The 72,089-nt window shown below is 39.3% G+C and overlaps 2 protein-coding genes and 3 non-coding genes across 7 annotated transcripts in view; 3 read left to right on the top strand and 2 right to left on the bottom strand.

The window, feature by feature from the left end:
• Window positions 1–7,567, bottom strand: part of LOC122002112 (mediator of RNA polymerase II transcription subunit 33A-like) — an 8,496-nt gene extending 929 nt beyond the window's left edge. The window contains exons 1-13 of one of the 3 annotated variants that reach the window (XM_042557171.1): window positions 7,109–7,567; window positions 6,096–6,206; window positions 5,551–5,898; window positions 4,220–4,530; window positions 3,655–3,746; window positions 3,359–3,563; window positions 3,212–3,271; window positions 2,882–3,092; window positions 2,362–2,476; window positions 1,949–2,110; window positions 1,192–1,867; window positions 525–731; window positions 1–404 (exon numbers count right to left, since the gene is read on the bottom strand). The exon at window positions 1–404 is cut by the window's left edge and continues 929 nt beyond it. In XM_042557171.1, the coding sequence (XP_042413105.1) occupies window positions 1–404; window positions 525–731; window positions 1,192–1,867; window positions 1,949–2,110; window positions 2,362–2,476; window positions 2,882–3,092; window positions 3,212–3,271; window positions 3,359–3,563; window positions 3,655–3,746; window positions 4,220–4,530; window positions 5,551–5,898; window positions 6,096–6,206; window positions 7,109–7,368 (3,162 nt within the window). In that variant the 5' untranslated portion in view covers window positions 7,369–7,567. Of the gene's footprint in view, window positions 405–524; window positions 732–1,191; window positions 1,868–1,948; window positions 2,111–2,361; window positions 2,477–2,881; window positions 3,093–3,211; window positions 3,564–3,654; window positions 3,747–4,219; window positions 4,531–5,550; window positions 5,899–6,095; window positions 6,207–7,108 lie in introns of all 3 variants that reach the window. The other 2 variants (XM_042557170.1, XM_042557172.1) reach the window with 2 other exon arrangements.
• Window positions 7,568–9,193: 1,626 nt separating this feature from the next.
• On the top strand, window positions 9,194–9,275 carry TRNAS-GCU. The gene has a single exon. It is a non-coding gene; the product is annotated as a tRNA-Ser (tRNA).
• A 14,677-nt stretch (window positions 9,276–23,952) lies between these two features.
• LOC122003105 lies at window positions 23,953–24,058 on the top strand. Its single transcript, XR_006117778.1, has one exon. It is a non-coding gene; the product is annotated as a small nucleolar RNA R71 (small nucleolar RNA).
• A 16,751-nt stretch (window positions 24,059–40,809) lies between these two features.
• LOC122003120 lies at window positions 40,810–40,915 on the top strand. The gene has a single exon (XR_006117792.1). It is a non-coding gene; the product is annotated as a small nucleolar RNA R71 (small nucleolar RNA).
• Window positions 40,916–62,996: 22,081 nt separating this feature from the next.
• Window positions 62,997–64,926, bottom strand: LOC122002111 (putative pentatricopeptide repeat-containing protein At1g09680). The gene has a single exon (XM_042557169.1). It carries the CDS (start codon window positions 64,892–64,894, stop codon window positions 63,107–63,109), a length of 1,788 nt encoding a protein of 595 aa, XP_042413103.1. The 5' UTR covers window positions 64,895–64,926; the 3' UTR covers window positions 62,997–63,106.
• Between the last annotated feature and the right edge of the window lie 7,163 nt (window positions 64,927–72,089).

Below are 72,089 nucleotides of genomic sequence, written 5' to 3'. Positions count from 1 at the left end.
GAGATAGAGGATTCCCGGAGCAACAGGGGAAAGACCACCAGAAAAATGAGAACCAAATCCATGTCCAAGAAGTCCGCCCACACCTCCATGGTTTGGTATTTGAGGAGATAGACCGAGCATCGCACTGAAACAACTTTTGAGAAGCTGAACAACTGCATCTTTGTTGTGGTGGAAGACGGTACGGGATGCAGAAAACACTAGGAAATCAGTCCATCTCTTCACCTTTTGGGTCCACAAGGCAGCAACGATCGGCATGCTTGGCCAAGGACAACTAGCTGCGAGATTCTCCAACGCCGGACCAGCAAGGTTAAGGAATCGCTCCGAGGCTTTGTCGAGTTTATAAGTAATCGTGAGGCTGACAAATGCTGCTAAAGGTAGTGGAAGAGTAGCCAACGAGCTTCCTCCTGCAAAGGAAGTCAGCATTGACACTTAAACGTGGATGTTGTTCAATACATAAGAAACATTGAAGATGATCCAAAAAGAGACAGTTGGACAAAAAATAAATTAAATGTGTCATCGGATACCTGCAACCAGACTAGGGACATCAACACCGGTGGTGGCCACTATTTTTTTGATATTCTCCTCGACACTGGACAAATTTGCAGCAGGGCTAGGCCAATCTGTTCCATTCATATAAGCTGGCTTCCAAACACCACGAGTTACTTCAGCCGAGAAGTAACTCACGATGGTGGCCAGAGATGCAGGAAGGAAATCAGCAAGATCTTTGAGGCCTAAAATTGGCAGGTTGAAACTGATGAATTTCTGTCTTTTCCAAGCACATTTTTTGATCCACCACTATAACATCCATTTTAGTACAAACTTACAAGCTCACATACATCCATGATAATTATGTTATTCATCTAGCTTTTACATGCATATCTGAAAACTTTGGGACGAATGAAGATATAATATTGGTCCAATGACCGAACAATAAAATAATGTGCAATTAGTTGGAATGGTATGAATACTATGACTTAATGAGAAGCTGGTTATGGAATATTAGTACCTATCCTGAAAGTCAATGTGCAATTATGAATATTAAGACCTCATATTAGTACTTATCTTTCATCGCACAATCTGATTCTCTAAAATACTTCAAATCACCATTGTAGCAGAACTCCTAGTTTAAGAAAGAGAGCTCAATACTGCAAAATCTACTTTATCTTGCAACATTAAGTAAACTTAACAAACCTGTAGCTAATTCCCGTGGATATAGCCTTCCATGGGAACAAGCAGTAAGAGCAGCATCAACTACAAAAGGAACAGCTTCCATAATATCCCAGGCAGCTAACTTGGGTCTAGAGGAGATGTCATCAGCAGGGCCAGATGAACTGCTTAAATTGCTATTTCCAGATGTTCCAGACACAATTGTTTGGTTACTCCCTCCGGTGAATTTCCCAAACATCATGTTGAGAAGAACATCTACATTTTGATGAACTGGAGTTCCGTGAACAAGTCCAGAGAGTGTTGATGCTAAACATGCCTGATGCTGTCGGTACCATGTCTTTAGTTTTGGAAATGAATCCATAAAAATGGGCTGCATAGAGGATGAACTTGTGGCAGCTGAGAGTGGTTCAGAGCTGCTTCTGTTCTTTGTTATCTTTCCATTTGATAAAACACGTGAATTACGGAGCAAAAGAAGGAACTCAGGAGTCAATTGTGAGCCAACTGGAGCTTCATCTCCCATTATGCAATATTCAAGTGGTGGATGATTAAACTTCCATAATCTCAGTAGAAGAATAAATGCATTTGAGAACACTGTATGCACGGAGATCTCTTCCCCAGTGGTACTGGTCCACGAGATACTAGGAAAGCAAGATCCAAAAACTTCACAAATTGCCATCAAGGCTCCTGCAAGTTCTGGTACCTGGATGCAAGTATGCCCATAGATGAAATTCATCGACAACATCTGCAAAATGGTAAGTCTGAATTCAGAAATTAAGCCTACCAAGCCATGAAATGAGAAGACTTGGACACAGTCGACAGATGATATTCCAGTAAGAACAATATTAAGTATAGGACCATGACTAATCAAATGGCTTTCAGCTTCAGCATAGTCAGCAGGAACAGAAGGTGAAAGCAGCTTCGCAACAAAACGAACAGTATGCTCCTACATTTAAAAAATAATAATTATAAATAACCATTAAGATCATATCAATAATGAAATACGAGCAGAGGCCTGAACATTTAACTTAAAAGATACAACTTCCATTTTTTTCTTAAACACAAATGATAAACAGAGTATATCAATGATTTAAATTAAGGAAATAAACTAAACTAATGATTACGTTATTACAAGTAATACTAAGATCAATAAAAGATGTGAAAATTCTAAATCATAGCTATAAATCAGTTGATTACCTGAATATTCCATCCACGAACTAGTGAGGCTCCACACAGGATGGTTGCAGCAGATACTTTGTCATTGTCAGATCCATTAATAGCAATTTCAAATATCTTCTCAAGCTCTGCCAAGCTTCAAATGAAATAAATGTTTCAGTGGGGTGCATTCTGGAAATTCACCACCTAGTCGACAACATGAAATAAATCTATCGCCATATACAAATTGCTTCACGAAAAGATTTTAGTGAAACTTCATCTTTACATTGATGAAAATGAATCCAAGAGAATCATAGAACTATCCTGTTCTGGTAGTTGAACATTTACTTGATTACAGCTTATTATGAGGTTTTTTCACTATTATGTTTTTTATATTAGAAAATTTTATGCAAAATCAAAGAATACTACTGAGTCATCTTAAAAAATGTTCAGTATGTTTCACAATAACTTATCTAACAAACCTACTGTTATGCATTATCTAATGCTTTTAGAATAGACGACTATAAAAAATTGATCAGGACAAAATGTCAGGAAGGCAAACCTTGAAGCGGGAGTTGCCACCAAGGCATTTACCACTGACGAAGTGAGAGGTGCGCCCTTCATCAATGCAGACCAATTAGGAACTTGATTAGGCAAAGCACGAGGTATCTGGTTGATATGTCCACTAATGTAACCTGGCCAATAGTATGCTGATGTATCCAACAAATTACGTGAAATACAAGCCTCAACAATCAAATGTCTCATATTGCCAACTGAAACAATCCGACAATACAATAAGGGAAAAAAAGATTAATCAACGATTTGAGCAAACAGGAAAGTATGAATTTTTTAGACTGACAATATTGATATGCTTAAAGTGTACAAAACCTACTGCAATTTACTGTCTTGTCATTCATGGCACTCTCAGGATGTCCACTGCCACCTGCGAGACCTGAAACAAACAACATAGCTTTTGCTGCAGCCTTATTAGCTGCAGATGTAACAGATGGAGGAGGAACCAGTAAGTTCTCATAATCACCAAGAATCTTTATACTAGACACTAGATCTTTACGGCATCTCCCAACAGATGTTTTTTCTTTCCATTGGTTGCTTGGTTCTACTACATCAATAGCTGTTGCTTCTTCTTCCTCAATGATGTTAGCAATGGAAAGTGTGGTTATTGATAGTAACATGCACAATCGTGTGTCAAGGTGGGGCACTGGACCTTCAAGAGGATCCCTTTCCTGAGTTCAAGAATCAAATATCTAGATCAACCTTTATTTTGATACCAGTAACATGGCAGCATTTTCCTAGAGAGATGAAGGCGGTGCTTACCCTTTGTACAAATCGAAGGGAAGCCATCCAAATTGCCAGAAATGCATCATGCCAGGTGCTACCATTAAATGCATGAAGAGCCTTGATTAAACCTATAACATAATAATCAATCTATGGTTAGAAATAAAAATAGCAATTGACTAAAGTGAAATTCAAGAAAAGGAGTATGAAAAAAAATACAGTTTGCCCCCTTGAAGTTATTCAGACCTTACAGATAGTTGTCTCAATTTGGCTTCTTGATTTAAGCTTTCAATCCCTATTTAGTTGTTCCCCACAAAATCATGTTTTTTGTACATAAATATACACCTACATCTAACAGTTCTGTTTGTAGGTATTTTCATTCAAACAGTTTTATCTGTGGGTACTTTCATTTTAGACTCACTGCTTTGGGGAAAGAGGGAGGAGAGTTCCAAATGAAATAAATCAAGAAAAGGTACAGGTCCAGTTTTTTGGTAATCAACAATCTACAGACTAAATTGAATCAAACTTTTAGGCAACTGAAAATTCCCCTACTTGAATAGGATCGGAAGAAATGATTTATTTTCATAATATTCAAGCTTTTTACCACTAAGGACTTCAATTGCGTCTGTAGCAGCAACTGATCCATCAAGACAGTCTTCAAGATATAAATCTATGGGAATCCAGAGGGAACAATTACTATATCCTGGGCCATGACCACCAGAAGATGTTAAAGAACCAGAAGAAACTACAGTGGAAACTGCATGGCAATGTCTAGATTTTCCTTCTCTGCCAAATCGTGAAGTGTCAATAATGAAGAACTGCAATTTTTCAGGTGATACTGTTGAGTTACGCAATGCTGAGGAGCTTGTCGCTAGTAAGTTTAAATGATGAGTGAAAGCATCCCAATGAGATGGCCTAAATGATGCACCAAAAGGCATGTAATTGTAAGCAAAACAAAGTTCTTGAAATAAGGATCAAAGTTCTATATTTATTTCATAAAACTTGCATGAATACACTATACACCTTGATCAGATCAATGATAGAATCCTCGGTGATCAAAAAATATTAATTTACAAAAATTATAGAATAGAAAACATTCTTAATGTATTTCACAACCAGGAAGTACAAGTCAGAAGATTGAGAAATTGTACTTCACAGTTCAATTGGATGCACAATTGAAGCTTGAATTTGTTTCTAGCAAAGCATCCTTTTAAAACATATATATTGAAAAATATGATTTCTCATTTATATAAAGCATATTCTACATAGTTCATATTTATTGGTAAATCCTTGAGTTGCATGAATAATGGTTTACTGTCAAATTTCATGAAGCAAGCAGTGCTACTATGATGCCAAGTTTTCTTTCCCTGTTACAACTGTGTTAGTTTTCAAGTTAAGGTAATGAACTATCGAGTGGAAAGAACTAATATAGAAGGTGAAGCTTGATAGCTGTTTTATTTGCCTTGTATTATGGGAATTTAAGAGGATATCCAACTATCTCATTTGGTATCATTATTCAATCACATGGCATGAAATTTGGAAGATCTGTTTACCTTTGAAGTGAACACAACACCCATTCAAGGGAAGTAGGTTAATAACTATCCACTTTCTCAAGGAAAAGTCTCTGATAACTAACATATGCAAATTGAATTGATAAGCTTTTTAGTACTTATAAGCTTTCCAATCAGGTGTTTCAAAGAAGGGATTTAAGTACTCCCAGAACAAACCTCTTGGTGTTCTAATCCAAACACCAAAACAACCCAGTGAAGAACCTTTAGCTGAAAATTCTCACTTCATAAGGTCTGATAAACTATGTCAAATTTTTAATTCCTCAAAATATGTCAACATAGACTCTTGCAAAACAAAACTATGCGACTATTTTTTTGTTAAGACCTCTCATAAATATGTTGAACAGTCAAAAAGAAAACATCATACATGTTTTCACGTGCCAAGGAGAGAAGCTTGGAAATTACTTTCTGATGCAGAAAATGCCAAACTACTTCAATTGCCATTATGGTATTTAGTGTCTGCAGCTTTTCATTGTATTCAGTTTTTTTCTCACTGAGTGCAACTTCTCCCTCTATCTCCATGTCTTGGGTCTTAGTTACCCACTCGGGGTTCTTCACAGGTGTTATTTCTTGCAACCCTTCATCATCTAAGGTTGCATCAAGTAACTGCCATAAAATGGCAAAGACATACTCAACTACTAAGGCTCCTGGTTCACATGCTTGAACACCAAATTTTTCAGAAAGATGAAGAATATCATCAATTGAAGCCATTGTCCTGCTCATTAAACAGGAAAAAAAAATAATGTATGTGACTCCAAAATAATTATTATCCGCAACAAGAAAACGGAAATGAAAATGCAAATGATCGCTTGCTCTATTAAGAATACTAAAAATTATTCACGAAGCACAATGGCTAATAGAAATGCCGAACACACAATCAGATTTAAGGTAATTAGGAATATTTTGTCTTACTTCTTAAAATGTGACCCCTTTATCTGCGATGTGAAGGAAAATGCATGCCTCCGGAAAAGTTCCAGATACAGTCTATATGCCACCGGCTTATAATGCCGATTTGGAATAACCCTGTATAAGGAGAAAAAATCATGATACTATCCAGCAAAAGTACTCTGGATGTAACCCATTTAAAAAAACACCACTGTATCATGAGCAAATTTTTACAGCATGTAGGAAAATTATCTGGAAACAGTGCCCAGTTCAACAAATTTAGAGATCAAAATGAAAATTATTTCACAGCTGAAGTTGCCATTTCCAGTATTTTCAAGCCTTCAAGGGTCATTCATCTATTAATCTCAGTCAGAACATGAATTCCATGATATAACATCTATCAACAAATCTGAAAAGGCCCCAAACAGACCGCAGCTGCTTCTTCTTTTTTTTTTTCCTCAAAAATACTGGTGTATAAATGTCTTGTTGAGAACATCTAAATGGTTCCAACAAATCATTAGTTAAAGCATCGGACAAATCATTAGCCAACGATTAATTTTATCGTGTACATACTTTTTGAAGTGCTTTGTCAGGTTAGCAAATGAGTACATTTTGACCATTAGCTATCAAAAAATTCAACTAGCGTCATGTATATATAAAATCATAGGGAAGAAACGACTTTGATGAAAGAATACATCTTCCTCAGTTTACATCAAGTGAGTAGTTTAAGGATGACTCTTGTGTTTGATGATGCCCATTCCTTAGGAAATTCCAGTGATCTTCAGTAGAGAATTAAAGAAATAGTTTGAAAGAGAGATAACTAATGAATCATGCATTGTTCGAATTCCCGGTGAAATCAATGTAAGTTACGACTTCACTTAATTACTTAGACAGTTAGACCAGTCACCGAAATATAGGAAAGTAGATGTTGACTATCCTAATAACCCTAGATCAAATGGAACGAGGTCGATTCAAGAAAACATGCGATACCAATTCAAACTCTCCTTTGTCGAAGAACAGAGCTCTGGTGCATTAAATACCTGACGGAGAGGAGCGCCACGAGAAGCATGGGAGGCGCTATGTTGGCTGCGAGGGCCTTCTCGACGTATTTCCAGGCGAGCGGCACGTCGTTTTCCCAGCACAGGTGGGATGCTAGTAGCTGCGCCAGCTCCGGCGACGGAATCGCGACGCCGTGTGCGGCCAGCGCGGAGGAGACCTGCACCGCCCAGCCGGAGGGGTCGCAGCCCATCCCCTGGGCCGCCTTGGTGAACTCCACCACCTCGTCCCACGGCCAGGACATGGGGCGGCCGCCGCCAGCTACCAAATACAACAACACGATCACGGAGAGCGCATACGGAACAAGGCCGCCTTCCGCCGACGGGCGAGGATGACTCGCCGGCTGGGGTAGGTGGAACGATCCGCCGCTGCGTTGCCCTGCGGGGACGGTAGTGGGGGAGCTGCCGGATATGGAGTAGTGGAGCGGGCAAGTAGGTCCACGTCAATTTTACGAAGTAGTTTTTTTTTTAACAATTTGGTTCGGTGTCCGTGTCACAATTAGTCGGGGGTGGGTGAGCGATTGACTACCCAATTCCAGACAGGATTCTCCACTCCAGGATTTGCTGTTGACGCTGGCCACGCCGCCCACGCACAGACCTAACTCAAGTTTGCTTTTTAAAAAAAATCAAGAATTACAAGATTTTAATAACAGATGAATATTTTTTCGGAGTAAAAATAAAATGCAAAGGTGTAAAGTCAAGTTTTGGTTCATCTGCTAAGGAGTAAAGTGTTAACCACTACAAAAGCCGATTTCCAAGTTTACAAAAAGGAACTGCATTTTATTTTTATTTATATTCTAAAACAATCTTAAGTCATGTCACACTCACTCAGTTGATAACCTACCTAACACACGACGACTATCTGCTTTCTTCTTTCCTTTTTGAAGCTGAACGACGCTTTTGGCAAAGCCTGCCAATGGCCTTACACGACTAGGCCCGTGTGTTCGGGTAGGCTGTCGCCGCTCCGCCTTGCAAGTTGTGCTTGGTCCGATTCAGGTTTAGGCCATGTCCAACATTACACATTGTGCAATTTTGTAAAGGCAGATCCCGCCGCCCAGCGGCCCCCTAAGCCTGGTCCCACAGGGATCCTAGGAGGAGGTAAATCAGCGGTGAATGCTGGCCCGGGTAAAGCGTGGTGTTTCCGAAATTTAACACAGCTGATCCAGATTATTCATCCAGTGCGTGTCCGTGGACCTTCGACCCTACGACTCATTGTGCAAGGATGTCACGCCTTAACCGGTTGATCCAGCCCGCGGGAGCATGTCCAACATTACACATGATGAAGAAGAAAGATGAGATCCCTGTTCAGGGTTGCTCATCAACCTGCAAGAACAAATCGTATAGAATTAGCTACTGAAGTTGATTGTCAGCTAACATAAAACCAGAAGAAGGGAAAAGGAGAATTCACATAGCCGTTGAATAAATTCCATCAGATTCAGGCCAGCTTCCAAATCTCCATTTCTGGATGATCAGCTTGTATTCGTGTAGCTGTTAATTGACGCCAGTGATCGATTTATCAAAGAGGCTGAATTGTCCTCCAACTTCCTTGCTAATCCTCGCGTTGCTCCGAGAAAATATTTTCCATCAGGATCTCATAGATATCCCTCGCCCTGCAGTAGAATTTCTCCGTCAAAGATATGTTTTTGAAACCTTCCTTATTCTTCTTCATCTTCTTCTTCTTTGCCTTTAATGGTGCCGCTGCCGCTGCATTATTAACAGGAGAGGCGGCAGGAGCCCTTCCTCCAGCTGCTGGAAGTGGAACCGTCGCCGAGGGAGGTTTCTTTGCGTCAAGTTCGTCCTTTGCAGAGACGCCCTTGGCCATTGCCTCCGCAAAGATCCTAAGTTTCTCAAGAACCACCGGCTTGCCATTGGCAAGGAAGGCGTCCTTGATCCGGCGCCCAATCGGACCATCGTCGTCCCGGACCATGATTCGTGGCAGTAATAGATAGCGAAGGAGCAGGAAGGTGCTTCGCTGGCGGCGGTGGTCGGATAGGCACGGCACGGCGGAAGGCATGTGCAGTAGCTTCTTATTATATATTTATATTAAACGTTATTGAAACTAACAACATCGTCGCTTTGGCCGAGTGGTTAAGGCGTGTGCCTGCTAAGTACATGGGGTTTCCCCGCGAGAGTTCGAATCTCTCAGGCGACGAATGATTTTAGCTTTTTTTGTTTGTTTACTTCTGTCATTTTCGCATCTTCATTCTCTTTATGACTGTCTTTTTTAAAACTCTTTTGTATTCCAGCAAAAATAAGAATTTTCTATCAAGAATAATGCTTGTTTTTTAACATAAAATAATTTCTTCATTAAAAAATCAATTATGTGATAATAACACAATTGTTCCTTTAGAAATCTTTGAAATCATTGCCCAAATAAATATTATGGAAAGGATTGAATATAATTGAAAAAGTTGAGTTCGTTTCTTTATTTTGTTAAAAAAAAAAAATAACGACTTTTTATCCAACAATATAAATAACGACGAATGATTTTAGCTTTTTTTGTTTGTTTACTTCTGTCATTTTCGCATCTTCATTCTCTTTATGACTGTCTTTTTTAAAACTCTTTTGTATTCCAGCAAAAATAAGAATTTTCTATCAAGAATAATGCTTGTTTTTTAACATAAAATAATTTCTTCATTAAAAAATCAATTATGTGATAATAACACAATTGTTCCTTTAGAAATCTTTGAAATCATTGCCCAAATAAATATTATGGAAAGGATTGAATATAATTGAAAAAGTTGAGTTCGTTTCTTTATTTTGTTAAAAAAAAAAATAACGACTTTTTATCCAACAATATAAATAAGTTTTTGAAATTATCAAATTATATATTCATTTTTTATTTTACCAATCGATTTATTTTTTTTAAAACTATTTTTTATATATTTAACTACCTTTCTTAATTATATTCATGCTCTCAAATATCAATTTGACTCAATATATAAGAATAGTGATTTTTTGAACACGAATAAATTTAAAAAATTTAATTCGTGTTCAAAATATCATTATTCTCAATATATTGAATTAAATTGATATTTAAGAGCATAGATATAGTCAGAAGAGATGAACACATAAGAACTAGTTTCATGTTAATTCGAGATCATTTGATCAATCAATTGATTTTGAATAAAATCGACTGATGGACCAAATGACCCTGGATTGACATGAAACTATTTTTATATGTTCGCCCACCTTTCCTGAATATGTTCATGGTCTCAAAAGTCAATTTTAACCAATATATTAAGAGTAATGATTTTTTGAACACGATAATATTTAAAAATTTTAATATGTGTTCAAAAAATCATTGCTCTCAATATATTGGGTCAAATTATTATTTAAGGACATGGATATAATCAAGATAAGTAAATGAACACATAAGAACTAGTTTCAGGTCAATCCGAAGTCATTTGGTCTATCATTTATTCTTGCTCAAAACTGATTAATGGATCAAATGAGGATTGACATGAAATTAGTTCCTATATATTTTTCTACCTCTTCTGATTACATCTATGCCCTCAAACACCAATTTGACTAAATATATTAAGAGCAATAATTTTTTGAACACAAATTAATTTTTTCAAACATATTCGTGTTAAAAAAATCATTTCTCTCAATATATTAAATCAGATTCACGTTTCAAGCTGTGGATATGATCTTGTTGGAACCTTGACGGGGGGGGGGTGAATAGCATCTCACCCAAAATGTCACTTTCAAGCTACACGATCATTTAACGTGGTTCGGAGATCAGGGCTCCTACTCCACGACTATCCGTAAGGTGGACGATCCCGATCCATCGGTGGATGACTCCCCGATAAACTCCGGTTAGCTCACGTAGCTCCTTATGGGTGAAGAAACTTCACCACAACTCTCACAAGAACACTTGAAATGCTAGGGCACAGGTAGACTACTAATAAGGGTTAACCAGCTCTATTTCGTCAACCTCAACCAAGCTCCCAAGGCTTGGTTATATAGGCCACGGGTTGGAAAATCTCGTCTACCAGTCGACTGCCAAAAGCATTAGTCGACTGCCCTCTCGTGGAAAATCGATCGTTACATCCCAACGACTCAATACCAGTCGATTGGTAAAAGTACCAGTCGACTGCTCCACACTGGACGAGCGAACAGAAGCATTTTGTTCGCTCTCAGTCGACTGATGTAACCACCAGTCGACTGCTACAGTAAAAACCCTAATTTTAGGATTTTACCCTCGAGTACATTCACTCAGCACTCGTCCTCGCCAGACCAACCTAAACCTAGCCTTCTAGCCTCCTCCATTAGCCTTGCGTCCCTCGGATGCCTCCCCATCCTTCATGTCTTGCCTTCTGGAGTTTCCATCGGTCTTGTCATTGTTGTCGGGTCTTCCTTTACCAAGAGGTCGCACCTTCGGGACTTCATCCATTGGCAAGTCACACTTGGACTTACGTTGCCAAGACTACATCCTTGAATTTACACCTGTAAGACTCATCCTTGGACTTTCCTCCTTTGCCAAGTCACACTTGGACTTTCCTTGTTGTACCTGCATCCTGCACACTCACAATGCATACAAATGCAACAATAAACTTAACTTAAACCTTTGCCCAAACATCAAAACCTAGGATACCCAGATTGCACCAACAATCTCCTCCTTTTTGATGTTTGACAACCCGTTTAAGTTAGGGAAACAATAATAATGTAAATAAATATGCAATCTACACATGCATAAATCATGAAACCTAATCCTAGGCTCTCCCTTCACCTAAGCTCCCCCACAAAAGGCAAACTTCTCCCCCTTTGCTAATAAATGAGCAATCGCTCCCCCTTCTCCTAAGCTCCCCCTTGAGTTAGGATTTCTTGCAAAGGTATGTAGATTTCCTACTTAAACCTAAACTTCTCCCCCGTTGTCATACATCAAAAAGAGCTCCAATAATATCCCAATTATTGGACTCTTTGACCTCTAATGACCATAAACATCATGTATTAACCCCCCATAAGATTACATACATGTTCCCCACTCTTTTGATCATTTTCTAATGTTGAAAAATATTTTTAGATCGTATCAGTCGACTGCTATAAGCTCCAATCGACTGTCATCGTCAAAATGAGCTTACAGAGACATTCTGTGCTTGTGAACAGTGTTACCAGTCAACTGGTAACTGTACCAGTCGACTGGTACTCTATTTCTGAAAAAATTAGTCTTTTTTGATCAACTTCAGAAATGCACCAGAAATTCTACAAACCTTAAAAAATTTTCAAATTTTGTGGAGAATTCTATTTTAACCTTGTCTAGTTGGGAAAAATATATTTATCACATATCCCAAAATTGACATAAAATTCAAAACTAACTAAATAGTTTAATTGAAGCTTGACCTAAAGTTATAGTTTTGACTTCCTCTTGATGTATCTGCCTATACTAGACCATAATGCATCTCTTGCATTAGTTTATATGACATCTATACATCAAAAATCAATTTTCATGCAATATGAACCCAATTCATATTTTCATGCATAAAACTTAACCCAATTGTGTCAACCAACTATAATAGAGACTCAAATCCATCTCTAATCCCTTTGGCACATATTGGTTCACTTGAGATCATTTATCATATGTCCCAAATACTCTTTAAGCTCCCCCTTGAGCTCTTAATCTTATCCACCTCCATAGGTGACTCATTTACTATGGCTAAGCCACTTCGGTGCACCTCGGACGACACTTGGCCTTCAAAACTCACCTTCTTAACCTTAGACACCTTGTCTTTGGTTAGTTTCTTCCTGTCCTTCACCTTAGACACCTCATCCTTGCCATAATTATATGTCACCCTAGCATATTCCTTCTTATTGGCTTGGATGACTCTCCCTTGTCCTTGGTCACACCTCTCTTACCAATGTCATGTGCTACCGTAACACTTGACCTCCTTTTGGTCTTGGAGGGACCTAATTTGACATTTTTGGGTCTTTGACCATTCAAATACATGTCAAGTCTTTTACGTCCAATAATGAACCTCTCTAGGACTTTCTCCATTTCCTCAAGCTTTGCCTTCAAGGCTTGATTTTCCAACTCTAGGGTTCTAACCCTAAAGTCAACATGCCCACCTTGGACATCCCTAGACCTACCCACCTTCTTAGGTATATGTCTTCTTTTCTTGGGATTAATGCTTAGGTTTTCACCTACTTTTCTTCCCTTTGGCAAAGTGGTTTGGGTCTTATTAGGTCTATTCTTACTAGATTTAGTATGAATAGGTCTCCTAGGGTTATCTCCTACATTGACCCTATTTCTATCATTATATCTAAATCCATGATTATACTTGGGTAAATAATAAAAATTATTTCTAGAATGCATGGAAGAATTTAAATTTGAACTTAAATTCATGTTAGGGTTTACCTCCCTTACCATTGAAGCTCTCTTCTTCTCCCACTTCTTTAAGTGCGCCAATTTCTTGAGCTCTCCTCTCTTTGGGCACTTTGTGTGGTAGTGTCCCCACTCACCACACGTGAAACACCTAATGTGCTTCTTCTCCTTCTTCTTCTTTCTACAACTCACATTAGTTTCTAAATTAACTTTAGTGAGTTTAGGGTTTACCTCCTTTACCTTCTTGAGTGAAGGACACCTACTCTTATAGTGTCACATATTACCACACTCAAGGCATTCGATGTGGTCCTTTATGATCTTCTTGGTAGTTGAGGTGGAGGGTTGAGCTTCCAAGATCTCCTCTTCCTTGGATTGCTCTTCTTCCTCTTCATTTGAAGATGTGGACGGTTCCACTTCTTCCTCCCTTGATGATGTGGATGATACCTCCTCATCTTCCTTCTCCTCCTCGGATGTTGAACCCGTGTCAACATCCAATTGATTCTTCTCTTCTTGGACCAATGAGTCTTTTTCTTTGGGCTCCTCCTCTTCTTAGATTTGTGTAGGATTCTCATGAAGCGCAATTATCATTTTCCAAAGGTCACTTGCATTCTCGTATTCACCTACATTCAATATCGTACTAGGAGGTAATAAATTAATTAAAATTCTAGTTACCTCTTTATCCGTCTTCGATTGCTCCCTTTGCTCCTCGGTCCAATATCAAGGTTGGAGACGCTTTCCCTTCTTATCCGTTGGAGCTTTAAACGGTTCCTCCAACGTAATCCATTGGCTCCAATTCATTTGGAACCACATCTCCATGCGCTTCCTCTAATAGTCGAAGTCCTCACGCTCGTATAGAGGTGGGATTAAGATGTCTCATCCTAGCGGACCTTCCGACTCCATCTTCTTCCTCTAGCACTTTCTCCCTTGGCGATTAGTCCAACAAGAGCTCACCTTGCTCTGATACCACTTGTTGGGACCTTGACGTCCGCTAGAGGGGAAGGGGGGGGGGGTGAATAGCGTCTCACCCAAAATGTCGCTTCTGTAAAGAACTAGGGCGCTAAGCACAAGGAAGCGCAACGAAAAACATCTAGTTCCTTTCCAGAAGATCCATGCAAAAGGAAATCATATACTAAGTACTAATTTTTATACATGAGAAAGTTATGCCTTTGTTGCATGCCCTTTGCAATCCCGACAGCAACGTTTCTTTAGATGCGGATCTTAGCGCGATCAAGTGGTCACGCCTCTTTGATATCCACATGAACAAGTCTCGTTTGTCTCACAAACTCACCAAGTGGAGAATGAAACAACCAAAGGTTGTGCTAGCAACCCTTCTTGGAAGTTTCGGTCAAGTGGAAGAGAGGAGGAGGAAGAAGAGCAAGAACACCAAAAACTCATCATGAAAATGAATCCAAAAACTCCCTTTTATAGATTCATGAAATTGCCTCATGCCTTAATGCCAATTGCCTTGATTGACATTAATATTTGTTTTCATCCAATGAATCCAATGCATCCTATGCATGCAATGCATGAGCAATTCAAATTGTTTACTCTTCATCTAATGCATGAGTAATTCAAGTTGTACACTCCTCTTTCTTCATGAATTCAAATTCATGAAATCATATAATGAGTCCAACTCATTAATCATCAAATAATTCATGAAATCATATAATGAGTCCAACTCATTAATCATCATTCCAATTGATTCAATGAGTCTAATTTGAATTGGACACAATCCAATAGTTGGATTTAATTGAGTCTTACTCAATGAGTCCAATTTAAATTAGACTTAATCCAATGATTCATCAATGAATCCATCTCCATTGACTTGTTCTTTGTGTGTGACCCAATAGGTTCTCGTAACGTTGACAATGTATCCAAATTAACATTTAAATACATAAGCAATGAGTGACATCTAGCAAGACATCATTGCTACCCAAGTAACGAGAATGTCGAGATTCGACTTAACCTTTCTGTGGCTATTATTGTTGGGACCGATGTGCCCGCTAGAGGGGGTGAATAGCGTTTCATCGCGCTTGCGTCGGTTTGCTTCGTCCTATTGTTGTGCAGCGGAATACTAGAAGACAAACACTCACAACGCTAACACTTAGGATTTACTTGGTATCCACCTCAAGAAGAGGTGACTAATCCAAGGATCCACACATGACACGCTATCTCCACTAATGAAAACCTCCTTCTCGGTCGCAGCCAGAGGCGGAGAAGCCTCGTACAAACTCACACACAACACAAACACAAATACAAGAAGAAACTCTAAGAATACAAGTGAATACACCTTTCTTCTTACTACTTGTTGTTGCCTCTTGAAACTTGAAGATGCTCCTCAAGTGCTTTCAAGAACTGGCATGAGTGTTGGAGAAATCGCTGTGAGGATTGGAGAAGAATCACAGGAAAAAGCTTGCAAAGAACTAGTAAAGAAAACGCTCCGCCCAGGCTATATACAGTGCCTCCAATCGATTGCCACGTCAGCACCGCTCCATTGCAGTCGTCCATCATCTGCATCCTGCATAACGGTCACTTCCCAATCGATTGCCCGATCTATTGGGACTGCCTGAATCAATCGCTCGATCGATTCAGCACCTTTCTGTGCTCTCACATCCGCGTGAGAGCTTCTGCTGCCCAATAGATCGACCAATTGATTAGCAACTCCCAATCGATCGCCCGATTGACTAGGAAAGTCTCTGTGCTCACGATTTCATATCCCAATTGATCGATCGATCGATTGGGTCTTCCCACAATCGCAGCATAGTCCAAATCGATCGACCGATCAATTTGGACCCTATTCAATCGATCGCCTGATCGATTGAACACTCTGAACTTGACTTAAACTCAAGTCCAAAGTCCCAAACCCAATTTCCGGTCAACTGTGACCTGTTGGGTCTCCATTCCTAGCATTTGGCCACACCCAACCAACCTTGAACTAGCCTTCTAGCCTCCTCCATCAGCCTTGCGTCCCTCGGATATCTCCCTATCCTTCACGCCTTGCCTTCAAGAGCTTCCTTCGGCCTCATCCTAGTTGTCGGGTTCTCCTTGCCAAGTTATACCAGGACTTACCTTGCCAAGACCACATGCTTGGACTTACACCCTTTGCCAAGATCACACTTGGACTTTCCAATTGCCTGGCTCCTCACCAGGACTTTCTCCTTTGCCAAGATCACACTTGGACTTTCTAATTGCCTGGCTCCTCACCAGGACTTTCTCCTTTGCCAAGATCACACTTGGACTTTCCAATTGTCTGACTCCTCACCAGGACTTTCTTCTGCCTAGCTCCTCACTAGGACTTTCCCGTTACCTGGTTCCTCACCAGAACTTTCTCTTGCTTAGCTTCTCACTAGAACTTTCTCTCGCCTAGCTCCTCACTAGGACTTTCCCATTGTCTAACCTCCAGTTAGGACTTTTCCAGTCAAGTCACCTGTCAACCTTAACCTACTTGACTTGTATTCTCATCAACCTGGTCAATCCTTTGACCATCTCTACAATCGGGTGATTGCTCCAGCAATCTCTTTATATTGTCAAACATCAAAACTCAAATCCTAACTCAAGCTTGACTCAACTCAAGCTTAGTCAAACTGGTCAAACTTGACCTAGGGAAATTGCCCCAACAATCTCCCCCTTTTTGATGTTTGACAATACCTCTAAGTTAGACTAAATCTCATAGTCTTAACCTCTTCTTTATAACAAGGCTAAATCTCATAACTTTGACCTCTTCTTTATACCAAAGCTAAATCTCATAGCCTTAACCTCTTCTTTATCACAAGGCTAAATCTCATAGCCTTAACCGTTTCTTTACACCAAGGCTAAATCTCATACCCTTAACCTCTTCTTTATCACAAGGCTAAATCCCATAGCCTTATTTCCTTCATGATAAGGCATGAATGAAGGTTTCCTTCATTCTCTCCCTTTCCTAAAGGGCAAACTTCCCCTGCTTGGGATGAATGCCTAACTTAACCTTCCATTCTCTCTCTTTGTCACACATCAAAAACTGAAAACAAACTCTTCTCCATAAGAGTTAACGCTACATTATTTACAACCTCATATGTTGTTAACAACCCCACAATGAAGATCTCATATTCTTCATTGCCGCCTAAGCTCCCCCTTGAGCTCTACTTCACTTCACAATGCTCATCCTAGAGCATGCATCAACTTCCCAATGAAACTCCCATTCATTGTATTCAATGCTCCCCCTCGAGCAGTAATCTTCTTCACAATGCTCATCCGAGAGCATTTATCATCCTAGCAATGAAGATAACCAATCTCCCCAATACTCGACCCTGAGTATTATCCATCACAAAGGTTTAACCCCCTTCCAAGGTCCTTGAAAGTAAATATTCATGCATTCAAGGAGTAACTCCTCCTAAAAACATGGTCAAACTTCTGTCATTGCACCAACAATGACTTGGAGTTCCTAAACAATTAGGAAAACCCAAACTTGTAGTTTTGAGGTTCAAAATCCAATAATGAAACTAAACCCCAACCTAAACTTCACCTAAGTCTATCTTAACCAATCCATACTTTCTTTAATCATGAAAACTCCCCCTAAATGTATACAAGTGTATTCCAAAGGGTTAGGAATGGTTAATGACCCTTGAAAACCAAAACTTGAAGTTTTGAGGTTCCAAAATTCGAAATTGAAACTAAACCTCATCCTAAACTTCACTTTGATTTATCTTAACCAATCCATACCTGTTTTCATAAAAAAAAAAACTCTCCCTAAATATATACAAATGTATTCCAAGAGATTTGAAATGGTTATTGGAACTTGAAGTGGCTTAAAGTGCTGAAATTAGGCTTTTCAGGCCAAAATCAGACTTCCCAATCGATTGAAGTTGGGACTCAATTGATTGAAATCACTTCAATCGATCCATTGATCGATTCCGCAAGCTACTGCTCGTAGAAATCCCCTCTGAATCGATCGGCTGATCGATCCAGCCTGGGTCAATCGATCGACTGATTGATTCACTGACCTTCTGTTCGTGGGAATGAGCTTTCCAATCGATCGGCTGATCGATCGAAACTCATCCAATCGATCAATCGATCGATTGGATTTCTGATTTCTCTGAAATTCAATTTCAGCAGACTTCAGAAACTCCCCAAAAATTCTATAAACCTCTAAAAATCATGAAAACTCATGTAGACATTATTTAGGGTATATTCTATCAAGGAAAAATAGTTTTCTATGAAAATACTTCCTATTTTCAAAGATTGACACAAATTTGAAATCTTGTAAAAACTTTAGTGTTTTCTTCCAAGTTTGTGTCTAACTATTCAATGATGATTACTATCAGAAGATAGTCTTCACCAAGGTTTTAAAAAGAATTTTAAAAACATTTTAAAACCAATATCCAACCATGTTCTTTGTGCTCAATGCACATGACTTGTACATTAGCTTTCTCAATAATTGGAAAACACATAACTATGTGTTTTGATGAACCTAAAACTCAACAAGATGCACTAAATCAACATCTTGAGTTTGGTTCACCATTCTAACATCTCACTTGTATCTAATGTGTACTAAAACACATACAAGTCACCTTATGATTTTTTGTGAGATGCATATTTATTTTTGTAGGACCGTTGGGCCGGCTAGAAGTGGGGGTTGAATAACCCTGAAAAAAATAAAATCGACCCTTCTCGACTTTTCAAACCAACACTTGAAGAATAATAAAATAAACAGAAAATAAAAAATCAAGGCACCAGATTTGACTTGGTTACAACCGGGGAGGTTATTAATCCAAGGAAGATAATACCACTACTATCTCCTTCAGGCGGAGAAGCCTCTTTTACAGCAGTGTAGGCATAGAAAGAGGGAAGCTAATCTAAACAGTGGAAGCGCACAAGTATTATTACAATTTCTGAATTAATTAAAAAGCTTCTGGACCAAGGCTATATTTATAGCCTTGGTCGGGGCACCTGGAAGGGTTCCGGGCACCCTAGGGGGGATAAAACTTTATCCCCCAACGTTCAGATCGAGATTGACTCGATCTGGTCAAACTTCACGGTCCGGGCGCCCGGAAGGGTTCCGGGCGCCTTGGGCTGGTTCGGGCGCCCCAGACTGTTCCGGGTGCCCCGGACTATTCCGGGCACCCCGGACTATTCCGGGCACCCCGGACCCCCAAATAAATAGCTGTTGACTTTTCTCCATCGGGACCTTTGCTCCGGTTTGGTCCGCCTCGGTCCGGGTCTTCTACTCTGGATCCGCTCACTTGGGTGATTTTTGCCATCTGAAAAAGGGCTCACCCAAACTCAACTTCCGGTCTTCTCGAGGAGGCTTCCCTCCGACTTCTCGTCCCTCGGAACCGCCGCGTGTTTCCTTCTCTTCCATTAGCGTACTCATCCGCAGTCTTCGTCCCTCGGTCGCACCCCGTGTCGACCTTCTCGCTAGCTGCGTATCTTGCTCCCCGAGCAATCTTCCGCTCTAGCTTTCGTCCCTCAGAGCCACCGCACGCTTCCTTCTCGTCCGCCGGTGTACTCTTCCGCAGCACCTCGTCCCTCGGATGCACCGCGTGCCGTCCTTCTCGCTAGCTGCGTCTTCCGCTCGAGTACCTGTGCTCCTAACCTCTTGCACACTTAGACACAAGGTTAGAAACACGCAGGACCTAACTTAACTTGTTGATCACACCAAAACAACCTTGGGGTTCCAACAGTTTTTGTTCTAAACTAAGGGATCATGCATAACTATCTAGGCATTATGAAACTTGTGATCATCCACCTAGGATGTCACTTAGTGTCATCCCACTTGTTGAGATATTTACCATTCATGATAAATGCCTTTTGTCCTTAATTACAAGGAAATTAACATAATGCATGATGTTACATGACATACATCAAAATAAGCAATTTAAAAAAATGCTATAGCTACATGATGTATGTATGACATGACATGGTATTTTTATGTTTTTCATAATAAAGAAGAATGCAACATATGATGTCATGACATATGATAGACAATCAATCATGGCACTTTAGCATAGATAAAATATACCTAGATAGAATATCAAAGTGTCCTTAATCCCTTAGCTAAGCCTTTAAATTCTAATCCTAGATTGCCTATTTCTTGAAGAAATGCCAAAACCCAACTTGACATGTCTTTTATCCTTTCCTATTTGTGCCAATTGGGATTAAGAATTAAATCCTCAAAATTTTATTTGGCACATTTTACTGTTTCTAAGAGTGACAGTTTGGATTAAGATTTACATTTCCCTTGATTCCATAAGAAAATGCCAAATTCCCAATTTGACATTCCTTTTGCCTCTCTCAAGTGTGTCAATTTAACCTAATTTCAAATCCTCAAAACTTGGCACCTTTTTTCTCTTCAAGGCTTAATCACATTTGATTAAAGCATGAGTTTTCTCTTAATTCCTTAAGAAAGTATCAAAATTCTAACTTGATTTTTCTTATACTTTTCTTAAGTGTGCCAATTTAGATTAAGTTCAACTCTTCAAATTTTAGCACATATATTTCTCTTTCAAAGAGTAACCCAATAATCCTTTTCATTTTCAAAGGTTAACAATAACTTTGAAAATGCTCTCAAGTGTCAACTTTACCAAGGTTGAGTTAATTACCTTTCCAATTGGAGTTGACACTCTCTAAACTCATCTACGGTGTACAGAATATGTTCCTAGGAACCCAATACCTATTGGTGCTCCTTGGATGCTCTAGGTACTCACTCGGGATAACTTCCCTAGATACCTTTCTAAGGACCTTTCTAGGCTTCTTAGAAATCTTGGTCACTTCTACTAGGTCACTCCTAGGGATAACTTCCCTAGTAACCTTCTTTGTGACCTTCTTTGGCCTTTTTGGAGGCTTAGTCACCTTTACTAAATCAACTTTAGGGATGACCTCCCTTGTGACCTTCTTTGTGACTTTGTTAGACTTCTTAGAATTCTTAGTCACATTGGTCTTGCCAAAAGAACCTTTAGAGATTCCTTCCCTAGTATCCTTGACTTGACCTTTACACCTAGGGTTGGTCCCATAGCTATATGGAATCCTATGAAAGGAAGTCACATCCTTCTGTTTTTCACATTCTTTTTTTTCATAAGTATTTGCATTGTGTAAAACTTATTTACAAATGTACTTTTAACACAATTATTGGGATACTTTGATTTTTCCAAATGAGCTTACATAACTTGAGCCTCATCCAGTAACCAAAATGAAGTTTGAGAAATCATCATGGAAACCAAGTACTAAACAAACAAGATGAATCATGACTATTTCAATGATATCAACTATCCAAGCTCAAGTATTGTGAAGTGAAAGTAAAATCCTTAAGGTTAAGCCAAGACTAGAACCTATCTCCATGATACTTAGCTTATTTCATGCTACTCAAGATAGAGAAAAGAGGTACACTAGACATACTACTAGCATAATTTACAACATCATGAATCTAGATAATGAACGTGCTAACATTTTCACTTAAAGACAAGAAAGCATATAAGTGGAGTTTGATGTTCTCAAAATGAATGCCACAAGAAATCAAAACAAAATGCAAGACATAAGCAAAAAACAAAAACAAACAAAGCAATTCAAATGCATCTAATGCATCCCTCTAGACTTAAACTTTTCATTATCCCAATGAAAACTAGAAATGATATATGAAGGAGGTTTTATGAAGTTAGAGGAGTTACCAAGTGATGAGCTCCAAATGGTTGGCATTCATGTGCTTAAAGATACTCCTCTATTCAATACTCACATACCTCCACAACTTTAAATTCTACAAAATAATGATAGACAAGAAAAATTAAGTAGAGGGTATGAGATTATTATGAGGAAAGAAATGAAACTAGAAAGGAATTTGAAAGAAACTAAAACTGTAATGAAAACAAGATTGAACTTGGGTTGCCTCCCAAGAAGCGCTTGTTTAAGGTCATTAGCTCGACCACCTCATTAGAGTCATCTAAATCTCGCTCTTGGAGGGGTAAGATATTTTAGAACCCTCCTACCAGAGGTTCTTATTATGGAGAGAGCTTTCATCAAAGGAGCTACAAAGTAAAGTATAACTCTCTCTCCATCTTCGTCTTCTTAAAAGTTTTTTCAGGTGGTCAAAGACGGTTCAGATTGAGCTTCCAATCATTAACCCAAGTGAAATCTGCACATGCAAAAAAAGTATAAATCTCCCACAAACATATTAGATAAGATAGAGTCATAACCATATTAAGATAAGCAGAATAAGAAATAAAAAGCTGAATCACATCCAACAAAGTCAATGATAGGTACCTCTATAAAATTTTCCAAAAGATCACAAGAAATACTAACCTTACTTTGTTGAGAAATACCTGAAATTTCTAAACATGTAGATATGATTTCCTCAGAATCAAATGATGGTTCTAGCTCTGACTCAGGTGTTGATGATATCAATGATGGTGATTCTTGAGACTCTGCTATATCTACATGAGTACCTACACATTGGTCCACAACATGTTCAATCCTTGCAACTCTTACAACATCTAAGGATTGTGTGGACAAAGGAGATGAATCTTGAGATGCTGCTTCCACAACACAACTCCCTACACATTCTTCCAAAACATCATCATCAACACATACATCAAAAAATAAACCAACATCTATATCCTCAATAGGAGAATAAAAAACAAGAGGATCAATAACTTCACTTGCAGTTTTAAGTTGATCTACCACATCACATTCATCATATGAAAATTCAATGTCACTATAATACTATATAAAATTTAGAGATAGATCTGAAAACTTATTTACCACTGCATTATCAATAAAATTCTCATCTGAAGAGTCCTCATCTTTATATACATTCAAAAATTTACACTCAACCATATTAGTGTCACAGGATTTGGCGAAGTCTTTATTTTCATCGACCCCCACTAACCTTTGTGGAAAAGAAACCCTTAGTGAAGGTCCTGAGAAAGATTTAACTTCCTTTATCCCAAATTCCCTTTGAGATTTTGGAGGGGGTCCAACTTGTTTATCTAGTGTTGGTGTGATCAATAATTGAGGAAAAGGTACTTGTGGCCTTTGAAAATTTCCTGGAGAAATGTAATTGAGTTCTTGTGATCTTCTATTATTCTTCTCCTCAATTCTAAACATATCCTTCTTCAGAAGTTCTTCATGATTTTTTCCAATTCTCAACCCAACATCATCACACTTTTCACTAGATCTTGTCTACGAAGGAGGGGGATCTTCTTTAAACCATTTTGAAACAATACTTTCAATCTTTGCCCCCAAATGTTTGAACTCTCCGTTCTGTGACTTGTGATTTTCAAGACTCATAGATGGTTGAGTTACAATTTGTTTGACAGACTCTATAGTATTTATAGCTTGCACTTCTTGAATGTTTGAAGGAGATTTCATCCAACTTATGTTTGACCATTCATGGAGGTTCAATGTCACTTGATCAATTAATGTATTCGCTTCATCGACACTTTTATCCATAAAAGAACCTCCAGCTAATAAATCCAATATACTCTTGTCTGAAAAAGAAATTCCCCCATAGAATATGTGCAGAATCAACCATTTTTTAAAACCATGATGAGGGCACTGTCTTTGACAACTCTTGAATATATCCCATGCTTCAAATAATGATTCTCCATATGCCTGAGCAAAATTTGTTATGTAATTCCTCATATACACTGTTCTGCTTGGAGGGAAAAAATGATTCAGAAATTGTTTCTCCAATTGTTCCCAACTTGTGATGCTTTGAGGACAGAGAGAATATAACCAAGTCCTTGCTTTATCCTTGATACTAAAAGGAAATGTCATCAATCGAACTGCATCTGCTGACACTCCTTCACATTTCACCATATCACAAATCTCTAAAAATGTTTCAAGATGCAGATAAGGACTTTCTGATACTTCTCCTCCAAATTTGTGACCTTATATCATGAAAATTAACTCTGGGTTTAGTTGAAAACTTTCTGCTTCAATTTGAGGTTGCACAATGGGAGATAAAAATCTTGCAGAAAAAGGTGTAGAAAAATTTCTCATGGGCCTGTTTGACATGTTAGTGCTCATGGATGTTCAAGAATCAAAAACAAGAAATAAAATGTAATATGAAAAGCAAGAAAGAAAATGTAGAATTTAAATTGCAAGAAAGAAAGTGCATAATGAAAACAAGAAAGAAAAGACAAAAGGAAAAAAAATATCTAGAATAATTTATATGCTAATCAACTAATGTGTTTATAAGTTCTTGTTATTCTTGAGGCCTTTACGACGTTTGATCTTCACATACACAAGAACAAGATTGCAAGATATGTTTATAAAAGAAAAAGAAAAAGAAGAAAGAAACTAAATCAAAAGAAAAACAGAGAAAAGTTAGACTAGAATGTTAGAAATCAAAAGTGCAGAATTAGAATTGCAACAAAAAGAATCGACAAGAAGTAGAAAGTTATACAAGAAAAAATTATGAAAATAGAATTCTAAAGATTAGTTACAACTATGCTAATGAAAAGAAAATAAAAAGTCATGTTTAGTCTAACTCAATTGATAATCTCTAATGTTATAGCGCAGTCCCCGGCAACGACGCCAAAAACTTGTTGACCTCCGCAAGTGTACGAAAATGTCGTAAGTAATAATAAAAGATATCATATCCATAGGGACTGGAATAAGCACTAAAGATGTCTCAATGTGAGTTAGCTAAACAACTAATCAATGGGTTGACAGAATCTAAGTGTAACTATAAAAAGTAAACAAAGAAATGAAAAAAATAAGAAACAAGAATAAGGGCAATGATAAGGGTATGTTCTAGGAGTTTTGGTTTCTTTGTAATGTTATTCAATATAATGATCTACCAAATCTTATTCCTCAATTGTTCGTCATTTGTAGAAGGTTGTCGGTTCTCTCTTGCAATAGACAACCAACCTAGGACTGAAATATATCTAAATGTGATCAATTAGGAATGAACCCTATGTTGTCCTTACACGGGCTTACCTGTCACATGCATCCCTCGGATAATCAACATAGAAATGCACTACTTCTCAACCTCATTAAGATATAAAGATTAATGCATCCAATCCATCCTACCCTCTTGAAATACCTAATTTCCCTTTTAAGATTACCCCTCAAAAGTCCTTACACGGGCATGTGCCTGTCACGAACGTCCCTCGGAAAATCGAATGAGAAACAATCCATACAAGATCCACAAGATATTCAAACATTCAATCAAGTATGGTAATTAAGCCCTAATCTCAACAATCCACACAAGAAAGAATAGATACAAATAGGGCAAAATCATAATTATAGAAATAGGAATTTTGGCAAATTCACAAGAGTTTACATCAAATCTCCATTACAAATACTCCCTCCATCCTAGAACAAGAGATCTAATCCATGGAACAAGGAAAGAATCCCAAAGATAAGGAAAAGACAAGCATCTTGATCCCAAATCCAAGAAAAGAAAGGGAAGAAAAGCTTATCTATGATGAAGAGCCGTCTTCGGATCCAATCCTCTTTCCCCGGAGTCGAAACGTTGAAGATCTGCCCTTGATTCGTTTGAAATCCTCCCAAGAAGGTGGAGGAACGCCCAAATCTTGAATCCCCCCTCCCCCCAAAGGAGAAGATCCCCTTTGAAATGAAGAAGAAACCTTTATATAGAGAGGGAAATTCGGGCGCCACACGACCCCAAGACCTGGTCGTGTGTGGGACACGACCTGGCTCACTCCCCTCTCTGCCTGTCTCACACAGCCGTGTGTGAGACACGACTATGTCTAGCTCTGCCACTACACTCCTTGCACGGTAGTGTAGATCCACACGGCCTGCACTACCTCCGGCTCTGGAGCTTCTGCACGGGTCGTGTGAAGCACACGACCAAGGCATTCTCAGCCTCTGGAATTGTTGCACTGATCGTGTGTAGCACACGACCAGGGCATTCTTCGGCTTTGGAAGGCTTGCACGGCCATGTAGTGTACACGGCCTGGCTTCCTCTGGCTTCTCATCTTGGCACGACCGTGTGAGGTTCACACGGCGAAGGCCACTTCCTTTCCTGCTGCAATCGCACGGCTAATGGTCCACACACGGCCTGGGCAACCCCCCATGGCAATGTCGTGTGAGGTACAAGATGTTGGTGCAATATCCCTAACCAAGCTGAGTCTTGGTTTGGGTTTAGATGTTTGACAATAAGATATTGATTGAAGAAGAGTCAAGTAGGTCAAGGTTGACTGGATACTTGACTGGGGAGTCCTAACTGGGATGTTAGGTAAAATGAAAGTCCTGGTGAGTGAAGCCAGGCAGAAGAAAAGTCCTGGTGAGTGAAGCCAGGCAGAAGAAAGTCCTGGTGAGTGAAGCCAGGCAGAAGAAAAGTCCTGGTGAGTGAAGCCAGGCAGAAGGAAGTCCTAGTGAGTGAAGCTAGGCAGAATGAAAACCCTGGTGAGTGAAGCCAGGTGAAAGTCCTAGTGAGTGAAGCTAGGCAGATGGAAAACCCTAGTGAGTGAAGCTAGGTGAAAGCCCTGGTGAGTGAAGCCAGGCAAGGGAAAATCCAGATGGATCAAGGATGATCGGACATCTGGTGTTGGGAAGTCCAAGTAGGTCAAAGGATTGACTGGATACTTGGCAAGGAAGGAAGTCCAGATGGGTCAAGGTTGACCAGACATCTGGTGGAAGTCCAAGTAGGTCAATGGAGTGACCGGATACTTGGCACGACGAGTAAAAGTCCAAGTGGGTCAAAGGGATTGACCGGACACTTGGTGGGAAGTCCTAGTAGGTCAAGGGAGTGACCAGATGCGAGGCATGATGTACCAACAGGTCAAGGTTGACCGGATGTTGGTTAGGGAGGTTTGGGACTTGGTTTTGGGCAAAAACCAAGTGCTGGATCGATCCGTGGATCGATCCAGGCTGTGGATCGATCAGTGGATCGATCCAGATTCTTCCCAGCGAACAGAAAGCTTCTGGATCGATCCGTGGATCGATCCAGAGGTCCCGATCGATCAGCCGATCGATCGGGACGATGCTGCTTCGCGCGATAAGCGCTGGATCGATCCGTGGATCGATCCAGGCGCGTTTCCAGAGCACAGAGGCGCTCTGGATCGATCCGTGGATCGATCCAAAGCCTCCCCGATCGATTGGGAACATTCGAATCGATCGGGATCCGACCGTTGGCGTCGTTTAAAGCCGCAGGCGAGCGTGGTCTTCGGCATCTCTTCACGAGCTCTTCTCAGATTCATTCCAGCTCCTCCACAGCTCTCTACAAGCACGTGATCGCCAGTTCTTGAAGGTTCTTGGAGGCTTTCCAAGTCAAGAGGCGGATCTATTGCAAGAGGAAGAAGTTAGGGTTAGGGTTTTTACGGCATATCTTGTAAGCTTTTGCTTAACTTGTATTTCCCTTTCTTCTTCTTGTATTGAGAGTGTTGTAGGGCTTCTCCGCCTTTGGTAGTTACCATAAAGGAGTGTTATTCATAGTGGAGGGTGTGTGCGTTGGTGTGGATCCTTGGATTAGTCACCTCTTGTGAGGTGGATACCAAGTAAAATCCTAGTGTTAGCGTGTTTGTGTTTGTTTCTGTATTTTCCGCTGCACATCCAACAAGAAACAAGCAACACCGAGCAACGAGCACGCAACGAGCTATTCACCCCCCCTCTAGCTACTTTTGGTCCTAACAAGTGGTATCAGAGCCCGGACTGCCAGAAGGTTTAACCGCCGACTGTGCACAAGAGCTATGGTCTGATTGAACCATGTGAGTACAATATTGACCTCGAACAAAGAAAAGTGGGGGCTTCTATGTTCGGATCAAGAGGACCAGACACCAGGCAGGAAGTCCTAGTTGCGGCTAGGCAAGGAAGTCCTAGTAGGTCGGGTGGACCGAGGGGCAGGAAGTCCTAGTTGCGGCTAGGCAAGGAAGTCCTAGTAGGTCGGGTAGACCGAGGGGCAGGAAGACCTGGTGGGTCAAGGATCGGACGTGGGAAGCTCATGGTCCTTTGTTTGAGGGGGGGATTGTTGGGGTTGCAAGGTTGCAAACATAGTCCCATATTGAAAACACATGGAAAAGATCATGGGTTTATAAGAGAAAGATATCTCCATTGGCATGAGGCCTTTTGGGGAGAGCCCAAGAGCAAAACCATGAGGGCTTAGGCCCAAAGTGGATAATATCATGTTATTGTGGAGATATCATATAATATGTTTTGAGTGTAGGGAAAGTGGGCACTACAAGAGCAAGTGTCCCAATTTGGCCAAGAAGAAGGGCCAAGTGGCACAAAAGAGCAAGGAGAAGCCCAAGGAGACCACCCCCGGGACAAAAAAAAGCAAGGAGCATATCATATGCTTCTCTTGCAATCAAAAGGGGCATTACCGGAGTCAATGCCCCAAGGGGAAGAAGGTGGTCAAGGCTCAAGAAGGCACTAGGCAAGGGGGAGCCTCCAAGGTAAAGAAGAAGGTAACATTTATTGAGCCTACCCCTTTACATTATGGTAAAAAGCATGATGGTTCTAACTTTTATCATTTTAATGCTATTTACCATGAAAATAGAAAGCATGATAGTGTTAAAGAAAAACATATAGCTTTTCATGCTAAAACTACTACACCTAAGGCTAGGATTGTAGGTAAAAATCTAGGCGTAAACTCTAAGGATTTTAGATACAAGCCTAGAAACAAAAATGCTCATGGGTCAAATACTAAGGACTTAGTGAGAGAAAATCAAGTCTTGAGGTCAAGACTTGATAAAATGGAAAAGACCCTAAAAAGGATGGAAAATATCCTATTAGGGCAAAATGAGCATAACCTAGGTCTAGGAGCACAAAGGTCATCTAATGGCCATAGAGGTTTGGGATACAAACCAAAGGCTAAGAAGGATGTGCCCTCTTACCATAGAGTTCCATATAGCTATGGAACAAACCCTAGGTCTAGTGGTCAAGCCAAAAATACTAGGGAAGTCATCCCTAAGAGTATTTTTACAATAAATGTGACTAAGACTTCTAAGAAGTCTAATAAAGTCACAAACAAGGTCACAAGGGAGGTTATCCCTAGAGTTGACCTAGAAAATGTGACCAAGGCTTCTAAGAAGCCCAACAAGGTCACTAGGAAGGTATCTAGGGAAGTTATCCCTAGTGAGTACCTAGAGCATCCAAGGAGCACCAATAGGTGTTGGGTTCCTAGGAGCATCTTCTCTACCCCATAGATGGGTTAGAGAGTGTCAACTCCGATTAGAAGGGTAGTTAACCTAACTTTGAGGAAATTGACACTCAAGGAGCATTTTCAGGGTTTTTGTTAACATTTGAAAATGAAATGGAATTATTGATTACTCCTTGAAAGAGTAAAATGTGCCTAATGGTGGAAGAATTGATTTTAATCTTAAATGGCACATATTGGAAAATTAATAAGAACTATCAAGTTGGGTTTTTGGTATGTTCTTAGGCAATTTAAGGCAATCCGGGCCTTAAATTTAAAAGTGCTACTCTTGAGGAAAAATGGAATATGCCAACATTTGAGGACATGTTTATTTTAATTGGCATAAATTAATCAAGGGAATAAGAAATGCAAACTTAGGCTTTGGCATTTTCTTGAAGCACTTTAGGGCAATCTAGGTTTAAGGTGTAAGTTTAGCTAAGACTTTAAGGATACTTAGATAGTTAATCTAGGTATATTTTATTTATGCTAAATCTTGCCATGATTGTTTTGCCCATCATATGCCATGACATCATGTCTATTTTTGCATTCATGTTTTATTATGAAAAATCCAAAAATACCATGTCATGACATTTATACATCATGTGGCAATAGGATATTTTCTTTTGAAAATTATTTTCTTTTGATGTATGCCATAACATAATCATGCATTAAGTTTAATTCCTTGTAATTAAGGACAAATGGCATCTAACGACACTTATTGACAAGTAACATCCTTTGTGGATGTCTACCTCTCAAAATGCCTAGATAGATATGCATGATCCCTAGAATAGGGCAAAACCAAATTTTACATCTCACAAAGAACTATAAGGTGACTTGTATGTGTTTTAGTGCATATTATATACAAGTGAGATGTTAGGATGATGAACAAAACTCAAGATGTTGATTTAGTGCATTCTTTTGAGTTTTAGGTTCATCAAAACACATAGTTATGTGTTTTCCCATCATTGGGAAAGCTAATGTACAAGTCATGTGCATTATGCCCAAGGAACATGATGGGATATTGGTTTTGAAAATGTTTTTAAAATGTCTTTGGAAAACCTTGGTGAAGGCTATCTTTTGATAGTAATCATCATTGAATAGTTAGACACAAACTTGAAGAAAAACACTAAAGTTTTTGCAAGTTTTCAAGTTTGTGTCAATCTTTGAAAATATGATGTATTTTCATAGAAAGCTATTTTTCCATGATTAAGTATGCCCTAAATAATGTCTACACGAAATTTCATAATTTTTGAATTTTTGTAGAATTTTCTAGGGGTTTCTGAAGTTGACTGAAATGGAATTTCAGCAACTATCAGAGCTCCGATCGATCCATGGATCGATTGGAGTTCCATGAATCGATCCATGGATCGATTCAAACGGCAATTCCCGCGAGCAGAAGCTCGCTGGATCGATCAGCCGATCGATCCAGGGAGTCTGAATCGATCCGTGGATCGATTCAGAAAGGTTCAATCGATTGGAACCCAACTCCAATCGATCCAAGTTGCTGATTTTGGCTGGGAAGGCCTGATTTCAGCATCTTTGAACCTCTTTGAGTCTAGGTAACCATTCCAAACCCCTTAAATACATTTGTATACATACAAAGGGTGTTTTCATGTTGAAAACAAGGATGGATTGGTTAACGAAGACTAAGTAGAAGTTTCGGTTGAGGTTGTTTCAAATTTTGAATATTTGAACCTCAAAACTTCTAGATTTGGGTTTCCTAAAGGTTTAGGGATTCCAAGTCATTGTTGGTGCAATGACAGAAGTTACCATCATGTCTTTAGGGGGAGGGACTCTTTAAAGACATGAAAATTATTTTTCATGAACCTTGGAAGGTGGTTAACCTTCTGTTGTAAACTTGCTCAATGTTGAGCATTTAAACTTGAAATGGGAAAAATGGGGAGTGGATATCCTCATTATTTCAAGTGGACACTCAAGTGGTTGAAAATGCTCAAGGTTGGGTATTTGTCAACGTTGAGGGAGAGGTTAAGGATAAATGAAGGGTATGAGACCTTCATTATCGTGTTGATCACAACGAGTGATGTTGTGAACAACGATGAGCAACTCTTCAGGGGGAGAGTCTTCAACAAATGGATTTGTTGAAGTGTGCCTAGAATTGGAGCATAGGTTGATGTGTGTCCAACGATGGGTTGATGTGTGCCAATAGGGGGAGAATGTATGGTTAAGCTTAGTCCTTCATTACCTATGGGAAGGTCATAGGGGGAGAATGAAAGGACTCATGAAAGAGAGTAAGTTAGGCTTTCATTACCTAGAGGGAGTTTGCCCTCTTAGGGGGAGAATGAAGAGCTTAATTTATGCTTTCATTACCTAGTGGCATGAAGAAGGAGGCTATGGGATTAGCCTAACTTACATATGGGATTGTAAGTGTTATTGTGGTATTGTCAAACATCAAAAAGGGGGAGATTGTTGGTGCAATATCCCTAACCAAGCTGAGTCTTGGTTTGGGTTTAGATGTTTGACAATAAGATATTGATTGAAGAAGAGTCAAGTAGGTCAAGGTTGACTGGATACTTGACTGGGGAGTCCTAACTGGGATGTTAGGTAAAATGAAAGTCCTGGTGAGTGAAGCCAGGCAGAAGAAAAGTCCTGGTGAGTGAAGCCAGGCAGAAGAAAGTCCTGGTGAGTGAAGCCAGGCAGAAGAAAAGTCCTGGTGAGTGAAGCCAGGCAGAAGGAAGTCCTAGTGAGTGAAGCTAGGCAGAATGAAAACCCTGGTGAGTGAAGCCAGGTGAAAGTCCTAGTGAGTGAAGCTAGGCAGATGGAAAACCCTAGTGAGTGAAGCTAGGTGAAAGCCCTGGTGAGTGAAGCCAGGCAAGGGAAAATCCAGATGGATCAAGGATGATCGGACATCTGGTGCTGGGAAGTCCAAGTAGGTCAAAGGATTGACTGGATACTTGGCAAGGAAGGAAGTCCAGATGGGTCAAGGTTGACCAGACATCTGGTGGAAGTCCAAGTAGGTCAATGGAGTGACCGGATACTTGGCACGACGAGTAAAAGTCCAAGTGGGTCAAAGGGATTGACCGGACACTTGGTGGGGAGTCCTGGCAGGTCAAGGGAGTGACTAGATGCGAGGCATGATGTACCAACAGGTCAAGGTTGACCGGATGTTGGTTAGGGAGGTTTGGAACTTGGTTTTGGGCAAAAACCAAGTGCTGGATCGATCCGTGGATCGATCCAGGCTGTGGATCGATCAGTGGATCGATCTAGATTCTTCCCAGCGAACAGAAAGCTTCTGGATCGATCCGTGGATCGATCCAGAGGTCCCGATCGATCAGCCGATCGATCGGGACGATGCTCGATAAGCGCTGGATCGATCCGTGGATCGATCCAGGCGCGTTTCCAGAGCACAGAGGCGCTCTGGATCGATCCGTGGATCGATCCAAAGCCTCCCCGATCGATTGGGAACATTCGAATCGATCGGGATCCGACCGTTGCGTCGGGTTTAAAGCCGCAGGCGAGCGTGGTCTTCGGCATCTCTTCACGAGCTCTTCTCAGATTCATTCCAGCTCCTCCACAGCTCTCTACAAGCACGTGATCGCCAGTTCTTGAAGGTTCTTGGAGGCTTTCCAAGTCAAGAGGCGGATCTATTGCAAGAGGAAGAAGTTAGGGTTAGGGTTTTTACGGCATATCTTGTAAGCTTTTGCTTAACTTGTATTTCCCTTTCTTCTTCTTGTATTGAGAGTGTTGTAGGGCTTCTCCGCCTTTGGTAGTTACCATAAAGGAGTGTTATTCATAGTGGAGGGTGTGTGCGTTGGTGTGGATCCTTGGATTAGTCACCTCTTGTGAGGTGGATACCAAGTAAAATCCTAGTGTTAGCGTGTTTGTGTTTGTTTCTGTATTTTCCGCTGCACATCCAACAAGAAACAAGCAACACCGAGCAACGAGCACGCGACGAGCTATTCACCCCCCCTCTAGCTACTTTTGGTCCTAACACAAGAATGGTGCCTTCCTCCTTTGCTTCGCTTGCAGATTTGGCCTTGAACACGAAACCTTCACCAAATTCGACTCTTGTGTACAGAAAATGCACAAAAGCATATCTCCGAACAAAAAGAGTAAATATACTAAAAGGGAAGCTGGAAGTACAAAAATACGTAGACAAAGCATGTACAAAGTATGTGAATATGCGTCAAAACATGTTAAACAAGTGTATACAATCTACGCACATCACACCCCTAGACTTAAACCTTTGCTTGTTCTCAAGCAAAATACTGCAATCTAAATTCATATGTTCTACAATGTTCTCATATCCCTGATGCATTCTCCTAACTCTATCAAAAAGTTTCATTGACAAGCATGATCATGGAAACAAGTTAAGTATGACTCAAGCTTAAGTTCTTGTGCACAGACAGAGGTGAGCATTCGGTTAATTCGGTCCATAAATTAACCGAATTAACCGAAAATCGATTTAGTGTTGGCTAACCGAATCAAATCAAAGTTTTACTAAAACTGAATTAATCAAATTAGCTATTTCAGTTAACACCGAATTAACTAAATTTGTTTAAAATAACAATAAAAAGAATTTATACAAAATTAATATCAAATTAACCGAATGCTCACCCCTATGCACAATGCAAAGTAACTCAAAAACTCTTCAAGTTTCAATCTATGTCCTAGTCAAGTCGTCATCAAGTTTGAATTCCTAATGTTTCCAGTGATAGACAAGTAACCAGTGATAGGCACTTACCTGCCACACACTTGGTTTATATTGTTGGTGCAGCGAAGTGCCGGCAAGAGGGGGGTGAATTGCTGAAAACAAAAATTAAACTATACCTTCCTCGTACTTTCAACTCAGTTAGTGCAATAGTTAACAAAATAATGAAACAGTAAAAGAAAGACACAGAAGAATTAACCTGGTTACAACCAAGGAGGTTGTTAATCCATGGCAGTAGCAGCACACTAAAAGAAACTCTCCTTTGCTGAAGGCGGAGAAGCCTTTTACACTTTCAAAAGCTCAGAACTATTGCTAGGAAACACTACAGATTGAATGCTTGAGTTGTTGTTGAATTCCTAGCTCCAGGGGCCTTTATATAGGTCCTAGAAATTCTATCCCGAGGCTCCAATGCGCCTCCAACGAGGGTCCAAGGTGCCTCCATGGTAGTCAGCGGATAAAATTTTATCCACGCGCAGAACGGTCACTTTAACTGGTTGAAGGCGCCTTCAAGCTGGAGGCGCCTCCAGTCAGGTTGGAGGCGCCTCCAAGCTTGCAGCTCAGCTCCTTTGACTTCGTTTCCAGCTTGTTGCGACTTCCGATGCTCCGATCTTTTGGGTGATTGTGGCCAACCGAAATAGGGCTCACCCGAACCCAATTTCCGGCCTTCCTCGAGCAGCCTTCCGTCCCGGCTTAACATCCCTCGAACGCCGCACACGCTCTTCACGCCCACCGGAGTACTCTTCCACAGCTCCCTCGTCCTTCGGACGCACCGAGCCCGTCGGCTCCCTTCCCGTGCCATCCTTCTCGCTAGCTGCGTCTTCCGCTCGACTTCCTGTGCTCCTAATCTCCTGCACACTCAGACACAGGGATCAAACACAGCAGGACCTAACTAACTTGGATGATCATATCAAAACTACCACGGGGTCCAACAATCTCCCCCTTTTTGATGTGCATCAACCCAAGTTCAAGTTAGGGTTTAAAATAGACATAAAGAGTAATTTTAAAGAAAAAATTACTAAACTAACAAGTTAAGCATAATTTTTGCAATTAGTAAAATTGCAACACTTTTTATAAAAATAATAACAGAAATTTTAAAATTTTCTAACTTCCCCTAAACTTGGACTTTTCTCTCCTCCTTTGATTACAGCAAAAATGAGGTCTTAAGAATTCTCAAGTAAGATTGAAGTTTTTGAAAATTTTCTTAGTAAAAAATTTAAGTAAAAAAAAATCCTAAGTAAATGTTCAAATATTCCCCAAAAAAATTCCTAGGTCAAGTGAATGATCTTTTAAAATTTTCCAGAAGAAAATTTCTAACCCAAAAAAAATTAAGTTAGATTTTTTAAAAAATTTCTAAGGTATTTTTGTTTATTTTAACAAATATTTGATAAACTTTCAAAGCATTATTTAATTCTTTTTTTTTAATGCTTTTTCAGAAAGTTAATTAAACATTTTCTTTCAATATTTTAGCTTCCAGGTCGTGGCGAGGCACTAGGCCTTCTTGGTTATTGGAGTAACAACCACTTCCTTAGACAAAGCTTCCATAAAGAATTTCAATGTTTAATTTTCTCACTGTAAGTTTTAATTTTTTGAAAATTTAATTAAACACAGATTTTGTAACCCAATAGAGGTTCCTACCTATAGGATTATTCAGATACATAGGGGGTACATAATTTTTGGGTATTATTCTAAGTTGACCCTGATGGTTTCTAATGTACCAGTTCAATTTTCCATAAAGTCTTAATTTTGAATTTAGAAATAGATTTAAGCATGCAGCAGATTTCAGTTTTTCAATTTCTAATTTTAATTTATCATTTTCTGATTTTACACTATCATACATTTCAAGTGGACATGTTTTTGCTAATCTCATTTTTAATTCTTTTTTTCTTTTTCTACTTCGAATAAGTCTTTAGAAAGCGATTTAATAAATCAAAAAGACTGAGAAGAGGTTAGATTACGTACCTTACTTACCTGATCTGGTGGCGCTCCCCCTTCACTGCTGCTTTCTTCTTCTGATGTTCCTCCCCCTTCATCGATGCTCATCTCTGAGCTTGAGTCTTCTTCCGGTTGATGGTTCGCCAATAGCGCTAACCCCGAGAATTCTTCGATGTCTGACTCAGAGGTTGACGAATCTGACCAAGTAGCCTTCAGATTCTTGTGCTTGGAGGGTTCTGGTTTCTTGTATTTTGGCTTTTCCTTTTCTTTCTCCTTTCTTTTCAATTTTGGGCAGTCCTCCTTGATGTGCCCTTCTTCATTGCAGTTGTAGCAACGAACCATCCTCTTCTTTCGATGATGCTTCTGCGATTTAAATTTATTAGTGCTGAAAAACTTATTGAAGCGTCTTACCAGTAGTGCCGCTTCGGATTCATCGACTGAGGCTTCGGAGTCAGAACCGTTTACTTTTGCCTTTAGAGCTATGTTCTGACCGGTCTTCTCTACTCCATTTGGCTCTGAAACTCGAGATTCGTGAAGTTCAAAAGTCGAAAATAACTGTTCTAACGTACTTACCTCGAGGTCCTTAGAGATGTAGTATGCATCTACTAAGGAGGCCCACTCTGGAGTTCTCGGGAAGGCATTGAGCGTGTATCGAATGGAATTCCGGTTGGTTACCTCTTCTCCAAGGTTCGTTAGTTGCATTATCAGCTCCTTGATTCTAGCTTGGAGTTGCGCTACCTTCTCGCCTTGGTTCATCCGGAGGTTCGTTAACTGGTTTCGGAGGATGTCGCGCTTCGCTAGCTTCGCTTCGGAAGTACCTTCGTGAAGCTCCAGGAATTTTTCCTAGAGATCTTTCGCTGAGTCGTAGCTTCCGATCCGATTTACCTCCTGCGGCGGTAGAACGCTGAGTAGGTGGAACTCAGCTTTTCCGTTGGCGACAAAATCTGCTTGCTCCTTTTTCGTCCAGGTATTTTCCTCCTTGTCTTTCGGTACTGCATAACCATATTTCATTATTAAAAGAATGTCAAATTCGGTTTTAAAAAATACCTCCATTTTGCGCTTCCATGTGGCGAAGTCTCCGTCGAACTTTGGGGGATGGATGTTCGCGCCGACCATTGTTTTGATCGTTGTGCTTCAGTTGGCGGTTAGTCCTTCTGAGGCGATCAGGCTCTGATACCACTTGTTGGTGCAGCGGAGTGCCGGCAAGAGGGGGGTGAATTGCTGAAAACAAAAATTAAACTATACCCTCCTCGTACTTTCAACTCAGTTAGTGCAATAGTTAACAAAATAATGAAACAGCAAAAGAAAGACACAGAAGAATTAACCTGGTTACAACCAAGGAGGTTGTTAATCCAGGGCAGTAGAAGCGCACTAAAAGAAACTCTCCTTTGCTGAAGGTGGAGAAACCTTTTACACTTTCAAAAGCTCAGAACTATTGCTAGGAAACACTACAGATTGAATGCTTGAGTTGTTGTTGAATTCCTAGCTCCAGGGGCCTTTATATAGGTCCTAGAAATTCTATCCCGAGGCTCCAAGGCGCCTCCAACGAGGGTCCAAGGTGCCTCCATGGGAGTCAGTGGATAAAACTTTATCCACGCGCAGAACGGTCACTTTGATTGGTTGAAGGCGCCTTTAAGCTGGAGGTGCCTCCAGTCAGGTTGGAGGCGCCTCCAAGCTGGCAGCTCAGCTCCTTTGACTTCGTTTCCAGCTTGTTGCGACTTCCGATGCTCCGATCTTTTGGGTGATTGTGGCCAACCGAAATAAGGCTCACCCGAACCCAATTTTCGGCCTTCCTCGAGCAGCCTTCCGTCCCGGCTTATCGTCCCTCGAACGCCGCGCACGCTCTTCACGCCCACCGGAGTACTCTTCCGCAGCTCTCTCGTCCTTCGGACGCACCGAGCCCGTCAACTCCCTTCCCGTGCCGTCCTTCTCGCTAGCTGCGTCTTCCGCTCGACTTCCTGTGCTCCTAAGCTCCTGCACACTCAGACACAGGGATCAAACACAGCAGGACCTAACTAACTTGGTTGATCACATCAAAACTACCACGGGGTCCAACATATATTTCTCAATCAACCCAAGGTCTCAAAGGCGTGCTCAATCTCAAGAGAAGCTAAGCAGTCATTTCTCCAGTAACCTATCTCGATCTCAAAGGGGCAACTTGCTAGATTCCACTCACAACAACTATTTTTTATATCCCTTATTCATTTTTTTTCTATTTTTCACACTCTTTTTTTTTTCATAAGTATTTGCATTATGAAAAACTTATTTACAAATGTACTTTTAACACAATTATTGGGATACTTTGATTTTTCCAAATGAGCTTACATGACTTGAGCCTCATCCAGTAACCAAAATAAAGTTTGAGAAATCACCATGAAAACCAAATACTAAACAAACAAGATGAATCATGACTATTTCAATGATATCAACTATCCAAGCTCAAGTATTGTGAAGTGAAAGTAAAATCCTTAAGGTTAAGCCAAGACTAAAACCTATCTCCAAATGATACCTAGCTTATTTCATGCTACTCAAGATAGAGAAAAAAGGTACACTAGGCATACTACTAGCATCATTTACAACATCATGAATCTAGATAATGAACGTGCTAACATTTTCACTTAAAGACAAGAAAACATATAAGTGAAGTTTGATGTTCTCAAAATGAATGCCACAAGAAATCAAAACAAAATGCAAGACATAAGCAAAAACAAAAACAAACAAAGCAATTCAAATGCATCTAATGCATCCCCCCAGACTTAAACTTTTCATTATCCCAATGAAAACTAAAAATGATATATGAAGGAGGTTTTATGAAGTTAGAGGAGTTACCAAGTGATGAGCTCCAAATGGTTGGCATTCATGTGCTTGAAGATACTCCTCTATCCAATACTCGCATTCCTCCACAACTTTAAATTCTACAAAATAATGATAGACAAGAAAAATCAAGTAGAGGGTATGAGCTTATTATGAGGAAAGAAATGAAACTAGAAAGGAATTTGAAAGAAACTAAAACTGTAATGAAAACAAGATTGAATTTGGGTTGCTTCCCAAGAAGCGCTTGTTTAAGGTCATTAGCTCGACCACCTCATTAGATTCATCTAAATCTCACTCTTGGAGGGATAAGATATTTTAGAACCCTCCTACCAGGGGTTCTTATTATGGAGAGAGCTTTCATCAATGGAGCTACAAAGTAAAGTATAACTCTCTCCATCTTCGTCTTCTTAAAAGTTTTTTCAGGTGGTCAAAGACGGTTCAGATTGAGCTTCCAATCATTAACCCAAGTGAAATCTGCACATGCAAAAAAAGTATAAATCTCCCACAAACATATTAGATAAGATAGAGTCATAACCATATTAAGATAAGCAGAATAAGAAATAAAAACTAAATCACATCCAACAAAATCAATGATAGGTACCTCTATAAAATTTTCCAAAAGATCACAAGAAATATTAACCTTACTTTGTTGAGAAATACCAGAAATTTCTAAACATGTAGATATGACTTCCTCTGAATCAAATGATGATTCTGGCTCTGGCTCAGGTGTTGATGATATCAATGATGGTGATTCTTGAGACTCTGCTATATCTACATGAGTCCCTACACATTGGTCCACAACATGCTCAATCCTTGCAACTCTTACAACATCTAAGGATTGTGTGGACAAAGGAGGTGAATGTTGAGATGCTGCTTCCACAACACAGCTCCCTACATATTCTTCCAAAACATCATCATCAACACATACATCAAAAAATAAACCAACATCTATATCCTCAATAGGAGAATCAATAACAAGAGGATCAATAACTTCATTTGTAGTTTTAAGTTGATCTACCACATCACATTCATCATATGAAAATTCAATGTCACTATAATACTATATAAAATTTGGAGATAGATCTGAAAACTTATTTACCACTACATTATCAATAAAATCCTCAACTGAAGAGTCCTCATCTTCATATACATTCAAAAATTTACACTCAACCATATTAGTGTCACAGGATTTGCCGAAGTCTTTATTTTCATCGATCCCCCACTAACCTTTGTGGAAAAGGAATCCTTAGTGAAGGTCATGGGAAAGATTTAACTTCCTTTATCCCAAATTCCCTTTGAGATTTTGGAGGAGGTCCAACTTGCTTATCTAGTGTTGGTGTGATCAATTGTTGAGGGAAAGGTACTTGTGGCCTTTGGGAACTTCCTGGAGAAATGGAATTGAGTTCTTGTGATCTTCTATTATTCTTCTCCTCAATTCTAAACATGTCCTTCTTCAGGTTCTTCATAATTTTTTCAATTCTCAACCCAACATCATCACACTTTTCACTAGATCTTGTCTGCAAAGGAGGGGATCTTCTTTAAACCATTTTGAAACAATACTTTCAATCGTTTCCCCCAAATGTTTGAACTCCCCGTTCTGTGACTTGTGATTTTCAAGACTCATAGATGGTTGAGTTACAATTTGTTTGACAGGCACTATAGTATTTATGGCTTGCACTTCTTGAATGCTTGAAGGAGATTTCATCCAACTTATGTTCGACCATTCATGGAGGTTCAATGTCACTTGATTAATTAATGTATATGCTTCATCTATACTTTTATCCATAAAAGAACCTCCAGTTGATGAATCCAATATACTCTTGTCTGAAAAAGAAATTCCCCCATAGAATATGTGCAGAATCAACCATTTTTTAAAACCATGATGAGGGCACTGTCTTTGAAGACTCTTGAATCTATCCCATGCTTCAAATAATGATTCTCCATATGCCTGAGCAAAATTTGTTATGCAGTTCCTCATATATACTGTTCTGCTTGGAGCAAAAAATTGATTCAGAAATTGCTTCTCCAATTGTTCCCAACTTATGATGCTTTGAGGACGGAGAGAATATAACCAAGTCCTTGCTTTATCCTTGACATTAAAAGGAAATGCCATTAATCGAACTCCATCTGCTGACACTCCTTCACATTTCACCATATCACAAATCTCTAAAATTGTTTCAAGATGCAGATAAGGACTTTCTAATACTTCTCCTCTAAATTTGTGATCTTGTATCATGAGAATTAACTCTGGGTCTAGTTGGAAACTTTCTTCTTCAATTTGAGGTTACACAATGGGAGATAAAAATCTTGCAGAAAAAGGTGTAAAAAATTTCTCATGGGTCTGCTTGACATGTTAGTGCTCATGGATGTTCAAGAATCAAAAATAAGAAATAAAATGCAATATGGAAAGCAAGAAAGAAAATGCAGAATTTAAATTGCAAGAAAGAAAGTGCATAATGAAAACAATAAAGAAAAGATAAAAGGAAAAAGAAAAATATCTAGAATAATTCATATGCTAATCAACTAATGTGTTTATAAGTTCTTGTTATTCTTGAGGCCTTTACGACGTTTGATCTTCACATACACAAGAACAAGATTGCAAGATATGTTTACAAAAGAAAAAGAAGAAAGAAACTAAATCAAAAGAAAAACAGAGAAAAGTTAGACTAGAATGTTAGAAATAAAAAATGCAGAATTAGAATTGCAACAAAAAGAATCGACAAGAAGTAGAAAGTTATACAAGAAAAAATAATGAAAACAAAATTCTAAAGATTAGTTACAACTACGCTAATGAAAAGAAAAGAAAAAGTCATGTTTAGTCTAACTCAATTGATAATCTCTAATGTTATAGCGCAGTCCCCGGCAACGGCGCCAAAAACTTATTGACCTCCGCAAGTGTACGGAAATGTCGTAAGTAATAATAAAAGATATCGTATCCACAATCACTGGAATAAGCACTAAAGATGTCTCAACGTGAGTTAGCTAAACAACTAATCAATGGGTTGATAGAATCTAAGTGTAACTATAAAAAGTAAACAAAGAATTGAAAGAATAAGAAACAAGAATAAGGGCAATGATAAGGGTATGTTCTAGGAGTTTTGGTTTCTTTGTAATGTTATTCAATGTAATGATCTACCAAATCTTATTCCTCAATTGTCCGTCATTTGTAGAAGGTTTCTAGTTCTCTCTTGCAATAGACAACTGGCCTAGGACTGAAATATATCTAAATGTGATCAATTAGGAATGAACCCTATATTGTCCTTACACGGGCTTGCCTGTCACGTGAGTCCCTTGGATAATCAACATAGAAATCCACTACTTCTCAACCTCATTAAGATATAAAGATTAATGCATCCAATCCATCCTACCCTCTTGAAATACCTAATTTCCCTTTCAAGATTAAACCTCAAACGTCCTTACACGGGCATGTTCCTGTCACGAACGCCCCTCGGAAAATCGAATGAGAAACAATTCATACAAGATCCACAAGATATTCAAACATTCAATCAAGCATAGTAATTAAGCCCTAATCTCAACAATCCACACAAGAAAGAATAGATACAAACAGGGCAAAGTCATAATCATAGAAATAGTAATTTTGGCAAATCCACAAGAGTTTATATCAAATCTCCATTACAAATACTCCCTCTGTCCTAGAACAAGAGATATAATCCATGGAACAAGGAAAGAATCCCAAAGATAAGGAAAAGACAAGCATCTTGATCCCAAATCCAAGAAAAGAGTGGGAAGAAAAGTTTATCTACAATGAAGAGCCATCTTCGGATCCAATCCTCTTTCCCCAGAGTTGAAACGTTGAAGATCCGCCCTTGATTCACCGAAAATCCTCCTAAGAAGGTGGAGGATTGCCCAAATCTTGAATTCCCCCCGAATGGGAGAAGATCTCCTTTGAAATGAAGAAGAAACCTTTATATAGAGATGGAAATTCGGGCGCCACACGGCCTGGCTCACATGGTCATGTGTGAGACACGACCATGTCTGGCTCTGCCACTATATTCCTTGCACGGCCGTATAGATCCACACGGCCTGCACTGCCTCCGGCTCTGGAGCTCTTGCACGGGCCATGTGAAGCACACGACCGAGGCATTCTTGGCCTCTGGAATTGTTGCACGGGTCGTGTGTAGCACACAACCAGGGTATTCTTCGGCTCTGGAAGGCTTGCATGACCGTGTAGTGTACACGACCTGGCTTCCTCTGGCTTCTCATCTTTGCACAGCCGTGTGAGGTTCACACGGCCAAGGCCACTTTCTTTCCTGCTACAATCACACGGGCAATGGCCCACACACGGCCTGGGCAGCCCCCCATGGCAAGGCCATGTGAGGTATAAGAATGGTGCCTTCCTCCTTTGCTTCGCTTGCAGATTTGGCCTTGAACACGAAACCTTCATCAAATTCGACTCCTGTGTACAGAAAATGCACAAAAGCATATCTCCGAATAAAAAGAGTAAATATGCTAAAAGAGAAGCTAGAAGTACGAAAATACGTAGACAAAGCATGTACAAAGTATGTGAATGTGCGTCAAAACATGCTAAACAAGTGTATACAATCTATGCACATCATATCCCAAACCCCTATAGCCATTGGATGACTCTTGTCTAGCTTTTCCTAGAGTTTGCTCATTTTGACCCTTAAGAATATTTTCCATTCTTGCTAGGGTCCTTTCTAAGTTATCAAGTCTTGACCTCAAGACTTGGTTCTCCGTCATTAAATCCATATATTTGGATTTTTCTTAACCCCTATGAGCATTTCTATATTTTGGCATATATCTATAATCCTCAGAGTTATTACCTAAGTTACTATCTACCTTCCTAAATTTAGGTGTGGTAATTCTAGTATGATGAGGAATGCATTTTCCCTTAACACTATCATGCTTCCTATTCTCATGATAATTCACATTAAAATGATAAGAATTATTTCTAGCATGCTTTTTATCATGTGTCAAAGGAATGGATTCATTAAATAATACCTTGATTTTTACCTTGGAAGCTCCCCCTAGGCTTGTACTTCCTCCTTTAACTTTGGTTGGCTTCCTCTCTTTAGGACATTGACTTCAGTAATGTCCTCTTTGTTTACATGAGAAGCACACAATGTGCTCCTTGCTTTTGTATTCCGTGGGACCAACCACTTTAGGCTTCTCCTTAGCCTTGGTTGCCACTTGGCCCTTCTTCTTGGCCAATTTTGGACACTTGCTCTTATAATGTCCATGTTCCCTACACTCAAAGCAAATGATATGATTTTTATTATTTACAATCGAATTTCTATACCTTTGCTTGTAGGGGTGACACTTGATCCTCCATTTGATTTATCTTGCATTGTGGAGGTTGCATCATCATCATCTTCTTCTTCTCCTCTTAAGGGTATGGGTGCTTCCACCTCTTCAACTCTTGAGGATGTGGATACTTCCACCTCTTCCTCTCTTGAAGATGTAGAAGATCTCTCATCTTCTTCCTTCTCCTCCTCTTCCTTCTTCTCCTCGAATGTTAACCTTATGTCAACATCGGATTTGTCCTTCTCTTCTTGGACCAATGAGCCCTTCTCCTTAGGCTCATCTACTCCTTAGACTTGTGATGGGTCTTCATGATAGGCAATGATCTTTTTCCAAAGATCACATGCACTTGTGCATTCACCTACACTCACAATGATATTAGAAGGTAATAAATTTAACAAGATTTTTGTTACCTCCTTATCCGCCTCAGCTTACTCCCTTTGTTCCTTGGTCCAATGTCGAGGTTGGAGGCACTTACCCTTCTTGTCCGTTGGAGCTTCAAATGGGTCCTCCAAAACAACCCATTGGTTCCAATCCATTTGGAACCATGTCTCCAACCGAGTTCTCCAAAAATTGAAGTCCTCTTTGTAATACGGTGGTGGAATCCGGATGTCCCATTCGAGCGGTCCTTCGGATTCCATCTTCTTGTTCCTCTAGCTTCTTTCTCTCTTGGCGGTTGGTCCGTAGAAGAGCGACCTCACTCTAATATCAATTGTTGGGACCGATGTGCTCGCTAGAGGGGGGGTGAATAGCATTTCGTCGTGCTTGCGTCGGTTTGCTTCATCTTGTTGTTGTGCAGCGGAATACTCGAAGACAAACACTCACAATGCTAACACTTAGGATTTACTTGGTATCCACCTCAAGAAGAGGTGACTAATCCAAGGATCCACACACGACACGCTATCTCCACTAATGAAAACCTCCTTCTCGGTCGCAGCTGGAGGCAGAGAAGCCTCGTACAAGCTCACACACAACACAAACACAAATACAAGAAGAAACTCTAAGAATGCAAGTGAATACACCTTTCTTCTTGCTACTTGTTGTTGCCTCTTGAACCTTGAAGATGCTCCTCAAGTGCATTCAAGAACTGCCGTGAGTGCTGGAGAAATCGCCGTGAGGATCGGAGAAGAATCGCAGGAAAAAGCTCGCAAAGAACTAGTGAAGAAAACGCTCCGCCCAGGCTATATACAGTGCCTCCAATCGATTGAAATCAACCCCAATCGATTGCCACGTCAGCACCGTTCCATCGCAGCCATCCATCATCTGCATCCTGCGTAATGGTCACTTCCCAATCGATCGACCGATCGATTGGGACAACCTGAATTGATCGCTCGATCGATTCAGCACCTTTCTGTGCTCTCGTATTCGCGTGAGAGCTTCTGCTGCCCAATCGATATACCGATCGATTGACAGCTCCTAATTGATCGCCCGATCGATTGGGAAAGTCTCTGTGCTCGCGATTTCATATCCCAATCGATCGACCGATCGATTGGGCCTTCCCACAATCGCAGCATAGTCCAAATCGATTGACCAATCGATTTGGACCCTGTTCAATCGATCGCCCGATCGATTGAACACTCTGAACTTGACTCAAACTCAAGTCCAAAGTCCCAAACCCAACTTCCGGTCAACCATGACCTGTTGGGTCTCCATGCCTAGCATTTGGCCACACCCGACCAACCTTGAACTAGCTTTCTAGCCTTCTCCATCAGCCTTGCGTCCCTCGGATATCTCCCCATCATTCACGCCTTGCCTTCAGGAGCTTCCTTCGGCCTCATCCTAGTTGTCGGGTTCTCCTTGCCAAGTTATACCAGGACTTTCCTTGCCAAGACCACATGCTTGGACTTACATCCTTTACCAAGATCACACTTGGACTTTCCAATTGCCTGGCTCCTCACCAGGACTTTCTCCTTTGCCAAGATCACACTTGGACTTTCCAATTACCTGGCTCCTCACCAGGACTTTCTCCTGCCTAGCTCCTCACTAGGACTTTCCCGTTGCCTGGTTCCTCACCAGGACTTTCTCCTGCCTAGCTCCTCACTAGGACTTTCTCGTTGCCTGGTTCCTCACCAGGACTTTCTCCTGCTTAGCTCCTCATTAGGATTTTCATATTGCCTGGCTCCTCACCAGGACTTTCTCCCACCTAGATCCTTACTAGGACTTTCTCATTGCCTAACCTCTAGTTAGGACTTTCCCAGTCAAGTCTCCTGTCAACCTTGACCTACTTGACTTGTATTCTCATCAACCTGGTCAATCCTTTGACCATCTCCATAACCTGACGATTGCTCCAGCAATCTCCTTATATTATCAAACATCAAAACTCAAATTCTGACTCAAGTTTGACTCAACTCAAGCTTAGTCAAACTGGTCAAACTTGACCAAGGGAAATTACCCTAACAATTATCTTGTATTCTTGGTCCCTCTATCCTTGATATCTAGATTGATCAATGAGGCATAAACCATGTCATCCTTTTATCAATCTTTATGTTTCTTGATCTCTAAGTAGACACACTCAAACAAATGAGCTCAATATCTCATATTGACTTATTTACGCATGGCCATGCTTTCTTGTGTCCTACTAATCAAGAGGCCCACAGATATCGCTTCCGTTATATGGAAGGGATATATCTCATCTACATCACTCACATCCCTCCGCATAATTTATTGCATACCCAGTGATCGACTTTATAATCCACCCTGTTACGGGTGACATTTGATGATACCAAAGTATACAACTTCTTATGTAGGGAACCGTAGTGACTTAAGGTCTAAGAACTATTCATACCAATAGTCACATGAGAATGTTTATGACACTCATACGACGATCCATGAAACATTCTCATGGCGGGTCATTGAGTACATATTCTTTAATATATACCCATGTGTCAACCTGATATCTCATATTCATGACTTGTGAGATCAAGTCATCCGTTGACATACATGCTAGTCTCAACGCATTAATATTGTCCTTATATATTAATGCTCGACTAGGAACAGTTAAGAATAGTGTTCTTTACAATATCTCACTATTAATTCAACCAATTGGCATACTATAGATAAGAACCTACTACCCAAGGACATTATTATACTTATTCAATTGACACTGAACTGAAATAAATATAATAACCAACTTTGCCTTTTATTAATAATGATATATGATACAAAATGAGCCCTTTACAATCATGTCATAATTGGTACTAGGGCTAATACTAACAATCTCCCACTAGCACTAGTGTCAATCACTGAGGTATCGAATACCCATTGACCTAGTGTGACCATCATGCTTTCCTTGTGCCAAAGCCTTGGTCAAAGGATTCACAATGTTAGCATCGGTCGGTACTCTGCATATTCTCACATCTCCTCTATCAATGATCTCTCGAATGAGAAGGAATTGTCGGAGTATGTGTTTGGATCTCTGATGAGAGCGAGGTTCTTTAGCCTGTCCAATAGCCCCATTGTTATCACAATAGAGGTCTATTGGGTTTCCTACACTAGGAACAATACCAAGCTCTGTAATGAACTTCCTGATCCAAACAACCTCCTTTGTTATAGTTGATGCAGCAATGCACTCGGCTTCTGTTGTAGAATCAACGACGGTGTCTTGCTTCGAACTCTTCCAGCTCACAACACCACCATTTAAACAAAATACATACCCTGACTGTGATCTGTAATCATCCTTGTCAGTTTGGAAGCTAGCATCGGTGTAACCCTTTACAACAAGCACCTCATCGCCTCCAAATATCAAGAAATAATCTTGAGTCTTTCTCAAGTACTTAAGAATATTCTTGACTGATGTCCAATGACCTTCACCCGGATCTGACTGTATCTGCTCGTCATGCTTAACGCATACGAGACATCAAGGCGAGTACAAAGTATGGCGTACATGATAGACCCTATAGCAGATGCATAAGGAATTTGATCCATGCAGTCTCTTTCTACCTTAGAAGAAGGCCTAAAATGTATATTGCTTCACCTAAGTCTTTCATTGAAAAATAATTCCCAAGCAAAGTCTTCACTGATTGAAGAGTAGGGATATCATTTCTAATGAAAAGTATGTCATCTACATACAATATGAGAAAGATGACTGTGCTCCCACTAACCTTCTTGTAGACACAAGGTTCATCTTCATTCTTAATGAAACCAAACGTTTGATTGCATCATCGAATTGAAGATTCCAGCTTCTAGAAGTTTGCTTTAATCCATAAATAGATCTTTACAACTAACACACCTTTCCAACATTCTTTGGATCTACAAAACCCTTAGGTTGTGTCATATACACATCCTCAAGTAGATTTCCGTTAAGAAATATAGTTTTGACATCCATCTACTAGATCTAGTAATCATAATAAGCTACAATAGCAAGCATGATCCGAATGGACTTGAGCATCACAACTGGTGAAAAGATTGTTGGTTGCTACTCGGAAAACTTAGAGGTTCCACTGTACAAAAACTTTGTACAAAGATCTGAACCTTTTCCTAGCTACCATGTGTTCTTTTAAATTAAATTTTGGATCGCCTGCGGAACTTAACACGTTTGATCCAAAACTTAATCTATTTGTTCTTTTAGGTTTTGACCTGGGTCTCCTGCGGAACTTAACACGTTCGACCCAAATCACCTTAAGTTATTAATTCCATTAAATATTATTTTCCATAATTGGTTCCCAGTACTGACGTGGCGAGGTACACGACCTTCTTGGATATGGGAGCAACCACCACCGACTAGACAAAACCTTTTATAGAAATCTAATATTTAATTTCCTAAAATAACTTTAGGTTAACCGAAAAGAACAATCAAATCACAAGGAAAAATAAAACAAAAGAACACAACTTCGAAAAACATATTCGAAACACTAGAATCGTAAGCCTCTTGTATTTGGTATTATTTCCATAAATAACTAGCATGATGCGGAAAGGGAAAATTACTAGTTATACCTTCTAGAAAGATCTCTTGATCTTCTACTGTTTCCTCTTCTAACCTCGGACGTTGTGTGGGCAACGATCTTCCGAGATGAGAAACCACCAACCACCTTCTTCTCCTCCTAGCTAGGTTCGGCCAACAATAAGGAAGCTTCACCAAGGAAGAAGATCAAAACACCAACCAAGCTCCAAGAGATGCTAGCTTTCTCTCATTCTTCTTCTTCTTCTTCTCCAAGTAGTATCCGGCCACCACAAGAGCTCCAAGCAAGAGATAAGTTTCGGCCACCACAAAGAGGAAGAAAAGAAGAGGATGGCCGGCCATAATAACTTTCTTCAAGCATGAAGAATTTCGGCCACCACCAATGCTCCAAGAGATGCTAGAGACGAGACTTGCTTTCTCTCCTTCTTCTCCTTCCTTGATCCGGCCACAAACAAATGCTCCACCAAGAAGATAGGTTTCGGCCAACAAGAGGAGAGGAGAGAAAGGGAAGGGCCGGCCACCACACCAAGGAAAAGAGGGAGAAAAATAATAGAGGTTGTGTCTCTTGAATGCACCCTCACCCCTTCTTTTATATTCCTTGGCCTAGGCAAATTAGGAAATTTATTTACAATAAAATTTCCTTAATTCCCTTGACATGATTTAATTGAGAAAAATAAAATAAAATTTCCCCAATTAATCTCTAATGGCCGGCCACATCAAAAGAGATAAATTAGACAAGTTTTAATCAACAAATTAAAACTTCCTAATTTGTTTTCGGAAATTTTAAAAATAAAATTTCTCTTCAAAAATCTCTTCATGGTTGATAAAAAGAAATTTCTATAATTTTAATTTTATCAACATGTGGATAATTTTTAAAGAGAAAATAAAATATCTCACCAATCTACAAATAAGGAAAGAGATCTAATCTCTTTCTTTAATCTTTTGTAGATCTTTTACAAGAGAGATATTTTAATTTTAATTCTCTTTAATAAATTATTTCTTCCACATAATAAAAATTAAAATTAAAATTCTTTTTTAATTTTATTTGGCCGGCCCCCACTAGCTTGGGTTCAAGCTAGGGCCGGCCACCCCAATTTATACCTAGGCCGACCCTAGCTTGGTTCCCAAGCTAGCTTGGCCGCCCCCCTATTGGTGGGTATAGAAGGTGGGTATAGGTGGGTATAGTACTCTATAAATAAGAGGCTACGATAGGGACCGAGAGGAGGAATTGGTTTTGGTCTCCCGATAAAATTAAGCATCCCGTGTTCGCCCCGAACACACAACTTAATTTTATCAATAATAATTCATTCCACTAGAGAACTATTATTGAACTACCGCACCAATCCCAAATTACATTTTTGGGCTCCTTCTTATTATGAGTGTGTTAGTCTCCCTGTGTTTAAGATATAGAATGTCCACTAATTAAGTGAGTTACTGACAACTCATTTAATTAATATCTTAATCCAAGAGTAGTACCACTCAACCTTATTATCATGTCGGACTAAGTCCACCTGTAGGGTTTAACATGACAATCCTTATGAGCTCCTTTTGAGGACATTATCAACCTAGTATCTCTAGGACACAGTTTCCTTCTAAATCAACAACACACACTATAAGTGATACCATTTTCCAACTTATCGGGCTTATTGATTCATCGAACTAAATCTCACCCATTGATAAATTAAAGAAATAAATATCAAATATATGTGCTTGTTATTATATTAGGATTAAGAGCACACACTTTCATAATAACTGAGGTCTTTGTCCCTTTATAAAGTCAGTATAAAAGAAACGACCTCTAATGGTCCTACTCAATACACTCTTAGTGTACTAGTGTAATTATATAGTTAAGATAAACTAACACCTAATTACACTACGACCTTCCAATGATTTGTTCATTTCCATCATGATCGTGAGCTACTGTTTATAATTTATAAGGTACTGATAACATGATCTTCTGTATGTAACACCACACACCATGTTATCTACAATATAAATTAATTGAACAACTACATTTATCACAAATGTAGACATTTGACCAATGTGATTCTTATTTCTAGATAAATGTTTATACCAAAAGCTAGGCTTTTAGTATACACTCTAACAAAGATTTTATCATAATCTATACCATGAATCTGCTTGAACCCTTTAGCCACCAATCTACCTTTATAGGTATGCATATGACCATCCATGTCTGTCTTCACTTTGAAGACCCACTTACACCTAATGGGTTTGATCCCTTCAGGTGGATCAACCAAAGTCCATACTTGGTTAGTGTACATGGATTCCATTTCGAATCTCATAGCCTCTAGTCATTCTCAAAATCTAGGCCCTGTACAGCTTCCTGATAAGATATAGACTCATTGAGACCAATAAGCTCTACATCACCATGGTCAGACAAGAGAAAAGAATATCTCTCAGGTTGACGATGGGTCCTATCAGATCTACGCAGAGCTTGTTCTACTTGAATAGGTTGTTGCTCCACAACTTCTTGTGGTGTAACAAAATCATGATCCACAACATCTTGTGGTACCTGTTCAGTTTCCATCAAGGAGTCGGTGCTAGTTTGTGTATCTTGAATTTCTTCAAGATCGACAGTACTCCCACTAGTTTTTCTAGAAATAAATTCCCTTTCTACAAAGACACCAGTTCTGGCAACAAGCACTTTGCCTTGCGTGGGATTATAGAAGTAATATCCTTTTGTTTCCTTGGGATATCCTACAAAATAGCACTTGTCTAATTTGGGTCCTAGTTTATCAGAGACTTGTCGTCAAACATAAGCCTCACATCCCCAAATCTTCATGAAAGATAACTTGGGATTCTTTCCAGTCCATATCGTATATGGTGTCTTTATGACAACCTTGAATGGAACGCGGTTAAGTGTGAAAGTGGTCATCTCTAGAGCATGCCCCCAGAAGGAAGCAAAAAGTTTTGTTTGACTCATCATCGTTCGTACCATATCTAATAAAGTACGATTTCTCCGTTCTGATACACAATTTCATTGTGGTGTTCTAGGTGGAGTGAGTTGCGATATTATCCCACACTCAATGAGATGGTTATGAAACTCTTGGCTAAGATATTCTCCACCTCGATCTGATTGAAACATCTTAATATTCTTACCAAGTTGATTTTGTACTTCATTTTTGAATTCTTTAAACATTTCAAAGGATTCTGGCTTATGTCGCATTAGATACACATAGTCATATCTACTGAAATCATCAGTATAAGTAATGAAGTAATTGTAGCCTCCTCTAACTACTATTCTGAAAGGGCCACATACATCTTTATGTATGAGTCCTAACAAGTCATTAGCTCTTTCGCTATGTCCACTAAATGGAGTTTTTGTCATCTTGCCTTGAAGACAAGATTCACATATCTCATATGATTCAAAATCAAATGAGTCCAAAAGTCCATCCTTATGGAGTTGGGATATGCAACTCTCATTTATGTGACTCAAGCGATAATGCCAGAGATATGTTTGGTTCAAATCATTATACTTGAACCATTTGGTATTTATGTTATAGATTGGGTTGTCAAAGTCTAGAACATTGAGTCCATTCACAAGATGTGCACTACAATAGAATATTTCATTGAAATAAATCGAACAACATTTATCCTTTATTATAAATGAGAATCCTTTCTTGTCCAAATAAGAAACGGAGATGATGTTCTTAGTTAAGGCAGACACATAACAACAATCTTCAAGTTCTAAAACAAGTCCTGTGGACAAAAATAAAGAATATGTTCCTACAGCTATAGTAGCAACTCTTGAGTCATTGACTACTCATAAGTGTTGGTCCCTTTGGAGGCCGGCAAGAGGGGATGGGTGAATTGCCTTACAAAAAAAAAACAAAAAAAAAACCTTTCTCGGATATTCAACTAACTTAAAAGAACTTGTAATTAAAAAGGCAGAGACTAATTAAAACAGAAAATAGACACAGAGGAATTACTTGGTTTGCAATCAGAGGATTGCTAATCCAAGGCAAAGAAGGCGCACTAATTGATTCTCCTCTGGGCGGAGTAGCCTCTTACAGCGTTGAAAGCACAGAAGGAAATAACACAAATGAAAGCACTGAATTACAAGTAGTTGCTTTTAATGTACGGATCAGTACTTTATTTATAGTACTGGTCCGGGAGCCCTGCGGGGATAAACTTTATCCCCAACGGTCAATGAAAATCGCGATTCTGGTCAAAATCAATCCGGGCGTGGAGGAACCGAGCTGCAAAAAGTCAATCATGTTGACTTTTGTTCCGGATCACTCGTCTCGGCCCGGGTCTTGTTCGCTCCAGCTCCGCTAGCTTGGGTGATCTCGGCCTTCCGAATAGGGCTCACCCAACCCATGTTCCGACCTTCTCCTCGAGCAACCTTCCTTCCGGTTTCTCGTCCCTCGAGCCGCCTCTTCTCGTCCACCGGTGTACTCTTCCACGGACACCTCGTCCCTCAGACGCACCGAGTCCGTCGGCTCTCTCCCGTGCCGTCCTTCTCGCTAGCCGCGTCTTCCGCTCGACTTCCTGTGTTCCTAAGCTCCTGCACACTTAGACACAAGGGTTAAACAAACGCAGGACCTAACTTAGCTTGTTTGATCACATCAAAACACCTTGGGGTTCCAACAATCTCCCCCTTTTGATGTGAGTGACCCAAGTTAAGTTAGGGTAACCATATGCAATAAAGACAATTTATATTAAAATAAGTCCAAATATTTTTCAATTGAAAAATTATAGTACCTCCCCCTAGACTTAACATACTTCTCCCCCTTTGATCACATAAAAATTGGGGTTATAAACAAGTCTAAGGTAAATTCAAATAAAAATATTTTGCAGATAAGAACAGTCATAAACAAATTTAAGTTTAAAATCTATCTCAGCATTCCCAAAATTTTTTTTCAAAATTTTAAAAAAATTCTAAGTGAATATTCATAAGTAACAATTCTAAGTCAATTTTTTTTTTTAAATGATAAGGCAATTTTTAAAAAAATCTAAGTTAAAAAAAATTCTAAGTCAATTTTCATTAAAATTTCTAAGATAATAAAAAATTTCTAAGTTAAGTTAGAAAGTTTTTAAATATTTTCTAACACAAATTGAATAACTCTTTTAAAGCATTAAGTAATTTAAATTAATGCTTTTTCAGTTAGTCAATTAAACTTTTCATTTCGATAGTTGACTTCCAGGTCGTGGCGAGGCACTAGGCCTTCTTGGTTATTGGAGCAACAACCACTTCCTTAGACAAAGCCTCATAAAGAAATTAGTTGTTTAATTTCCTTGCTGAAAATGCTAAGTCTGACTTTAATTTTAAGTTAAACAGGTTTTTGGAATCTAGTAAAGGTTCCTACCTACAGGATTAACCAAGTATTTCCTAGGTATATAGATTTTTGATATATTTCTAATTTAACTTTGATGAAATCTATAATACCAATTTAAATTTCTAAAAGTAGGAATATTTGAACCATTAGATTTTTTCAATCTTTCTATTTCTTCTTTTAGTTTTTCATTTTCAATTTTCAATTTTTCAAAATCCTCTATAAGACATGATTTTGCCAAAATTCTCTTCGTTTCTAAAATTTCATTTTCTAATTTGACATTTTTATTTTCTAATTTATACATGGATTTAGTCATCGCTTTGATACCAGAGTAAAGCTGATCAGGGGGTAAGAGGCATACCTCACTTACCATGTCGGACTTGAAGCCTGAATCTCCCCCTGCTTCACTGCTTTCATCCGAGGTCGCTCCCCCTTCATCGATGCTAGGTTCTGATATACTTTGTCTATTGTAGCTTGACATTAGTGCTATCCCGGCATATTCTTGAGCTTCTGATTCAGATGAAGAAGTGTCGTCCCAAGTTGCTTTTAGGTTGTGTTTCTTGGGAGACTTCCTTTTGGCCTTTTTGAGTTCTGGGCAGTCTTCTCTTTGGTGTCCCTCCTTCTGACACTGGTAGCACCGCACATTTCTTCCACCTTTTTGATTCCTTTTATTCTGCATTTTAAATTTATTAGATCTAAAAAACTTTTTAAAATTTCTTACCATGTATGCTTCTTGATCGTCTTCGGAGTCTGACTCGAGTTCATCCTTCTGGGTTGCGTTCAGCACCATAGTCTGGGTTGTATCCTTTGTCGTTCCTGCATACCTGGTTTCATGCAATTCAAGAGTAGAAAACAACTCTTCTAAAGTGCTTACCTCCAGGTCTTTTGAGATGTAGTAGGCGTCGACGATTGATGCCCATTCCGGAGTTCTCGGAAACGCGTTGAGCGCGTAGCGTATAGTGTCCCGGTTTGTTACCGTTTCACCAAGATTTTCGAGACCAGTAACTAGTTCTTTTACCTTTGCATGTAAACCGGCTACTTTCTCACCTTTCTCCAGACGGATGTTCATCAGTTTGTTGCGGAGGATGTCCCTTCTAGCGAGCTTTGCTTCGGACGTGCCTTCGTGGAGTTCCAAGAACTTCTCCTAAAGTTCTTTAGCAGATGAATAGTTTCCGATGCGGTTGACCTCTTGAGGCGGTAACACGCTCAACAGGTGATGTTCCGCACGACTGTTTGCTACTGACTCATTCTGCTCCTTCTTTGTCCAATCGCTCTCTTCTTTTTCTTTTCCATCTTTATCTATTGGAGCTACAAAACCATATTTCATGATAAACCGAATTTCAAAATCTGTTTTTAGGAATACCTCCATACGACGCTTCCAGTCTGCGAAGTTTCCCTCGAATTTTGGTGGAACAATGCTTGGTCCGACCATCTTTGTTGCTTCGATCGGCGGTTAGTCCTCCTGAAGCGCCTCGCTCTGATACCACTTGTTGGTCCCTTTGGAGGCCGGCAAGAGGGGAGGGGTGAATTGCCCTACAAAAAAAAAAAAAAAACCTTTCTCGGATATTCAACTAACTTAAAAGAACTTGTAATTAAAAAGGCAGAGACTAATTAAAACAGAAAATAGACACAGAGGAATTACTTGGTTTGCAATCAGAGGATTGCTAATCCAAGGCAAAGAAGGCGCACTAATTGATTCTCCTCTGGGCGGAGTAGCCTCTTACAGCGTTGAAAGCACAGAAGGAAATAACACAAATGAAAGCACTGAATTACAAGTAGTTGCTTTTAATGTACGGATCAGTACTTTATTTACAGTACTGGTCCGGGCGCCTGGAAGGGATAAACTTTATCCCCAATGGTCGATTAGAAAATCGTGATTCTGGTCAAAATCATGCTCGGGCGCCCGGACACTCGGCGCTGAATGGTTCGGCGCCGGAGCAAAAGTCAATCGGTTGACTTTTGTCCGCATCACTTCTCCGTTAAGTCCCAGTCTCGGTCCGGGTCTGTTCGCTCCGGCTCCGCTAGCTTGGGTGATCTCGGCCTTCCGGAATAGGGCTCACCCGAACCCATGTTCCGGCCTTCTCCTCGAGCAGCCTTCCTTCCCGGTTTCTCGTCCCTCAAGCGCCGCGCACGCTCTTCTCGTCCACCGGTGTACTCTTCCGCGGACACCTCGTCCCTCAGACGCACCGAGCCCGTCGGCTCTCTCCCGTGCCGTCCTTCTCGCTAGCCGCGTCTTCCGCTCGACTTCCTGTGTTCCTAAGCTCCTGCACACTTAGACACAAGGGTTAAACAAACGCAGGACCTAACTTAGCTTGTTTGATTACATCAAAACACCTTGGGGTTCCAACAATAAGTCCAGTTCGCCCTTTGTCAATATTCTACTATTTCTCAAGCCCTGCACATTAGTACAAATGTGAGATGCACATCCGGTATCTAATACCCATGAAGAAGAAATAGATAGATTGACTTCTATAACATGTATACTTAAGGCAGAAGTTTCACTTCTCTTCCTTTTCACTTCCTCTAGGTATAATTTGCAGTTCCTCTTCCAATATCCAGTCTCACCACAGTGGAAGCAGGTTCCTTCCTTAGCCACCCCACCTTTGGGTTTCAATGCATGAGCTTTGCCCTTGCCTTTAGCTTGGGTCTTACCCTTACCTTTGGGCTTCCATTTGCCTTTGCCCTTTGACACCATTAAAATGGTGTTAGACTTTGCCTTCTTAAGGTTGAGTTCAGCAGTTCTCAACATGCTCAACATCTCAGGCAATGGTTTGTCAATTTCATTCATGTTATAGTTCATGACAAATTGATTATAGCTTTCGGGCAATGATTGCAGAATTAGGTCAGTGGTCAATTCTTGGCCTAGTGGAAATCCCAGTCTTTGTAGGTTCTCCACATACCCGATCATTTTGAGCACATAAGGCCCTACGGGACTTCCTTCTTGCATTCTTCATTGAAATAGAGCTTTAGATATCTCAAATCTCTCATGTCTTGCTTGTCCTTGATATAGTTATCTAAGGTGTTCAACCATATCATAAGCGTCCATGTTCTCATGTTGCTTCTGAAGCTCAGAGTTCATGGTAGCGAGCATAAGGCATGATACATCTAATGCATCATCTTAATGTTTCTTATAAGCATCCTTATCAACTCTAGTGGCAGTAGTGGGGAGTGCTTCAGGAATGGGTTGCTCTAGGACGTTCAATTTTCTTTCTTGCTTGAGAACTATTCTTAAGTTTCTGTACCAGTCTAGGAAGTTAGCTCCATTGAGCTTGCCCTTATCAAGGACAGATCGCAGAGAGAGAGTATTTGACGTATTTGACGACATGGTGATCTACAACAATAAAATGTAGAAATAAGTATCATAGTTTGATCATTTAACTAGGTCTTTAATTAAATGATTCTCCCACTAAATTGTAAAGTTTTGGTAGAAGCAAGTCATGGATGTAGTTTTACCCACATTACTAGCTCTAAATCCAATCGCGATAACATTTATGTGGGACAAGATCCGTATTATACCGTATCTTGAGTTAGCTTTGGCTAATCACCCAAGACTTAGTATAAGTTAGGTAGGCAACATTTACCAATTACATCATATGTAACTCTTGTATCATTGTGTGAACAAGACTATTTGTTCATTTGCCCATCTTATAAAATTTCATTATAACTCATCTTGAATTAGCTTTGGCTAATCGCCCAAGACTAGCTAGTATAATTTTGAATTTCATCGTATGAGATATGCCTCTAAGTTCTCAACTTAATTAAGTCACACCCAAAGTTTTAGTAGTCGGACATCACAATTATCCTTCGCACTCTAGCAAGATAAATCAAGTCACTTTGCTTTGGCAAAACCTGACTACAATTGATCGAGCTAGAAGTGAGTACCAAACTTTGGTAGGCATATTTGAAAGACCTAATCATGATTAAACTACACATGCATGACATACAATCATAGCATATCATGACATACATTACATATATGCATAAAAGAAATTGTGACATGGTTATGGCCCCATTATCTATGATCCTCTCAAGACAATGAGAAGATCGAAAAGTCAACATAGGCAAAAGCATCTTCTCCAAGTGCTTCCTTGGTCGTCATGTGTTGTTGTCCTTCTCCCTTTCTCACCGTCGTCAAGTAGACTTATTCTTCTCTAATTTGTACATTACAAAATATAAAGAAAACTCGAGTTACATTCGCGTGTAGTCTAAATTTACAACTAGAATAAAAGAGGAGAGGCACGACACGTAGGTCGTATTATGAATTACAACACACACACATCCAATCACATCGAGGTTTAAGGGTCATAACCATGCACCATGTCATATAAAATTCTCAATCTATTATGACAAAATATACTATGATTTAAACAATTAATTATGAGCCACAATGCCATGATGGTTTCGCTAAAAACCTCTTGGCCGAAACTTGCTCATAATCATGCAAATCATAATAAACATGTCATGCAATTTCTATATCACATATGAAATTCTAACTACTTAGTATATTCATTCATAAGTGGCTCTGATACCACTGTAAGGAACTAGGGCGCTAAACACGCGAAAGCGCAGCGGAAAACATCTAGTTCCTTTCCAGAAGATCCATGCAAAAGGAAACCATATACTAAGTACTAATCTTTATACATGAGAAAGTTATACCTTTGTTGCGTGCCCTTCGCAATCCCGACAGCAACGTTTCTTTAGATGCGGATCTTAGCGTGATCAAGTGGTCACACCTCTATGGCATCCACACGAACAAGTCTCGTTTGTCTCACAAACTCACCAAGTGGAGAATGAAACAACCAAAGGTTGTGCTAGCAACCCTTCTTGGAAGTTTTGACCAAGTGGAAGAGAGGAGGAGGAAGAAGAGCAAGAACACCAAAAACTCATCATGAAAATGAATCCAAAAACTCCCTTTTATAGATTCATGAAATTGCCTCATGCCTTAATGTCAATTACCTTGATTGACATTAATATTTGTCTTCATCCAATGAATCCAATGCATCCTATGCATGCAATGCATGAGCAATTCAAATTGTTCACTCTTCATCCAATGCATCCAATGCATGAGTAATTCAAGTTGTACACTCCTCTTTCTTCACGAATTCAAATTCATGAAATCATAAAATGAGTCCAACTCATTAATCATCAAATAATTCATGAAATCATATAATGAGTCCAACTCATTAATCATCAATCCAATTGATTCAATGAGTATAATTTGAATTGGACATAATCCAATAGTTGGATTTAATTGAGTCTTACTTAATGAGTCCAATTTGAATTAGACTTAATCCAATGATTCATCATATGAATCTATCTCCATTGTCTTTCTTTTTGTGTGTGACCTAATAGGTTCTCATAATGTTGGCAATATATCCAAATCAACATTTAAATACATAAGCAATGAGTGGCATCTAGCAAGACATCATTGCTACCCAAGTAACGAGAATGTCGAGATCCGACTTAACCTTCTCGTGGCTATTATCTTGTATGACTTGGTCCCTCTATCCTTGATATCTAGATTGATCAATGAGGCATAGACCGTGTCATCCTCTTATCAATCTTTGTGTTTCTTGATCTCCAAGTAGACACATTCAAATAAATGAGCTCAATATCTCATATTGACTCATTTACGCATGGTCATGCTTTCTTGTGTCCTACTAATCAAGAGGCTCACATATATCACTTATGTCATATGGAAGGGATAGACCTATCTACATCACTCGCATCCCTCCGCATAATTTATTGCATACCCAGTGATCGACTTTATAGTCCACCCTGTTACGGGTGGCGTTTGACGATACCAAAGTATACAACTCCTTATGTAGGGAATCGTAGTGACTTAAGGTCTAAGGACTATTCATACTAATAGTCACATAAGAATGTTTATGACACTCATACGACGACCCATGAAACATTCTCATGGAGGGTCATTGAGTACATATTCTCTAATATATACCCATATGTCAACTTGATATCTCATATCCATGACTTGGGAGATCAAATCATCCGTTGACCTACATGCTAGTCTTAACGCATTAATATTGTCCTTGTATATTAATGCTCTACTAGGAACAGTTAAGAGTAGTATTCTCTACAATATCTCACTATCAATTCAACCAATTGATATACTGTAGATAAGAACCTACTACCCAAGGACATTATTATACTTATTCAATTGGCACTGAACTGAAATAAATATAATAACCAACTTTGTCTTTTATTAATAATGATATATGATACAAAATGAGCCCTTTACAATCATCTCATAATTGGTACTAGGGCTAATACTTACAGCTTCCAAGCTACATGATCATTTAACGTGGTTCGGAGATCAGGGATCCTACTCCAGACTGTCCGTAAGGTGGGCAATCCCGATCCGTCGGTGGATGACTCCCTGACAAACTCCGCCTAGCTCACGTAGCTCCTTGTGGGTGGAGAAACCTCACCACAACTCTCACAAGAACACTTGAAACGCTAGGGCATAGGTAGACTACTAATAGGAGTTAACTAGTTCTATTTCGTCAACCTCAACCAAGCTCCCAAAGCTTGGTTATATAGGTCACGGGTTGAAAAATTCCGCCTACCAATCGACTGCCAAAACCATCAGTCGACTGCCCTCTTGTTGAAATTCGGCTGTTACATCCTAACGGCTCGATACCAATCGATTGCTCGACACTGGCGGAGTAAACAGAAGCATTCTGTTCGCTCCCAGTCGACTGCCCAGTCGACTACATCAGTCAACTGATGAAATCCACTAGTCGGCTGCTACAGTAACGCTACAGTAAAATCCTAATTCTAGAATTTTACCCTTGAATACATTCACTCAGCACTCGTCCTCGCTCGACCAACCTAAACCTAGCCTTCTAGCCTCCTCCATCAGCCTTGCGTCCCTCGGATGTCTCCCCATCCTTCACGTCTTGCCTTCTGGAGCTTTCAGCGGCCTTGTCATTGTTGTCGAGTCTTTCTTTGCCAAGAGGTTGTACCTCCGGGACTTCGTCCATTGCCAAGTCACACTTGGACTTATGTTATCAAGACTACATCCTTGGACTTACACCGCCAAGACTCATCCTTGGACTTTCCTTTTTGCCAAAATTACACTTGGACTTTCCTTGTTGTACCGGGATCTTGCACACTCAAAATGCATATCAAATACAACAATAAACCTAACTTAAATCTTTGTACAAACATCAAAATCTAGGGTATCCAGATTGCTCCAACAATAATTAGGAGAGATAGACGAACATATAGGAACTAATTTCATATAAATTCGAGGTCATTTGATCCATCAGTTTATTTTGGGTAAAATCGATCGATGGACCAAATGACCTCAGATTGACATGAAACTAATTTTTATGTATTCGTCTACTTTTCTTGAGGACATGGATATAATCAATTGAAGTAGACGAATACATAGGAACTAGTTTCACATCAATCTGAGATCATTTAATTCATCAACTAGTTTTGGACAAAATCGACTGATGGACTAAATGACCTTGAATTGATATGAAACTATTTATTATGTATTCAACTACCTCTTCTGATTATAATTATATCCTCAAATGTCAATTTGATTCAATATATTGAGAATAGTAATTTTTAAACACAAATATGTTTGAAAATTTAATTCAAGTCCAAAAAATCATTGCTTTCAATGTATTAGATCAAATTAATATTTAAGAGCGTGAATATAATCAGGAGAGGTAGACGAACATATAAGAACTAGTTTTATATTAATCCGAGATCATTTGGTCCATAAGTCGATTTTGCCCAAAATCGACTAATGAATCAAATAATCTTAGATTGACATAAAACTAGTTCATATATGTTCATCTACTTCTCCTGATTATATTCATACTCTCAAATGTCAATTTGACTCAATATATTGAGAGCAATAATTTTTTAAACACAAATATATTTGAAAATTTTAATTCATATTAAAAAAAATCATTGCTTTTAATATATTTGATCAAATGAATATTTAAGGACATAAATATAATCAAAAGAACTAGTCGAACAAATAGGACCTAGTTTCATATCAATCCGATGTTATTTGATCCATCAACCAGTTTTGGGTAAAATCGATTAATGAATTAAACGATATCAGATTGACATGAAACTATATCATATGTGTTCGGCTAGTTCTCTTAATTATATTCACGCCCTTAAGTATTAATTTGACTCAATATATTGAGAGGAATAATTTTTTAAACATGAATTAAAATTTTCAAACATATTCATATTCAAAAAATTATTGCTCTCAATATATTGAATTAAATTAATGTTTGAGGGTATAAATATAATCAAGAGATATAACCGAACACATGAAAATTAGTTTCATATCAATCCGAGATTATTTGATTCATCAACTAATTTTATCTAAAATTGATTTTAATAAAAAAAATAAATCAATCAACTAATTTACTCAAAATTTTAATGTTTTGACAGGGTAAAATCGATTAGACTCAATTAATAAAGTTAAAATGAGAAATGAGTGCATGATTTGATAGTTTTAAAATTATTCTATATAATTTGATAATTTCGAACTATATAGTTAAGTAAAAAAGCCGAAAAAAATGCCGCGAGATCGAAGCATGAACCTTCGAATTGGCTGATTCACACAGGAAGAACACAAACCAACAATCAAACTCCATTTCGCTAACACTGAAAGGCACCAAAAGAAAACAGTGACCTTCACGTATTATGGTGGTTCCTTGGCCTTTTCTCTAACTCATTGATCAGCGAAGTGTATGACGGCAAATCCAGGACCATTCCCTTTTCCCCCTTCAGATCTTCATGATCTTTAGTCCTTCCATGTTTGCTATGCCCGTCCAGCAAAATGTTGTAGGTAATGTCATCAGGAGCAACTCCTGCATTAATCATGGCATTTAGCAGCATCTTTGCATTCTCCATTTGTCCGAGCTTGCAGAGCCCGTTCATGATCACATTGTATGTGATAATGCCAGGCTTATGGCCTTTGCTTTGCATCTCCTTCAACAACTTGAAACCCATCTTTACGTCTCCTTGCTTACAGAACGCATCGATCACCATGGTGTAGGTTGCCACATCGGGTGTCATGCCAGCTCCTACCATCTCATGCAGAGTTCTCTCTGCATCCATCGCCAGGCCTTCTCTGCTGAATCCAGAGATGAGCGCCGTGTATGTCACTTCATCTATTTCAATCCGTTCGGCTACCATTTTCTTCTTGATCTGCATCGCCATATTGAGATTGCCCTCCTTGCAACAGCCATCAATTAGAGTAGTGTAAGTCACTTTATCAGGCTGCAAGCCGCTTTCCCTCATCTTCTCCACGACTCTGCTTGCCTCCTTCAGGTCTCCGGACTTGCAAAGCACGTTCACGACGGCATTCAAAGTGATTAAATCGGGTCTAACACCTCTTTTCAGCATCGCTTGGTAAAGATTCACGGCGTAGCTGATCTTTCCCTCCTTGCAATGCCCATGAATTAATGTGGTAAAAGTTACAGCATTTGGCTCCAATCCTTTCAAACACATTTCGTCGAACAATTTGATGGCATCGTCCAGTCGTCCCGCTGTGCATAGTCCTTTAATCAAAGCGCAGTAAGTGAAAATGTCAGGAGCGAGGCCAACATTCACCATTTGATCTTTCAACTCGAATCCAGTTTCCAAGTTCCCGGCTATAGAGTGACCATTGATAAGAGTGTTGAAGCTCACCACGGTCGGACGAGAGCCGTGCCTGGAGATCTCATCAAAAATGGACTTTGCCTCAGTTATCTTGCCTGCCTTGCAGAAGGAATTCATCAGAACGTTGAAAGCCGTCACCTTGGGAGGAAATCCGGCAGCGAGGATCTCGGAGAAAAAATCCCAGGCGAAAGCGGGGGAGTAAGACTTGAGGAGGTGGTCGAGGAGGCAGGAGCAGGAATCGAGTGGCAGGGGAAGACCGTGCTTGATTGCGAGGCGGATGCACTGGATGGCATCGGACACGTGTCTGGCGCGGGCGTACTCGAGGGCGAGAGCGCCGATGAGGGCGGGGGAGGGAAGGGCAGGGGCGGCGACTGAGAGGGCCGCTGAGAAGAGTGCGGGGGCAGAGTGGCGGCCGCGTCGATCGACAAGGAGGCGTAGGAGAGGGGCGGCGTCGGAAGGGACACGAGAGCGGAGAAGAAAGGCGGTCATGGCGAGGTAGGAGACGGGGGTGTGTCGGAAGGGCGGATGGGAGGAGAGCCAGTGGAAGAAGGAAAGAAGGGAGGAAGGGGGGAGGGAGAGCGGGTTGAGGGCCAGGAGGGAAGCAAAGAGGGAAGGGGTGAGGGAGGGGAGGAGGGTCTTGAGGGAGGCGTCGAGAGAAGTGGAGGCGGAATCGGCGATGGCGTGGGAGACGGCGAGGAGGAAAGGGTCCGCTAGCGGGGATCGTGGCGGCGGAGCGAACCATGGAGGCGACGAGGAAGAGTAATTGAGATGCAACAGTCGCTGAAGGGGAGAGGGAAGCTTTCTTATGAGAGCTCGCATCGTGGCGGCGGCGTGCTGTGGTGTCTTGAGGAATGCGCGATAGATTATGTTGGTTTGAAAGGTAATATTGAGACAATCAGGGATGAAAAAGAAAAAAAGAAGACATTTATTGCAATTTTCTACTGAAAAAGAAAAACAATCATAAACCACTACAAACAAGAATACGGTTAGAATATAAGCAGCAGATAGCTTAGAAGTTGTGGAGCAGTTACTCTCATCTTGATTTAGTGGTAAGATAATTTTAGAGATACCATAACTAGGAAGACCTGAGCTATTATAGTATGGTAGAAAGATATCTAATTAAGTCATGTCTTTACGGTGTGATTTTTGGCGCATGAGAGGTTATCGGTACTAGTTGAACAAGATTACTTAGAGGATAGACTTTGCACCTTTTGCAGACATGATGTGGAGATGGTAGATCATGTGTTCTTCATATGTCAGTCGGTCCAGCAACTGTGGTGACGTGTCAGAGGATGATTACAGATGTGCCCTCAGATGACCACTTACCGATGCATGTTACGGACCTTCAAATGACAGTACCAAGGGACCTCCATCTTGATCAGGGTCCACCACCTTACCATGTCAACGATGATATATCATGTATAGATGGCAAGGAACTGCAACATGTTCGAGGGGAAACAATTTGATGGTGTGCTAATCTTCAGAAAGACACAAATACATATCTTTAGGGCAATTGAGGTACTAGAGGATCAGGTACTTGAGCATCATTGATACTTCATTCATATCATATATGCATACACGACCCCATCTGGGGACATACGTCATAGCATTCACATAGATTAGAATAGAGATAACATGCATCTGCATGTATTTTTGTAGCGCTAGAGTGTAGATCCTTAGAATACTTGGCGAGAGCATGCATTTTGAGGACATAGTCATCACACATATAGTATGATACCGACAAACCTACTAAGGAGTAGGTAGACTCATACTGCATCTGCATTAGAGTTTTGAGTGAGACCTCCACCCTCCTAGCCACCTTGGCCAATCTTAGCATCAGGCATGGAGGTCTGTCAAGCATGCATATACTTCTGTTACAGATACTGAGCTAGGGTGCTACTCTAGCTGATAGCTTGTCAAGCCAAAGTATCACCTTAGTATAAAAAAAAGTTTGAGTACCTGATTAGGAGCTAGTAGCGTCTGAGACTACATATGGAGGACCACGAGCATCAACACTTAACGACACCACTATGGCGGCGGATACCTCCTTTCGGATACACCCATCGATGGATGGACTGGACATAAAGACACTCTCTAGTTGCTTGCTGGAGGGATACGTTGACACCTACTGGAGCAGGACATTGATGGGATGTTAGACACTTGCAGGAGCACACAGATTGTTAGGGTTGCAAGGTTGCAAATATAGTCCCACATTGAAAACACATGGGAAAGATCATGGGCTTATAAGAGAAAAGATATCTCCATTGGCATGACGCCTTTTGGGGAGAGCCCAAGAGTAAAGCCATTATTGGATCGAGAAACGCTAAAAGGGGGGGGGGGGGAAGTGGATAGCGCTCGTGGCTATTTCGTTCGATTAAAACGTATCAAGTAAAACGCGGCGAAAATTAAACACAAACACATGATAACACAAGTTGGTTACTTGGTTCGGAGCATGTGGCGACTCCTACTCCAAGGCCCGTGATCGTTGATCGTTTCCGGTGGGCAACAACTATATTTCGTAAAGTTATTACAAGCTAAGTACAGAAAAAGTTGTAAATAAATTTTATACTGACAACTAAAATACTAAATCTGAGGCTCCGGGTCGTCGGCGTCGAGTTGTAGCTTTGTCGGACTGTCTCATTAGCAGATGGATGTAGAAAGATTGCTTGGAAGAAGATATTTTGAGCTGCTGGTTGAGATGTCCTTTTATACACTGCTGAAGGTGCCTTAAAGCCCATCTGAGACGCCTCCAACCCGCCGAGTAAGCCGCATGGATCAACATTGATCCAGTTGCACCTCATCCACTTGAAGGCGCATTCAAGCCACTCAAAGGCGCCTCCAAGCTCTGGTTCAAGGCGCCTTCAGACTCATCCAAGGTGCCTCCAGCTCTGCTGCGCTGATTTCTTTTGGCTTGCACCCGAGGCGCCTCCAAACTCCATGGAGGCACCTCGGACACTATTCATTCGAGGCCAAGTATACTCTTTTGTCTCTGTACAACGTGTTAGTCCACAAAATACACATATACCCTGCAAGACAAGGTTAGCACACATAGATATGATAAGAAAGGTGTTTGACAGTCTCTGGATTATCCGGGTCTGACTTCGGATTTCCAACCGGAAACCCTAGGTCGACCCGACGCCTACTGTTCCCTCTGCGGGGAACGCATCCTCACCTACTGCTCTCAGGAGATTTACCTATTGTCAGCACGATCCTCCAGATCGATTGGACTTTTGCTCGGTGCTCGATGCTTCCGGACTTTCTGCTGGACGCCCGCTCCCCGGCCCGTCTAGTCTTCCACCTGGTTCGCGACACCAGAACTTTTCACCTAGGGTTACCACCCCCTAGGACTTTTTCCTGAAGCCCTCGACCCGCCAAGACTTTCCGCATAGGGTTACCACCCCCTATGACCTAGGGTTACCACCCCCTAGGGTTTTCCACCTGTCTAACTGTAGTTAGGACTTTTGCCTAAACGCACTTAGAACTTTCTTGCAAGTTCATTCAAACTGTTAGATCACAAACCAATTTAACTTTGAATCCTTTGCCATTATCAAAATACGGGTTTGATCGTCGGATGCTTCCGGCACCAACAATCTTCCCCTTTTTGATTATGGCAACTCAAATTCAAAGTTAAGTAAAAATAGGCATAAGTAAATAGATGCATAAGTAACAATTTTTAAAGTTTTAGTGTAAGCAAACATAAGTAAACAATTTTAGACGTAAATAAAGCTTAAGCTAAAACTTTAAAATGTAAGGCTCCCCCTTAATTAGAGCATACTTTTGAATCTTACTTTTGAATTTTATGCTATGCTACTCTCCCCCTTTGCCATATATCAAAATACAAGGAGAGTTTAAAAGAAAAACCATAGTACTAGGTGTGTTTGAACAGATTTTGAAAAAAATGTTTAGTCATACCTTAAAAAATACTTAGCTTTTTAGAAGAAATGCTCTTGTAAGACTTTTAGCTAAGTGAAAAAGTAGTTGTCATAAATTATTTCAACTTTGAAAAATAACTTAGCTAATTTTGTGATATCAAAGCACTTAGTTTAATTTGAAAAGCTTTTTGAAAAATACTTAGCTTAAATTGAAAAAGTTTTTGACAAAACACTTAGTATTTTCAACAAAAACTTAGCAAAACATAGCATTTGAAAATAATTACTTTGAGAAACACTTAGCTAAATTTTCAAAAATGCTTCGAAAAAATACTTAACTAAACTTAAGCTAAATTTGAAAAGTTTTAGTTTAAGTACTTAGCTTTGAAAATATTTAGCTTTTTTAGAAAAGTTTAAATTTTAAAAGTAGGTCACAGATAATTTGTATTTTTGAAGACAAGTCAAAAATAGTTTTTTAATTTTGAAGTCAAATCAAAAATAATTTTAAAGATAAGTCAAAAACAATATATATATATATATATATATATATATATATATATATATATATATATATATATATATATATAATATATTCTTGGGGCAAAAAATTTTTCACTCCCCCTAAATTATATATATATATTAAATATATTCTTGGGGGAAAAAAATTTTCACTCCCCCTAAATTAATGCCTATAGTCCAAGCATATATTTAAAAGTAATTATTTTCCTAATTTTTTCATCTCACCCATTCTAGGTTATCAAGCATGTTCAGCTTATGAGTGAGTGTGAGATGGAGTTAACTTCATTTAAAAATATTGAAAATATAAGTTAGAATTCCAAATAAGTAAACATTTAACATTTTGAAGATTTAAATTAAAATTAATTGAGTTGAAATTATAATTTGAAAACTGATTAAGATTAGGGAAACCAAATATAATTTTAAAATAGAATTAAGTAAGATTTTGAGATTGATTAAGTGTGAAGATATTAAGTGTGATCATGATTTTGAAATTAAATTAATATATTAAGTGGGATCATGATTTTGAAAGTAAATTAATATATTAAGTGCGATCATGATTTCGAATAATTTTTTAAAATGATTTTTCAATAATTTTTCAAATGATTTTTAAATAATTTTTGAAATGAATTTTTAAATGAATTTTTAAATAATTTTTCGGATAAATTTTAGATAAATTTTTCAAATGAATTTTTAAATAATTTTTCAAATGAATATTAAATATTTTCCAAATGAATTTTTAACTAGTTTTTAAAAGGATTTTTAAATGACTTTCAAATAATTTTTAAGATGATTTTTAAATAATTTTTAAAATGATTTTTAAATAATTTTTAAAATAATTTTTAAAATAATTTTTAAAATAATTTTTCAAATAATTTTAAAATGATTTTAAAATTATTTTTCAAATAATTTAAAATGATTTTAAAATAATTTTTTAAATAATTTTAAATTAATTTTTCAAATAATTTTAAAATGATTTTTAAATAATTTTCCTAATAATTTTAAAATGATTTTTAAATAATTTTTCAAATAATATTTAAAATGATTTTTAAATACTTTTTCAAAATAATTTTAAAATAATTTTTCAAATAGTGTTAAAATGATTTTTAAATAATTTTAAAAATAATTTTTAAAATGATTTTTAAATATTTTTCAAATAATTTTAAAATGATTTTTAAATAATTTTTAAAATGATTTTTTATATAATTTTTAAAATAATTTTAAATAATTTTTCAAATAGTTTTAAAATAATTTTTCAAATAATTTTTAAAATAATTTTAAAATAATTTTTAAGATGATTTTTAAATAATTTGACATTATTGACTTATTGGAATTAATTAAATTAATTAGGTTTAGTTGATTTTGACTAAGTTCAACCTAGATCCATCTCACTCAATTCTAAGTTATCAATAAGGTAATCTTAAGTGATTTTGTGAGATAGTTATCTTTAATTTAGGTTATTTCTAAGGATTAATTTACATTTGAGTTAAAATTAGGTTTTCCAATTAGTCAATTAAATATGTATTTCAAAGATTGGCTCCCAGGTCGTGGCGAGACACTCGACCTTCTTGGATATGAGATTATCCACCACTTCCTAGATAGAGTCGCTCAAAGAAAATATATATTTAATTTTCTTTTTGAAATCCTAGGTTTAACTAATAAGTGTAAATTACGCCTAGGTCCTTAAACTATCTTAGTCTAAACATACTTATTACAAGGAAAGTAAATAAACAATCATCAATCAATTTATTTATTAATTAAGATAGATTTTCTAGTGGCTCCCCCTGGATCATAGCCTCGATATGACCTATCAAGGTAGTAGACTTGATCCTTGGGGACCCAATAGTGTCCAAGTCTGACTTGATTAATCAAGTTTGACTTGGGGACCCATGCTTGGACTACTTTTCTATTTGACCAATTTACTAGAGACAGATAGGATTTGTAGTTGTGTTTGGCCTTAAATCCAAGTCCGGATTTGTTGTAAACGGCTCGCTGTTTTCCAAGAATCAGATCCAGATTCTTGGAACCCAAGGTGAACCGTTCCAATGTGTCCTTGAGTTCTTTAATTTGAGTTTTTAAATTAGAATTTTCTTCCTCAAGTTGTTGGACTTGAGTCGAACTTCCAATTTGAACTGGCTAAGTCAAAGAACTTGAGTCAGTCGCTTCCTTAAGGGTTGTTACCTCCTTTTGGAGTGATTTGGCCCGGACGTTGGATTTAGCCATTTTCTTTAATAAGTACGGAACTAATTTTTTTAAATCATCTAACTGAGTCTCGGCGAGTAGGGAACTTACAGAGGGATTTCGTCCTTCGGAAACGGATACGGATCCGTGGCTTCGCTCGGACTCGGTCTCGGATTCGCTCTCGGTTTCTGATTCATACTCGGACTCAGTTTCCGCCACAGTTGCGAGTACTGGTAGAGCGAGGAAGCTCGTCGATTCTTCTTCGTCGGGCTCGGACTCGTTTGATGACTCATACCATGTTGCCTTCAGTGCTTTCTTCGTCTTGCTTATTCCTGCAAATAACGTAACACCTTCCTCAGCCGAAGTAGTATCAGTCTGCTCATTTAATTTTAATGAATCGTCTATGAAATTGCACTTACTTACGTTCATATCGAAAATACCTTCGTATAGCTCGATCAATTTTTGCCACAATTCTTTTGCACTTGAGAAGGGGCCGACGTGGTTAAGCTCCTCATCGATTAGGCCGCATTGTAGCATGCAAGTTGCTTTGGCATCAGCTTCAACTTGTTTCATTATACTAGCGTCCCAGTTGATGCATGAGACGAGTTCTCCAGTGCTATCACGTGGAAGCTCGAGTCAAGTCTGGATAATGATCCACATCTCAACTTGCGTCTTGAGATGGTATTCCATCTAGTTCTTCCAATAGCCAAAATCCTTGCCGGAAAAGAGTGGCGGGCAGACCGTGCTAAAGCCTTTTTGGAAAGCCATCGAAAATCTTGCACACAAATAAAACAAAAAAATATGTTCCAAGACTAGGTCTTAGATAAGTAGTGTGGGAGGAAAAAATTAAAAATAGTAATTCAGGAATTTAGAGAAAAAATAATAAAATAATAAAATAATAATAAAATATTATTAAAATAATATAAAAAATATATTACCACAAATTTTTGAAAATGCGATATTTTGCGAATACAGACTAGTGGTGAAAAGATGACGGTGAATTTTTCGAAATTAATTTTGGAGGGAAAAAACGAAAAGCGTAAGGTTTTATTTTTACCCTAAACGAACGAAAAAGTGACGAAAAAAAAAATGCTCGAATGGTAGTTGTACCAATTCAGAGCAACCCCACTCTGATACCAATTATTGGATCGAGAAACACTAGAGGGGGGTGAATAGCGCTCGTGACTATTTCATTCGATTAAAACGTATCGAGTAAAATGCAGCGGAAATTAAACACAAACACACGCTAACACAAGTTGGTTACTTGGTTCGGAGCATGTGGCGACTCCTACTCTAAGGCCCGCGATCGTTGATCGCTTCCGGTGGGCAACAACTATATTTCATAAAGTTATTACAAGCTAAGTACAGAAAAAGCTGTAAATAAATTTTATACCGACAACTAAAATATTAAATCTGAGGCTCCGGGTCGTCGGCGTTGAGTTGTAGCT

Source organism: Zingiber officinale, chromosome 7A (assembly GCF_018446385.1).
Source record: "Zingiber officinale cultivar Zhangliang chromosome 7A, Zo_v1.1, whole genome shotgun sequence".
NCBI lineage: Eukaryota > Viridiplantae > Streptophyta > Magnoliopsida > Zingiberales > Zingiberaceae > Zingiber > Zingiber officinale.
Note: the sequence above shows the minus strand (reverse complement) of the source record. Positions and strands in the feature narration are given on the sequence as shown.

What these genes read in the sequence shown, in the direction of transcription:
- LOC122002111 (XM_042557169.1), bottom strand. Translation starts at nt 64,894, where the DNA reads ATGCGAGCTCTCATAAGAAAGCTTCCCTCTCCCCTTCAGCGACTGTTG.